Source organism: Cherax quadricarinatus, chromosome 35, assembly GCF_038502225.1.
Source record: "Cherax quadricarinatus isolate ZL_2023a chromosome 35, ASM3850222v1, whole genome shotgun sequence".
NCBI classification, from domain to species: domain Eukaryota; kingdom Metazoa; phylum Arthropoda; class Malacostraca; order Decapoda; family Parastacidae; genus Cherax; species Cherax quadricarinatus.
This window is the reverse complement of record NC_091326.1, coordinates 12185601-12257689: the sequence shown is the minus strand read 5'-3', so window position 1 is coordinate 12257689 and position 72089 is coordinate 12185601. Positions and strand designations below refer to the sequence as shown.

The 72089-nt window shown below is 38.7% G+C and overlaps 3 protein-coding genes across 14 annotated transcripts in view; 1 reads left to right on the top strand and 2 right to left on the bottom strand.

Moving 5' to 3' along the window:
• The window catches only part of DCTN4-p62 (dynactin subunit 4), a 35604-nt gene extending 25553 nt beyond the window's left edge, over positions 1-10051 (bottom strand). Inside the window, exons 1-6 of the mRNA XM_070091518.1 lie at positions 9883-10051; positions 8802-8872; positions 7526-7704; positions 7151-7368; positions 6796-6898; positions 4667-4851 (exon numbers count right to left, since the gene is read on the bottom strand). Coding sequence (XP_069947619.1) covers positions 4667-4851; positions 6796-6898; positions 7151-7368; positions 7526-7704; positions 8802-8872; positions 9883-10011 — 885 coding nt within the window. The 5' untranslated portion in view covers positions 10012-10051. The remainder of the gene's footprint in view (positions 1-4666; positions 4852-6795; positions 6899-7150; positions 7369-7525; positions 7705-8801; positions 8873-9882) is intronic.
• Positions 10052-16715: 6664 nt separating this feature from the next.
• On the top strand, positions 16716-37042 carry LOC128695140 (angio-associated migratory cell protein). Of its 7 annotated transcripts, none has more exons than XM_053785588.1 (10): positions 16716-16734; positions 18104-18212; positions 22407-22536; positions 24165-24289; positions 24690-24821; positions 25031-25175; positions 26267-26466; positions 34943-35104; positions 36553-36734; positions 36949-37042. In XM_053785588.1, exons 2-10 carry the CDS (start codon positions 18126-18128, stop codon positions 37010-37012), a joined length of 1227 nt encoding a protein of 408 aa, XP_053641563.1. In that variant the 5' UTR covers positions 16716-16734; positions 18104-18125; the 3' UTR covers positions 37013-37042. The 7 variants fall into 7 exon arrangements, with proteins under 7 accessions (XP_053641563.1, XP_053641560.1, XP_053641562.1 ...); XM_053785585.2 differs by having other exon boundaries at positions 16734-16777; XM_053785587.2 differs by lacking the exon at positions 16716-16734 and adding an exon at positions 16738-16773.
• A 287-nt stretch (positions 37043-37329) lies between these two features.
• On the bottom strand, positions 37330-57065 carry LOC128695141 (peroxisome biogenesis factor 10). Of its 6 annotated transcripts, none has more exons than XM_053785593.2 (6): positions 56882-57045; positions 54132-54243; positions 49843-50000; positions 48107-48358; positions 45063-45219; positions 37330-38163 (listed from the first exon to the last, which is right to left on the bottom strand). In XM_053785593.2, the coding sequence occupies exons 2-6, from the start codon at positions 54241-54243 to the stop codon at positions 37973-37975; spliced, it is 870 nt and encodes a 289-aa protein (XP_053641568.1). In that variant the 5' UTR covers positions 56882-57045; the 3' UTR covers positions 37330-37972. The 6 variants fall into 6 exon arrangements, with proteins under 6 accessions (XP_053641568.1, XP_053641569.1, XP_053641570.1 ...); XM_053785594.2 differs by lacking the exon at positions 37330-38163 and adding an exon at positions 38190-38652 and having other exon boundaries at positions 56882-57049; XM_053785595.2 differs by lacking the exon at positions 37330-38163 and adding an exon at positions 40343-40585 and having other exon boundaries at positions 56882-57048.
• Positions 57066-72089: the final 15024 nt, after the last annotated feature.

Here is a 72089-nt window from a genome sequence, read left to right as displayed (position 1 = left end):
ATCGATTGAGTACAGGAAACTGCCCATTTATCGATTTCAACTACCCAATAACGTGGTCAGAAATTTGCAATTTGGCTAATTTCATGAAAATTAAAAAATATGCCAATTTCAAAATAGGGTCCAGAATGAACAATGCAGACATTCCTGGCTCTTTCTTTGTTCATCAGTCACTTCTCCAGGCCCTTCTGATATTACTCTTGCTTACTATTTTGAATTTTTTTCAAACAAAAAAATAGAAGATTTACTGTTATGCAGACTACTGCAATATTGTAATAATTGTACAAATAATGTCAACCCATTCGTGACTGCATATTAGAATGGCTAGTTGGACATTTATTGGACAATGACATCATTTGTTTACTTTTGAACATCGGCAAAAATCAAACATTTCCCCTACTTTGAGTTCCATTTCAAGGTTCTTTTCATAGTAAAACCAATCAAAATCACCTCTATTTCTATAATATGTTTTCCATTCTATCAAATGAGACCAAGAAAACGAGAATACAACCATAAATACTATATGAAAATACACCACAAAGTCGCCGTTTTAATCCAAAAAAATGGTCATTTTTTTTTTCTCATTATGCACTGCGTGTGCTGCAGGATTTTTTTTATATGGTGCACACTGACCACACAGACCCATTCTCTCACATGTGGGCCTACCAGCTTTCTCCTGCTCGATTTGAAGCCGCCAGAATTTATGAGTATACTGTATATACGTCAAACACAGTGGCTCCTAAGACATATACATATATACAACTGAAACAGTCAAAGGGTTAAACTACGTTATACTGACATTTATAAGAAAAAGTAAAGAGTAAGAAAGCAGATTTGGGTACATGAAATCAATCGAGAATATTAACAAAATTTGATGGTTGGCTTTCACGCCAAGGCATAAGAAAATGGATACCCAGCCAAACGAAGTTAGGTTGCATCAACACAAGTTTGGACTAGGAGTAAAGGGTGAAAGTAGTAACGAGATAGGGATTCACAGGTTCATAACATGTGCTCTTCAATCCTGATAAAGACTGGCTGGTTAGTTTTGAGGTAGAGGAAGAAGGGAGGATAAAGGGGAGGATTTTGGCTGAATATTCTGCATTTAATTTTCTCGTTTGTTTTATGACCAACTGAATTTATTCTAGGCGTATGGCCGTTTGGTGCCTATTTGGTATGCTCATAATTTTTTTTAGATTTTGCATAGGGATTATGATTAATTTTTTTGTGTGTTTTTGCTGTTTACTGATTATACTAATTTATTAGTTATATACAGGTATAACTATTTAATGCAGTAGTTCTTCACGAGGGGAAGCTTGCCCTCTTAGCGCAAACCCAGAGAAATAATAACAAATATGTTGTGTATTTGCGATTTGCCCCTTAAACAGACTCTTGAATAGTTATGAATAATAAAATTAAGAATGAAAACTTGTTTCTCAAGCTTCCTATTTTAATAAAGACAACTCATTTTTTTTTACATTTAGAACTTTATGTGAAGGAAGGAGATGATGAGGACTAACTGCAATAGGGGGCACTACCTACAGAGCCACTGATTTGGTGCATATGTATTTAAGCTTTTTTTTTTTTTCCTGTAAATATAGGCCAAGAAAGGTTTAATTTGCCAAGTCTCAGAAGAAATCCCTGTTTTATATGTTGTACTGGGTTCGCTTCATGCACCATGAATGAATGTAATGTATCGCAGAGGAACAATACTTATTATATATACTCACTCGTTTCTCATGGCTGTGGTTTAGTGTGTAAAGCAGGAGAAATGAGCTGACAGATGTAGAGACAGGCAACACCTTAACTGCCTTCCTCTTTCTCATTCTTACTCCTATTCACTTGCATCCTCTATCACACTGTATCTAACAATACTCTTTATATATGATCACCATTCCCTCACTGTCTTGAAGAGGAATCAAGTGCCTGCATATATAGTATGGAAAGGTAGTGGCAATACTATTTATGTGTAGGAGAGAGTGGCACAAGTGAGAAAAGGTCCTGCTGTGCCACACTCATGTCCAGTACAGAGACAGCACTGGATGCTACCACAGAACTTAATTTAATCTACAGTTCTAAACCAATCTCTACCAAAAACATGAATTCTCCACACATGCATAGAGAAGATACACAAAATATCAATGAATTTGGTAATAATAAACTAGCCAAGAAAAAGTAATACGTACAATATAATTCAGCCATAAGAAAACGGTAAATATTATATCTATAGCTCTTAGCCAATCTTTACCAAACAAATGTGAGCTCTATTTTTTAAGTACTTTATATATGCATAAAAAGTAATATACAGTGTATGAATGAACTTTGTAAAATTTAAAATAATTTCTGATTTAATATTTTAGAATGATTATAAATGCAAACAAGCATTTGTAAGCAATAAGAGTACAGGTCTCCCTCAACATTCGCATTTTCAACTTTCACGGGCTTCACACATTCATGAACTCCCAACTGCTAAATTCCCAACCGCCAAATCATATTTAAGTTTCCTGCCACCCACGAGTCCTGACTACCCTCCCTCCGACCCTCACAACTGGCAGCCAGCCCTCCCACCACTGTGTGGCGAGTGTTCTGTTTGTTCATTATTTGCTATTAAACTACAGTATAAAAAATGTCATCCCATTCATGACTGAATATTGGAATGGCTATTCGGACAGGTATTGGACGGTGACATCACACGTTTACTCTTGAACACGGCAAAGAATCAAACATTTCTGCTACTGCTAAATAATAATAATAATAATAATGATACCTAGGTAGTAGGTTGGTAGACAGCAACCACCCAGGGAGGTAATACCGTCCTGCCAAGTGAGTAAAACGAAAACCTGTAATTGTTTTACATGATGGTAAGATTGCTGGTGTCCTTTTTTCTGTCTCATAAACATGCAAGATTTCAGGTACGTCTTGCTACTTCTACTTACACTTAGGTCACACTACACATACATGTACAAGCATATATATACACACCCCTCTGGGTATTCTTCTATTTTCTTTCTAGTTCTTGTACTTGTTTATTTCCTCTTATCTCCATGGGGAAGTGGAACAGAATTCTTCTTCCGTAAGCCATGCGTGCTGTAAGAGGCAACTAAAATGCCGGGCGCAAGGGGCCAGTAACCCCTTCTCCCGTATAAATTACTAAATTTAAAAGAGAAACTTTCGTTTTTCTTTTTGGGCCACCCTGCCTTGGTGGGATACGGCCGGTGTGTTGAAAGAATAATAATAATAATAATAATAATAATAATAATAATAATAATATGATACCTAGGTAGTAGGTTGGTAAACAGCAACTGCCCAGGGAGGTACTACCATCCTGCCAAGCGAGTGTATTATTATTATAATCAAAGGGGAAGCGCTAAACCCGGAGGATTATACAGCGCCTGGGGGGGGGATGTGGAAGGCATTCAGGCTTAATTTGGGGAACTGGAGCACAGATCCAATTCCCTAAATCAAGAGCCCCTCACCAACATCAAGGAACCTTCCTTGAGGGGTCCCAAGCGAGTGTAAAACGGAAAACTGTAATTGTTTTACATGATGGTAGGATTGCTGGTGGCCTTTTGTCTGTCTCATAAACATGCAAGATTTTAGGTATGTCTTGCTACTTCTACTTACACTTAGGTCACACTACACATACATGTACAAGCATATATATACACACCCCTCTGGGTTTTCTTCTATTTTCTTACTAGTTCTTGTTCTTGTTTATTTCCTCTTACCTCCATGGGGAAGTGGAACAGAATTCTTCCTCTGTAAGCCATGTGTGTTGTAAGAGGCGACTAAAATGCCAGGAGCAAGGGGCTAGTAACCCCTTCTCCTGTATATATTACTAAATGTAAAAGGAGAAACTTTCGTTTTTTCCTTTTGGGCCACCCCACCTCGGTGGGATACGGCCGGTGTGTTGAAAGAAGAATAATACGATAGCATTGAAGGAAATTGTACAAAAATATGAGGGTTGGAGCAGTGGTGGAAGAAGTGGTCGAGGCATCCTCAGTCAGTGTGGCTTTGATTATGCTGGAGTGAGCATTAGTCTCCACGCTCTTCCAAACATTTCACAATAATTCATTGTGTTTGGTGCTTGTAGATTGAGTGTGACTGGAGTGGTAGAGGCAGTGGTTGAGGCAGTGGTTGAGGCAGTGGTTGAGGCAGTGGTTGAGGCAGCGGTTGAGGCAGTGGTATTTAATAACATACATGTTATTAAACCATAACATGTATTTAGTACAATATTTTACGACATTTTCATGTATTTTATGATTGTTCATGGTTCAACAAGTTAAGGAAGCAGTATTGTATTATATTTCCCTACAATATATTGGGGCACCAAACATTCGTGATTTTTCAACATTCGCGAGGCTCTTGATCCCCTAACCCTCGTGAATGTTGAGGGAGACCTGTAACTGGTTCCAAAGTCACAGGATCATAATCGTGCAACATCGTAAATCAGAACATCGTAAAGTTAGAGCACCAAAAGTCAGAACATCGCAAGTCAAGGTGCCTACTGTACTCTATGTAGAGCAACATAAAAAATCTCTACTGTAATGGAAACTAGTAAAATCACACAAACCATCTCTAACACATTATCATTTAATGTGACGACATACACACCTTTCATCAAACAACTAGGTACATCTGCCTATATAATGCACCTAAAAAACAAAACTTACAATGCTCCCAGCTGAATCTTGAACTTAATAGAGGAGGGATTATACTCTGGCTTAGACAGGTTGTGCTCACAGTGGCGGCAACGGAGAGATCGCTTCACAAGAATGTGTTTGTGAAGTGGGTACAAATCACTTGTCATTTCTGGCTGCCACTCAGGGGATGCCATGCGCTGCACCATGTTTGTTACTGCCCCAAAAAATATATATATATATATATAATACTTCTAAATGATCAATCTAGAAAATGAAGCATCCTAACTGGAAGTTCTATATGACAATGTACAGGATTTGAAATTTTACACAATATAATACAATAAATTATAAGCTGCTCCAAGTTAACTGCAAGTGCACAAGAGAAAAGACAAACCTATTATCATCCAATTTTTTACTTTAATTTAATACCCAGGCCATCTCCTACCAAGGTAGTGAAAAAAAAAATTACCATCATTTGTTCATTTGTGCAAATGACTCTGTACTGCAACATCCTCACCCCATTTTTCAGAGCCCAGACATGGTACTTTCCACCCCCAAGACTCAGCCTGGCTAACCATTTTTACATGAATCCCTTCAGGTTACTTTGCTCACATTCCAAGAACATGTCAAGCCATAAAAACCACTTATTTGCACTTACTCTTATCCTTCCTATGTTTACTTTTAATTGCTTTCAATACACAATGTCCCAAATTCATCCACCAACCTTCACAGCTTCTCTTCAGAATCTCCCAAAAGAACAACATCATCAGTAGAGTAACTGTGGCAACTTCCATTTTATATCAATATATATATATTTATATCAATATATATATTTTCATATAGTCGGACTTGAGTCCTGGAAATGGGAAGTACAATGCCTGCACTTTAAAGGAGGGGTTTGGGATATTGGCAGTTTGGAGGGATATGTTGTATATCTTTATACGTATATGCGTCTAAACTGTTGTATTCTGAGCACCTCTGCAAAAACAGTGATTATGTGCGAGTGTGGTGAAAGTGTTGAATGATGATGAAAGCATTTTCTTTTTGGGGATTTTCTTTCTTTTTTGGGTCACCCTGCCTCGGTGGGAGACGGCCTTGTTGAAAAAAAAAAAATATATATATACAGTACAGTAGGTATTATAAATATGCAATTGCATAAATATGCCTTTAGCAGAATATTTGCTGATAGTTTTGAGAAGTGCCAGAGCATCTTTGCCATACTGCCAAAAACATAAAAGACCAGCTACATAAATGTGATACATCATTCTTCAAAGACTGGCCTGGTAACTCACCAAACTAAATCTGATAAAAAACATGTGGAACCATATTAAAGCATCAGCGTCATGGCATGGACATGTCCACTCTTGGGGATCCATTAAGCAACTGTGGGAATGAACTGATTTTTCTATCCTCCATACTTTAGCCTTGCTAGTGTCTAGGAGATGCAAGGAGTGCCTCATGAGGACAGTTAATCCTACGACATGCTAGGTTAGGTGAGTAATATGTATTTCAGTATTTTATGTTTAAAACAATAATTCATGGTAAACTCATTACGTGTGATGACTGTGTGTGTGCATATATACGACACCTATATAATGTATGTTAAATTAAATTTAATAAAATTAAACTAATTGCTTGGCCAGTACTCAAGAATGCACAGTATATAAAAATTTTAAGTGGTTAAGAGATACATAATTGTCTAGTGAATCAACAATTCACTGAAAAGGTGAACTTGTTTTAGCACTCGCACTACAGATATTCTATATTTAATAGGCCCCAGGAAATTCCAATTTTCTTTTAAATTATAGAGTGTAAGGCAAAGTGAAGATTTTAAAAATAAACCTTTCCACATTATTTGGCATTACTATCGCACTGAGTGAGAAAAGGTTTATCTCCATATTTGACTAATTATTTGAACATTGCAATAAGACTATTGCAGTAAACTGGTGAGAATCATCCTAAAGAAATTATCCCAAACCAAATTATAGGGTAACATAGCCCCTCAGTGTGGATTTTCAATTGAAAAACTAGACTGCCACAAATTAAACAACTCCCTTCTCCAATTATTTTTTTACATTAAGTACAAGTGCAGATTTGGATGTGGATATTAGACATAAAAGCCTCTCTCTAGATGCTTATTTAAAATTATTTTGCCTACCTGAAGACAAAACAAGTTCATCAGTAAATATATTATCAGGAAGACCAGATACTTCAGAAACAGCTTCTGAAGGGGTCATTTCTGAGGCCTGGCCAGAATCCCCCTGTGGAAGGAAATTAATATGTCTTAGTTATGTACATAATGTAACATCTTTGTGGCGATGCATTAACAAATTTAAAAAATATACCACACTCACTTAGGCTGTCTTACTATGTGTCAGAAAACTTCCATCTGCCTTTCTGGCACAGCCTGACCCCAAATGTTTGAAAAAAAAAAAAAAAATGTAAAACAATTATTGTACATCTCAAACAGTAATGCCTTGCATATAAAAGTAATAACCAATACTTAACCCTACCTTTGGTGAATATGGTGAGAGTGGTGTCAGAGATTTCCGTCCTAGTAAAGAGGGAAGGCTGTACTTGTCTGTAAGACTCAGATAAGCTGATTTGCGATGAGAGAATCTTTTCCTTTCGCGATCAAGCTTCTCTTGTTGAGCAACTGATCGATAATGCTCTAACAGAGATTGAAGAAACTTATAATGTTCATTATCTTGTTCAGCCCAGCCTCCTGTTGCTATAATAAAAATAACAATGATAATAATGATGATGATAATAATAATAATAATAATTAGTGATTAATAAGCAATAATTGAATATATGATCACTCATTTAATATAACTCTGCCTGATATAACTACAAGTAAGAAATATTGTATAATATAATTAACATACCAACTGTCTGATCTTTAAGACCAACATCTCTGGAAGTCCATCTGCAGCTAGTGCAAGCCAAATAATACACTTTTCTGGCTACAGTTTTGGCTGGGTCATCTGGAGATGGAGCTTGGATACTTGTTGCTCTGGTTGATAAGGTGTGACTGCAGCTTGGGCAATCGAAACAATTGGCACACCTGATTTTCAAATAATTCAGATTAAACCAGTCAAATTATAATGATACATCATTATACTTAAAAGTACTCTATTTTTTTTTTTTTAACAACTAGGATAGGGTGGCTCAAAGAAACACATTCACCATCACTCATTCAATAGATGCTTGCTGGAAGTGCATAAACATCACAATTCAAATGACCCCTTGAACTGCAACATTGTAAATTATCCTTCACATGTGCAGACAGTGCACTTCCATTCTCCAGAATGCAAATTTGGCTAACTAGTTTCTCTAAATCCTTTCATAAATGCTACTATGCTTCTCTTCAACAGCATTTTGAATTTCTAAAAAAACACTTTTCTTCCTTCAATCTGATATAACAAGCTCAAGCTCTATTGTACTACTTAAAGCCTCCTTCACATGCTTTCTTATTAACAGAGGGGGCAAGAGATAATATGTCAGATCATTATTTACTTTTAGCTACAGTAAATAAGAGGTAGATGGGATATAAGAAGAATGTCATTAGTGAGTAAAAGTGAAGTAAATGTTGATAAATTAAAGAAGATAGTTTACTTGCTCCATTACTGAATGGTAACTCACTGGAAGAGCTCTCCGGTTAAAACCTGAAGCAGCTGGTGTTCAATTCCTAAATATTTTGAGACATTAGAATGCCTTATTACACCTGCATCACCAATTCACTGAACAGTAAAGATACAGTACCTAGGAGATAATTGTCCACTGTGGGTTGCATCACACAGGGGAGGACCTAAGGACTAATGGAAACAAAAAACTGTTTGGCTTTCTGGGGTTATTTTACTACCCTCTTTCTCTTGCCACCATCCTGATTTTGGTTTCTAATACTTACAGAACTGACAATAAGATAAGTCTGTTTACAAAATGTTACAAGTTTTGTACACATGATTTAATAAAAGCTGTTGTACTCTATGTACCATTAATAACATTTGTAATAATTTCTGCACATCCTACCCTTCATTTTAAGGATCTGCTGCAAAAGAGCTAAAATTAATAGAAATCTAGAGATATAAAATTGTGGTACACAAGCCAACTTGAGAAAAAGCTGAAGGCTATACAGCTAATTAATTAGCTTTAATTATTCACCTGTTTTTCTTCAGACGGGCCTCGGTAGAAGGCATATTCTCCAAGCAATTGGGGCAAAAAAGTGTGTCCACCTGAAAGAAATTAAAGAATCAAACTTCAGTAGCAGAGCTCACAATTAGGACTTTAATAAATAGCTACAGAAAATTATTATAGGCTATCTGAAGTTATATACACATTCTTCTTTGTGACTGGCACAGGTTCTGTAGATTATTATTATAATCAGGGGAAGTGCTTAGCCTGTTGGGGAAACAAAGACTAAGTCTTTATTCACGTTCATTATACAAGTTCAAATTTTTACAACTACCTTACAAAGAACACAATAAGTAAATTAATCTTGGAAAATTAATGAAGGCAATTACTGTGACTTGTTCCATTTGGGATGTTTGTGGTACATAAACATCAGTTACTTGAATAAATCAGTTATAATTAACAATAAAAAGCAATATAAAATTAATATAGTAGTTATATGAAAATTATTTTCATGAATATATCAATTACATGACTACAGTGAATGTGTGATGTATACATATTTCAATAAATAAGGTATTCAGTCTATGAATACAGTATATCAACATAATAAGTGTTTAAGGCCTGGCCACTTGTTATGGTTGCAAAACTGCATTAGCTTCCTTTAGTACAATAATGGTTGGCACCTGTTACAAAATCTGAAGCAAAATATCCAGGATAATGGTTTAGCTAGCAATGTATATGGTTTAATTTCGGCTACTTTGCTCTATGTTTCACTTTTAGCATGTCCAGTTTCTACAGTTTAATGAGCTTTCATGTTCTCTTGAACCCAGGTCTAGGGTAGCTCTCACCATCTTGGATGATATTACAGTTTTCATTATATTTCTTTTTGTTAAGAAGGAATTAAAGGCAATCAGGGTCGATACAAGGAAGGGAAGAATGGTTTCAATTCCTCTGGTCAAGAGTCTTCCACCGATATCAACGCTCCTTCCTGCCTTGAAGGGAAAATTTGCTTGGAAAATTTTCTAATGACATCTGACACACCCAGAACCAAACAAAATCAAAATTTCACAACCAAATTTTGCCTCCCCCTGGGGCACAAACGTTTACTTACCTCGTGAGAAACACAGTTCCCGCATCTCAGCTTGAGGCAGTGGCGACAGAAATATATAGCAGTGATTGGTTTGAGGACCCCACAGGAGCACAAGAGACGGACACGGTCAACCTTAAAGAGGTGCGCCATGTTTACTGTGGTGCTGTGACTCACAGTAACACCTAACTAAATCCCTCTTACATTACCTCATAATTTTGCTTCTCAAATAAAAAAAGTGAAGATTAAACCTTTAAATATTTATATTATTATAAAAAGAAATAATAATTGCTGATATCTCTTGTTACATATTAATTTATTTCTCTCTTTATTGGTGGAAAACGAGGTTAATCTTATAATATATGATGGAATTAACGAAGGCAGAGGAGGCAGTCTGTCAGCTGTGGCATGAGGTTGAGCCGGTCATGGTGCAGTCCTCGGTGTTCCCTAGACACAAGTCCTCACCTAATTGTGCTTGCTCCTGGTCCCATATTCTTCGTACTCACCTTTTATGTAAAGCAGATGTGTCCTTGTTTTTTGGCTTGTCATTTTGCACGAGGCACCATGACCCTGTAGCCTGGCTGGCAAAGTATTGCCAGTAGGATGGGAAAGGCGAAACTACAAGATGGGGGGGCACACAGGTATGAGGAACTTCCTGCAGGAAGTTCAGGGGTAAAGAGAATTGGTAAGAAAGTCAGTAAACGAAATGATGGACTACGTAACAACAAAATGCAAGGGGACAGAGAAAAGTTTTTTTTCCCAAGGGCAAAAGAAATAATGGGAAGACCAGAACGAGCCCTTGGCTTACCCAAAGGTGTCGGGATGCAAAAACTAAGTGCGCTCGAGAATGGAAAAACTACAGAAGACAAAGGACCCGGGAAAAGAAAGAGATCAGTCGAAGAGCCAGAAACGAGTATGCACAGATAAGAAGGGAGGCTCAGCGACAGTACGAAAACGACATAGCATCGAAAGTCAAGTCTGACCCGAAGCAGTTGTATAGCCACATCAGAAGACAGCAGTCAAGAACCAGATAATCAGGCTGAGGAAAGATGGTGGGGAGTTCACGAGAAACGACCAAGAAGTATGTGAGGAGCTCAACATGAGATTTAAGGAAGTATTGACAGTGGAGACAGAAAGTTTTCCAGGTCAGAAAAGAGAGGTACACCAACAAGGTATATACCAACAAGTGTTGGATGAAACACACACAACCAAGGAGGTGAAGAAGCTGCTAAGTGACCTTGGTACCTCAAAGGCAGTGGGACCGGACATCTCTCCATTGGTCCCTAGGGAGGGAGCAGAGATGCTGTGTGTGCCACTAACCACAATTTTCAACACATCCATTGAAACTGGGCAACTACCTGAGGTATGGAAGATGGTAAATGTAGTCCCCATTTTTAAGAAAGGAGACAGAAGCGAGGCACTAAACTATAGACCAGTGTCACTGACGTATATAGTATGCAAAGTCTTGGAGAAGATTATCAGGAGGAGAGTGGTGGAGCAACTAGAACAGAACAAGCTTATAAACGACATCCAGCACGTATTTATGGAAGGCAAATCCTGTGTCACAAACCTACTGGAGTTTTATGACAAGGTAACAGAAGTAAGATGAGAGAGAGGGGTGGGTTGACTGCATTTTCTTGGACTGCAAGAAGGCCTTTGACACAGTTCCTCTCAAGAGATTAGTGCAAAAGCTAGAGGATCAGACACGGAAAACAGGATGGGCAATGCAGTGGATCCCCTCAAGGAAGGTTCCTTGATGTTGGTGAGGGGCTCTTGATTTAGGGAATTGGATCTGTGCTCCAGTTCCCCGAATTAAGCCTGAATGCCTTCCACATCCCCCCCCCCAGGCGCTGTATAATCCTCCGGGTTCAGCGCTTCCCCTTGATTATAATAATAATAATAATAATAATTGGGATGAGTATAATACCGAGCACATCTGAAGCACACATCAACCAGATAACTGCTGCAGCATATGGGCGCCTGGCAAACCTGAGAATAGCATTCCGGTACTTCAGTAAGGAATCGTTCAAGACTATACACCGTGTACGTCAGGCCCATACTAGAGTATGCATCACCAGTTTGTAACCCACCAGTTTGGAACCCACCAGTTTGGAACCTACCAGTTTGGAACCTATTGGGGTCGTATAGGCCTACTGGCTCATGCTAGGCAAGTTCAGTTCATACCCAAGCTACACCAATTCGTGTATCCATTCAACGTGTATTGAAAGATGCTCAAAAGTTCTTGCTACAGTGACTCTACTTGGGAGATTGTTACATTCATCTACAACTCTACTGCTTAATCAGTGCCTCCTTATATCCTGTCGTAGCAGGTTATTTGTATTCCCTTTATTTATTTATTTTTTCACTTGTAGGATTCAGTTATATCCCCAAAAAATTGTCTTTACAAAGAGTGCAGATCCAGTGGTTTCAGCTGTCTTCGTAGGAAAGATGTCTGATACATACCTTCTCTATATTTTCCATTGGTGCCTCACAGCAAAGCTGGTAGCGCCTTCAATCCACGCACTGAAGGACCAGGGCTCGATCCCCAGCACTAGCTGTCCCTGTTCACTTAGCAGTCAGCAGTACGTACCCGGGTGTTAGGCGACTCTCGTGGGTCGACTCCTCGGAGACAATTAGAGGACAGTCCTCAGTGACATCTTTAAACTGGGTCACTAATCCTATTGGTTAATATTCCTAATAAAATCTTCTAACCCTTTAGGTTAATAATCCGAAAATCTTCTATTATGTAATATGGAATATGTCACTTTGACTTTTTGGGTGGGTTATCCTGGGTAATTCATACTATGTATGATAATTGTACTTATGTGTACTTGTGCCTAGGTAAACTTACTTATGGAGAGCAGAACTGAACTACATAATCTAAATGAGGCCTTAACAGCTGTAGTGAAAAAAATAGTAAGATAAGATTTCGTTCAGATTTTTAACCACGCAGGGTTAGCCACCCAGGATAACCCAAGAAAGGCAGCGCGTCATCGAGGACTGTGTCTTATTTCCATTGGGGTCCTGAATCTTGTCCCCCAGGACGCGACCCACACCAGTCGACTAACACTCAGGTACCTACTTGCTGCTAGGAATGATAGATTTTGCCACCGAAGTAGCTAGTTTATTGTGCACCCTATATCCATCCTGTGGACGGTAGCGCAAGAACATATGGATACACAAAAGGCCCAGGAACTAGACCTTTAACACAGACTCTGATAAATTTCAAACATACTATACCAATAAAGGGGTAACCCCAAACAGTTGTCAACTAGTAAGTGTATCTCATGACTTTATTCAAAAAGAACTAAGCAGGTTAAACCCAGCTAAGAGCACTGGTCCGGATAACATCCCGTCTAAGTTCCTAAAAGATGGTGCTTCTGAACTGTCAATCCCTATTGCTCACATAATAAATCTGTCAATCACCACTAATACCGTACCAGAGGGGTTCAAGGAGGCCAGAGTTACTCCTATCTTCAAGAAAAATAGTAGGTCTGATGTAAGCAACTATAGGCCTGTTAGTATACTCAGTATAATATCCAAAATTCTAGAGTGAGCGGTGTACTCTGAAGTAGTTAAGTACCTTAATGACAACAACATTCTCCATAGCTATCACTCGGGCTTTATTTTATTTATTTATTTATTTATTTATTTATTTATTTATTTATTTATTTAGAAATTTTAGCATACATACAGAGGTACAAAAAAAAATACAGGTAAGAGCAGCATGCCAAAGCCACTTATATGCATAGCATTACGGGCTGGCTTAAAATTAACTTAAGATTAACTAAGCAATGATGAAATCAGTGATAAGACATTATTGTAAACAGATAACTATAAAGCACAAATGAGTATTACAAAGACAGGTCATATGGTTGCATGATCTTACTCAACCGACACCTCCCTTGTGGAAAATGCTGTATATATTTTCCAGAAATACGGTAATTTATAGGTAAATAGATGGCCTATACTGTATTTAATAATATTTGTCATAGAAAACGGAAAGCCTGCGTCTGGGCAGGGGACTCGCCATCTTGGTTTTGAATTGGATACAACGTTAATGTAATGGGAAGAATTTTTCTTGCTCTAGAGGTTAAAATTGGATTGACACCTCTCAAATAGGAGGCGAAATTGTTGGATGTGCATTCTGCATAACTTGATATATCAGACGACTGGACAAGACAGCTCCAGGAACCTCAGATAAGCTCTCTAGATTTGTGTATAATTCTGGCCAGTGTTTTCATAAATTTAGTGAGGTTTTTCTGAGCATGATACAACTTAATATCTAGTCAAATTGGTGAGTGATATTAAGATATATTTTCCTTTTGTTATGTATATGTGAATTTATATATAATCATTTTTTAATATACAGTCCACAAATTTATATATTTACGAGAATTCCTGATGTATAATTCATTTAATTAATAGGTCCAGAGCAACTTGTGGATATGACAGTGGTAGGTATCGAAGGGGGACATTTTTGCGACCTAGGTGTCCCAAATTCCTACTTGCTAACTGATAAATAATAATTATCTATGTTCATTTACTGTTATGTACATAATTATACATACAGATAAATGCAATTTTCTGAAGGATTACCTGAGAACTGAATTGTCAATGGGGAACCTCATAGGTATGGTAACCTTAGACCTGCAAAAGGCCTTCGATACTGTCAACCACAATATATTATGTAAGAAACTTCAAGCTATTGGTATAGGTTCTGTAGACTGGTTTAAGTCCTACCTTAGCAACAGGAGACAAATTGTCAAAATTAACAAAACGGAATCTGAACCCCTGCCGATAACATGTGGAGCTCCCCAAGGTAATATTCTGGGTCCCTATTCTTATGCTGTGTCAATGACATGCCTATCAGTGTCAAGTGCAAACTCCTGCTGTATGCAGATGACAGTGCTCTGTTAGTGTCAGGTAAAGACCTACAAGATATAGCTAATGTATTAACACTGGAACTGGAGTCCTGCAGTAAATGATTAGTAAACAAACTATCATTACACCTAGGGAAAACTGAAGCCATTCTCTTTGGCACGAAACATAAACTGAGAAGGGTAAATAATTTTAATGTCCAGTGTAATGGGGAGCCCATCACTTTGGTTTCATCAGTAAAATATCTGGGAATCCCCTTTGACCCATGCATGTCAGGAGAATTGATAGGGAACAGTGTAGTAAAGAAAGCGATTGCCAGACTGAAGTTCCTCTATAGACAATCACAGTGTCTACCTATTGAGGCTCGCAGGACCCTATGTCTAGCCCTTATACAGTGTCATATGGATTACGCTTGCTCTTCATAGTACTCTGTCTTGGCAAAAAAGCAAACAAACTGAAAGATAGACTGCAAATCACCCAGAACAAAATTGTAAGATTCATCCTGGGCCTGGGTCCAAGAGAGCATGTAGATTAGAATGAATTACAGCAGTTGGATATGCTGAATGTTGAAGACAGAGTAAAACAGCTGAAGCTAAATCATGTTTATAAAATTACTCACAAACAGTGTCCAGAATATCCTGCTGTCAATTTTGTCAAGGTTAGGAACCAAAGCAATCATAGTACTAGGGGGAGAGAGCACAACTTTGTAGTACCCACAGTCATTGGCCAGGCTTCAAACACCTTTTATTGTACAGCAATAAAGGAATGGAACAGACTGCCCGCACATGTCAAAGTCAGTCATAGCATGAACCAGTTCAAGAAGAGTGCCAAAAGGTGTCTGATGAATGTAGCAACAGAAAGGGAGGGGAATGATTTTTTATTTTTTAGCTAACACAAGTGTAATTTTACTTTATTCCTAGTAATGACCCTCGTATTTTAGATAGTCTTAATGACCCTCGTGTAGTAGATAGTCTTTTAGTATAATAATAAGATGTTATCTTCGTTATAGAATAATAAGAATCTCTTATAACCTTTATATTATAATAATAAGGTAAAAGGACCCCAATGGAAATGAGTCACTCTGACTTTTTTGGGTTATCCCAGGTTCTCTTCACATATGCTGCTATGTATGATAATCTATGTAACTGTATTTGTGTATACCTAAATAAACTTACTTACTTACTTATAACAGGAATACATATGGATTCATATCTACATATCTATAGTTCAATTATCTGTTACAAGCAAATTTAGAAAATTTGCTTAGTATATCTGGTATCTTATTTTCATTAATAAGATATCTTGACATGTCACATAGGTTATTATATTGTCTATCTCTGTATTCCTCAATAAGTGGACAATTAAGCACATAGTGTTCAAGAGAGTGACCATATGCCTGATCACACTATTATTATTATTAAAGATTCGCCGGTATTCTCCCGGCCCGGGCCTTTTCCAAGTGGTGGCCCGGCCGCCTGATCACATAATTTACATTTAGTTTGATCATCATCTGCGTGTCTCCCAAACTGCCAGAAGTACTTGTAACCAAGCCTAAGTCTGGCCACTACAACATCAGCCAGTCTGTTCACATTGCAAGTTGCTCCATAAATATACTTATCTACGTTCATGTTATCATAGTGGGTTATAGATCTACTCAGGCTCTAACTGCATTTCTATAACAATCATTTTTATGACGAAGGATTGAACTTCCAACACACCTGGCGCTGAATGACCCCACAGTGGTTTAGGATATAACAATAATAATAATAATAATAATAATAGCAATAATAATAATAATAATAATAATAATAATAATAATAATAATAATAATAATAATAATAATAATAATAATAATAATAATAATAATAATAACAACAACAACAACAACAATAATAATAATAATAATAATTATATTATTATTATTATTATTATTTTGGAACTGTATTGTCCTCAGATTCCGGCAAGTAGGAGAGCTTAATACGGCTCAGACTTCAGGTGCCCTTAAATACAAATAACAACAATAACTCGTAAAACGTGGGTAAATGATAAATAATAATATAGATCTGTACGACACAGACACCACTGATTCAGCGCTGAGTGACAACACACTACAACTCTTTCAGTCATCGGGAAGTGAAGAAACCTTAAAGCAAAGCGCACGTATCCTGAGAAAGATCTGTATGACTAACATTTGTCTCATTTTATACAGCTTTTTCTTCATGTGAAAAAGAGCCTGTATGTGTCCACCTAGTCACTCTTGAGTTGGGTAACCTAAGGCTGCACCTTAGAATACGTATTTTGTTTGTCATGATCATGTCTTCTTTTATTCTTCATTTCTCCAGGAATATATTTAGTTTTAATCATTCTTCGTGAGTTTATTCGTCTTGGTTAGGTTACCACCCTACATTACAAGAGTTTACTCTATTATATTTATGTTAATTGTAACAGGGGCATTAGAAAACTATTTTCACACTAGCGATCATTTCCATGTTATCACCTCCCACTCCCATCCCCATTCCTCAAGATACAGCAGTGCTGAGTAACCCATACTGGTTTAGCGCTGCTTTGTGAATATAATAGTGACAGTTCAGGCTTCAGACTTTGGCACTCTACTCAAGAAACTGTTTTTTCCTTCTCACGCTGGGTTAGCATTCCATGAATATACAGTAATATGTACGCTTCTTCAGTTGATGTATTGGTACAACTTGTTATTACTTTTGGCTCCATTTTAAAATTTTTTGAAGCATATGGTTAACGAGAGAATGTTCTTATAGGCTCAGGACTGTTTAAGAATCCCCTTCTCCATGTTAAGGCCAAGACTGTTCCATTACAAAATTTTTTGCATCTAGTTTCATTACATTTATTCATGAGAAATTTTCTGTAGCTTGACTTGTTAAGGTTATTTTTATTTTATCCTAGAGAAGGCTTATGATAACACCTGGCAATTTCAGTCTGGTCTCAAGTCCATTCTTTTAACCTATGGGGCTACAGTTACCTTTCTTAAAGATTTTTAAGATTGGATCAATCACAGCCTTTCCCACAACTTCATCTAAGATGGAGTACCATATAGCTGTTCCTAATTGCCATCACTGAACTCATTTGCACACTTTCATAGGAACTGTGTTCATTTCATGTACTCTAGATTATTTTGCCTCTCACCTTTGCATTATTATTCTAATCAATTTAAGCACTAAAATCTAAGGGTCATACAGCACTTCAAATTTTGGGATCCCCTATGGTCCATGTCTGCTATTCCTCCTTCCCAGTCCTGAATGCACATGGGTAGTACTTTATATGAATAAAATAATAAGAATAAAAATACTATTACTAGTAATACAGTAATAATAAGATGTTTATAATTCAGGTTCTTCAGCAAACATTTTACTATGAAGGCTAACACACCACCACCTTCTCCTGATCCTGTTAATGAGGGTGGGAGAGAGGATTTGATTGATATTGGTGACATAGAAGAGGTAAGTAAAAACCTTGACTGATTCTGCAGTGTTCTCTTTTTGCTGTCAGAAAGATAATCAGTGTCAACTACTCATACAGTAAACTACTTCAAGAATGTTTTCTTATTAATAAATAAGATACGTGAGTTTATATATTATATATGTAACATAGTACAGTGGAACCTCGGTTTTTTTTTGCCCTGGTTTTCGTTGAATTTGGTTTTCAACAACTTTTTTCATCAAAATTTTGCCCCAGTTTTCGTTCATCACCTCAGTTTTCGTCGAGTTGACAGTGGTCCACCATACCGACATGTCTGCCCACGCCCACACAAAGCATCCCACTCGTTCTGAGTCAGTCTGGCTTTGTTTCTCGTTGGTAGAGGGTGGTAGTGAAGGTGGTAGTGACGGTGGTAGAGAGTGGTACTGATGGTGGTAGTGGTTGTGATGGTGGTAGAGGATGGTAGTGGTTGTGATGGTGGCTAAGGGTTGTAGTGATGGTGGTAGAGGTGGTAGTGATGGTAGTAGAGAGTGGTAGTGGTTGTGATTGTGGTAGAGGGTGATAGTGATGGTGGTAGAGATAACCTTTCCTCCCACTCCCTTCCTCGCCATCTTCCATTCGCCAACAAGAGTCTTCAATCAAGGTAAAAGTGATGTTAAATGTTCATTTATCCATTTCATTAGTCCTTTATATTTATTTCTCATTGTTTTCTGTATTTAAAACTATAGTTATTCTCTATAAAATGTATTTTTTGTTAATACTTTTGGGTGTCTGGGACAGATTAATTGGATTTACATTATTTCTTATGGGAAATAATGCTTCAGTTTTTGTCGAATTTGGCTTTCGTCAGACTTTCTGGAATGAATTAATGATGAAAACTGAGGTTCCACTGTAATCTTATTAAAGATGGTGCTGCTATAAGTTTGTTACAGATTATTATATATTCTTCAGTATGTGTTTAGTTCTTATCAATATACAGTAGGATCCCCGTATCCATGGGGGATACATTCCAAGGACCTGCTATGGATACCAAAACAGTGGATAGTAGCAAACTGTATATAAGTCCTATACATACCTTTTTTGTTTTTTAACACTTCGGCCATCTCCCACCAAGGCAGGGTGACCCAAAAGAAAGAAAAAGCTTTCATTATCAGTGAACACGTTCACCATCACTCATACATAATCACTGTCTTTGCAGAGGTGCCCAGATATGACAGTTTAGATAGTCATTCCAAACTGCCAATATCCCAAACATAGCTTTTCTTAGGCTTTGAAGAATTGCCAGCTTCTCTACTTCTGCACTTTAGGGCCATTATTATGCAATATTAATAGGTATTTTTGGGTCACAGTAAACCGTGGATAACTGAAACCACGGATACCAAATCACTGGATATAGGGGTTCTACCGTACTGTACTTTAACAAATTATATTTGGATTATTAAATCACAGGGTTGATAGCTCAAGAAAGTTAATCATTGCGGCTTAGTTCGATTGGGAGTCCTTGGAGCTTCTTTCCCAGGATGCATCCCACAACAGTTGGCTAACACCCATGTACAGTGGACCCTTGGTTTTCGTGAGTCTCAGTTTTCATGAATTTTGGTTATTAGCAACTTTTTTCATCAAAATATAGCCTTGGTTTTCGTGATTTCCCTTGGATTTCGGCGGTCATACGGTACATGTCCCAGTGGCCCCACACAAACAAAGCCTCACACAGACGTATTCAAGAGTCAGCCTGGCATTGTTTCTCGTCGAGTGAGCATCACCTCCCCGCGTTCATACAAAACATTTTGTAATAATCCATTGTTTTTTTGTACTTGCAACTGCTAAATAAGCCACCATGGGCCCAGCCCTTTGGTAAAGAAGGTGAGAAACATGATAGAATTAAAGAAAGAAATCATAGAGAATTATGAAAGTGGTGTAAGCGTGGCCTGCACCTGTTATGGAATGTATTGTGGCATTGGGGAATTCCATGGGGTTGGATGTGAGTAGCCAGGATGTGGAAGAGTTGGTGGAGGACCACATTGAAGTGCTAACCACTGAAGAGCTGCAAGAGCTTCATCTGCAACAGCAACAGACCACAGCTGAGGAAATTGTTTCAGAGGAGGAGGAAGAGAGAGGGGAGAAGGTGCCTTCTTCAAAGATTAAGGACATTTGTGCAAAGTGGAGTGAGGTGCAAATGTTTGTGGAGGAACATCACCCTAACAAAGCTGCTGTAGGCTGTGTCTGCAACATGTTCAGTGACAATGCCTTGTCCCATTTTTGGCAAATCTTAAAGAGACACCAGAAACAGAGCTCTCTGGTACAAATTTTTGAGCGACAGGGGTCCAGTGACTCTCAAGTGGGTCCTAGTACCATTAAAAAACAAAGAAGGGAAGTAACCCTGGATAAGGACTCGGTACCTAAAGTCTTTATGGAAGGGGATTTCCCTTCCAAACAGTAGTTTCTTCTCTTCCCTCTCCCCTTCTGTCTTCCATACACTAACAAGAGTCTTTAGTAAAGGTAAGTGTGATGTTATTATTGCTTTATATTGATTTGTCATTCTTTTCTGTACGTAAATCTATAATCTCTAAAAAAATAATTTTTTGTTAATACTTTTGGGTGTCTGGAACAGATTAATTGGATTTACATTATTTCTTATGGGAAAAAGGTTTCAGTTTTGGTGAATTTTGGTTTTCGGCAGACTCTCTGGAACAGATTAATCACGAAAATCAAGGGTCCACTGTATATAAAAATAAGGGAACACTGCAGTAGTCCTACTGGCTCATGCTAAGCAAATCTTATATCCAACCACTCCCACTTTTGTACCTCCCCAATCTGTTTTTAACCCCTTGACTGTCGCAACCCCAAATCCTGAGGTGTCTCCTGGTGTCGCAAAATTTAAAAAAAAAAAATAATTAATTAATTTTTCTTACGAAATGATAGAGAATCTTTTCCCGATTGTAATGACACCAGAAGAACGAAATTTGATGGAAAACTGAAGGAATTATGTTCTTGCGAAGTTAGCGACCTAGGCGATATTTACGAATCGACAATTTTGTCCACTTTGAGCCCTATTTTCGGCTAATTCCATTGTTCCAGTCGACCAAACTCATAGCTATTTCTTTAGAACTCCATTTTTTCTATTGACTGAGTACAAGAAACTACTCATTTACCGATTTCAACTACCCAGTAACGTGGTCAGAAATTTGCAATTTGGCCAGTTTCATGAAAATTAAAAAATATGCCAATTTCAAAATAGGGTCCAGAATGAACAATGCAGACATTCCTGGCTCTAAAATAACATTTTCTTTGTTCATCAGTCATGTCTCCAGGCCCCTCTGATATTACTCTTGCTTTCTATTTTGAATTTTTATTCAAACAAAAAATAGATTTACTGTTATGCAGACTACTGCAATATTGTAATAATTGTATAAATAATGTCAACCCATTCATGACTGCATATTAGAATGGCTACTTGGACATTTATTGGAAAATGACATTTGTTTACTTTTGAACATCAGCAAAAATCAAACATTTCCCCTACTTTGAGGTCCATTTCAAGATTCTTTTCATAGTAAAACCAATCAAAATCACCTCTGTTTCTATAATATGCTTTCCATTCGATCAATTGAGACCAAGAAAACGAGAATACAACCATAAATACTATATGAAAATAGACCACAAAGTTGGCATTTTAATTAAAAAAACGGTCAGTTTTTTTTTTCTCATGCACTGCGTGCTGCAGGATTTTTTTTATATGGTGCACACTGACCACACACACCCATTCTCTCACATGTGGGCCTACCAGCTTTCTCCTGCTTGATTTGAAGCCGCTAGAATTTATGAGTATACATATATACATGTACATCAAAAACAGTGGCTCGTAAGACGTATATATATGACCAAAACAGTCAAAGGGTTAAACCTATCCAAATTACTTAAGTGATCCACTTGGTAGTTTGTTCCACTCATTCACAATTCTGTTGCCTATTCAGTTCTTTCGTACATCCTTTCTGAATTTATCCAATATAAATCCATTGCTGAAAACCCTGTCTTGGTTAGATACTGATGTCATATGGAATTTACAATTGCACTTAAAACTTCTGTGGTCAGCAGTCATGTCTATACAATGAAATTTCATAATGCTGTGACTTAAAAATGATGTATTCTTGCAATATTTTTTTCAGATAAATCTAAACTAAAAATATAGAAATATAAATTCCTAGTGTTTTCTTCAGGTGATAGAGCTTGATGATGACACTAACTGGCAAGAGGATGCTCATAGAGATGAAGAGGATGAGGACGAACATATGGAAGAAACAACGGATGTTACTGATGTGGCTGCTCTTGTCTTCTCCAAGCACAAAGGTCTTTATGTGTATTACTAATTCTAAAATTCTATAAATGTGATAATGTTTAATTTTCTTATATGTAAATTCTTTTTTTTCTTTTCACATAAGGCAAAATGTGCAGTATATGTTTCACATGCAAAAATCTTGTCATTTTTCATTTACTTCCACCAGAATTGCTCTATTACTATATGTTAACTTTTAATTTTCGTAGTGTTATTCATTATAGTCCATTTTGTTATTCAACACACTGGCCGTATCCCATCGAGGCAGGGTGACCCAAAAGGAAAAACGAAAGTTTCTCCTTTTACATTTAGTAATATATACAGGAGAAGGGGTTACTAGCCCCTTGCTCCCGGCATTTTAGTCGCCTCTTGCAACACGCATGGCTTACGGAGGAAGAATTCTGTTCCACTTCCCCATGGAGTCTTTTCTTACTATGTAGTATATTTGTTTTGGTGATTTGCTTTTACTTTTTCAGCTATTTAAAACATTGTAGATTTTCTTATTATTTACCTTGCAAATTCAAACTTACCAAAACTAAATTTATTAGAAATTTCTTCTTGACCCATTTTTTTACACTGATTTATTATCACAGTTTAGTTTGGAGTACATACATTTTTTTTTAACAAATCTCCATAATGTATTTACACAGAGCTTCAGCATCATTAGCTTCTGTGTTGGAGCTGCTTTAGATAAAGAGATAAACCCATATGGGTCATTCAGTGCTAAGAGTGGTGGAGGCTTCATCCTCAATATATTAAGCTTGAGACAGGCATAACCATTTGATAGAAACCCCTAACTTATATTCCATGAAACAGGGATAATTTATTTTTCATTTTAGAAAATAGGTACAGAGACTGTAGTAAATTTAAAGGGGAATATGACACTTAACATTAGTTATATTAATAATTACCCTTAAGGGGAGTTCCTTGATGCTGGTGAAGGACTCTTGATCCAAGGCATTCAAGGTATCTTCCCCTTCCTTGGCTCAAACTTTATTACCTCACAGTAAGGGTCATTCGGACCTGTTGAGGTGGTTTGGTCATTTAGAGAGGATGGAACAAAATAGGATGGCTTGGAGGGTGTGTAAATCTATAATGGAGGGGAGGAGGGGTAGGGGTTGTCCTAGGAAAGGATGGAGGGAGGGGGTAAAAGAGATTTTGTGTGCAAGGGGTTTGGGCATGCAGCAGGCACGTGTGAGCATGTTAGATAGGAGTGAATGGAGATGAATGGTTTTTGGTACCTGACAAACTGTTAAAGTGTGAACAGAGTAATATTTTGTGAAGGGATTCAGGGAAACCAGTTAGCCAAACTTGAGTCCTGGAGGTGGGAAGTACAATGCCTGCACTTTAAAGGAGGAGTTTGGGATATTGACTGTTAGGAGTGATATCTACACTGTCATATCTACGCGCCTCTGCAAAGACAGTGATTATGTGTGAATGATGGTGAAAGTGTTTCTTTTTTGGGTCACCCTGCCTTGGTGGGAGACAGCCGACATCTTAAAAAAAAAATAGCCAGAAAATATGATTACCCAGTTAAAAATATAGACCTTTCCTAGTCAGTAATGATGATGCTACTTCATTTCAGACCTTATTTTTTGAATGTGAAAGTAATATACTTACACACTTGGGATCAATGTTTCAGGCTCAGTATTCAGTTGTTCAGTGTCACCTGGTGGAAACATAGCAGCCACAGGGGGAGAGGATGACTTGGCATATGTATGGGACATACGTACTGGAAATGTACTTTTGACTTGCACAGGCCACAAGGTGACTATTCACATCCAGATGGCCATAGTAAGGCACTGTTTAAATAAAAGTAAAAAAAAAAAAAAAAAAAAGCTATGGTTTTAATGTTTACTATTTTTCTGGTTAAGTTAAGAGATTTCTTTTGTTTTAATAGCCTATGCATTACATGTTAGTTAATGCAATAATATCACAGTAAACAGGTGATATCATAACATGCAAAACAGCCACTGTGAAAAAATAGTGAAATTCCAAACACTTTCGTGTTTTTTCAGTTCCTTGATAATGTGAAAAATCATGAAAGTACTTGGAATTTCACTATATTTCACTGGTTGTTTTGCATGTAAGTTAATATCAATTTTAAGTATATTATTATTACCGTATGTTAAATATTATGAATAATTCAATTTTTTATACCATCTAGGACAGCATCACATGTGTTGAGTTCAGTCATGATGGATCCTTGTTAGCAACAGGGGATATGAGTGGATACATTCAAGTCTGGAAAATTGCAGCATCAGAAAAGATATGGGAATTTGAAACTGGAGACCTTAGTGTAAGTTCTGTTTAAGGAAATATAATCCTCCCCTGTTTATTTTTAATCAGGCATGTAATTTGGCATACAAATGTAAGTAATACAAGCTATGTAATATATAAATAACTTATTTTTATATACGGAGTTTTTATGTATTCTACTTTATGTGCAGCTTGTTAAGTATAGAATCTTCAGTGTTACCTATGACATTAGTTTAATACTTTTTCCAGTGGTTAACATGGCATCATGCTTCACGCGTGTTGCTAGCAGGAACTGCAGAAGGAGAGATGTGGATGTGGCTTGTACCGCAAGGCAATGCTCGTACCTTTCCTAGTTATGGTATAAACTCTCAATGTGGAGCACTGCTACAGGATGGTAAGATAGCTCAGTGTTCATGCTCTACATTTTACTTTTATGATAGCCACCAAACAGCACTAAACCCATATGGGCCATCCAGTGTTGCAATGCTTATTACTATACAACATTTTAGATTGCATTTTACATACTGTAATAATTACTAAAAAGAATAAGAAGAAAATTGTCAAAGTGGGAAGTCTGAATGTGCATGGATGTTGTGAAAATGATAAGAAAGAGATGATTGTGGATGTTATGAATGAGAAGAAGCTGGACAGGACTTGAGTCCTGGAAATGGGAAGTACAATGCCTGCACTCTAAAGGAGGGGTTCAGGATATTAGGAGTTTGGAGGGATATGTTGTGTATCTTTATACGTATATGCTTCTAAACTGTTGTGTTCTGAGCGCCTCTGCAAAAACAGTGATTGTGTGTGAGTGAGGTGAAAGCGTTGAATGATGATGAAAGTATTTTCTTTTTGGGGATTTTCTTTCTTTTTTGGGTCACTCTGCCTAGGTGGGAGACGGTCATCTTGTTAAAAAAAAATTTTTTTTTGCCGTATGTCTTCATATTTTTTAAATATTAAAACTAGGTGATCTACTGTTTAGTAGTATACCTCTCATGATAAGCAGACAGAGGATTACAATACCGTATTTCATGGCGCGAAGATCCTATTTTTTTTCCCAAAATAAGTCTCAAAAATTTACCCAGCATCTTGGAGGCCATAGTACCGTATATCTTTTTTTTTTTTTTTTTTTTTTCCAAAATTTAGGCAATCAGAATTGGAGGAGGGGTGGGGGGAAGAGGAGGTTTGTTCTTGGAACCAGAGCATCTTGCTCGCCGTAAAATACAGTAAAAATTAACCACTCTTTCATGACATGTATCAAAATCAAACTCAAGTTCTTTAGTCCCTGTTACATCATTCCTTACTTTCTGATCAGACTCATTGATGCTTCATTATAGTAATGGTATACAGTACCAACTAGTTGAAGATTAAGACATGTAAAAAAATATTTAAAAAGTTTAAGTAAAATTGATATAATAGTTTTTAAAACGCTGTTGATAATTCCCATCAACAATATGCATTACTATAGTTATTCGACTTTGTTTTCAGGTAAGCGTTCGGTTGCAGGTTATGAAGATGGTTCTTTGCGTGTATTTGATCTGAAGAGTGGGCAGCTGGTGCAGCAGTTTAGTGATGGCTTGGCACATACTGCTCCTATTGCCAGCCTTGCTGTTCACAAGGACAACACGCTTGTTATATCAGGCTCCCTGGATGGCACAGCCAAATTATACAACACTAATACTGGAAAGGTCAGCTTAAAATACATGCTACTGTATTGACACCTCTGAAATTCATGTTATATATTCTAAATGTCTGTGAAGACACAAAAGTTGTTCTACCATATTGTACTGTCAAGATGCAAGTCCTGGGTTTGATTCTTGGGCAAGGGAAACAAATTGGCAATTCTCCTGACACCCAATGTTTAAGTAACAAAATAAATACCTGGGTTTTATTCAATTGTTGTGGGTCATCCTATTGAGTGGTATGCTATAACTAGGGCTTGGCTTTGAAATAAGCTGAGGAAGGTTAACAGTGCTTAGTCTGTAAAATGAAGTGCATAAAATAATGGGCAATATTGTGAGAGAAATATCAATATGGGCAAATCTATGGAAATGTGTAGTGGCATTAGAAGTCAGGCACCTATATATATTGGGCTGTTTAGGAAATAATGCATAAAAACATAAGAATGTGTTACTAGTACCAGAGGGCACTAGGGCATTCACATTCTTTTTTATAACAACTGTAACTGCTTTTTTTTTTTTTTTAACAAGACGGCCGTCTCCCACCGAGGCAGGGTGACCCAAAAAAGAAAGAAAATCCCCAAAAAGAAAATACTTTCATCGTCATTCAACACTTTCACCTCACTCACACATAATCACTGTTTTTGCAGAGGTGCTCAGAACACAACAGCTTAGAAGCATATACTACTTATAAAGATACACAACATATCCTTCCAAACTGCCAATATCCCGAACCCCTCCTTTAGAGTGCAGGCATTGTACTTCCCATTTCCAGGACTCAAGTCCGACTATATGAAAATAACCGGTTTCCCTGAATCCCTTCACTAAATATTACCCTGCGAGGAGACGGTTGGAGGCAGTGGAGATGTCCTGTTTAAGGGCAATGTGTGGTGTAAATATTATGCAGAAAATTCGGAGTGTGGAAATTAGGAGAAGGTGTGGAGTTAATAAAAGTATTAGTCAGAGGGCAGAAGAGGGGTTGTTGAGGTGGTTTGGTCATTTAGAGAGAATGGATCAAAGTAGAATGACATGGAAAGCATATAAATCTATAGGGGAAGGAAGGCGGGGTAGGGGTCGTCCTCGAAAGGGTTGGAGAGAGGGGATAAAGGAGGTTTTGTGGGTAAGGGGCTTGGACTTCCAGCAAGCGTGCGTGAGCGTGTTAGATAGGAGTGAATGGAGACGAATGGTACTTGGGACCTGACGATCTGTTGGAGTGTGAGCAGGGTAATATTTAGTGAAGGGATTCAGGGAAACCGGTTATTTTCATATAGTCGGACTTGAGTCCTGGAAATGGGAAGTACAATGCCTGCACTTTAAAGGAGGGGTTTGGGATATTGGCAGTTTGGAGGGATATGTTGTGTATCTTTATATGTGTATGCTTCTAGACTGTTGTATTCTGAGCACCTCTGCAAAAACAGTGATAATGTGCGAGTGTGGTGAAAGTGTTGAATGATGATGAAAGTATTTTCTTTTTGGGGATTTTCTTTCTTTTTTGGGTCACCCTGCCTCGGTGGGAGACGGCCGACTTGTTGAAAAAAAAAAAAAAAAAAAAAATATATATAATATATATATATATATATATATATATATATATACAATATATATATATATATATATATATACAATATATATATATATATATATACAGTGGACCCCCGCATAACGATGGCATCACATAGCGATTTTTCCGCATACCGATTACTTTTATCGCAAAATTTTTGCCGCGCATACCGATTAAAAACCCGCTTACCGATTTTCGTCCGAGACGCGTCCAATGTGCCCTCACATGTGCCGGCCGTCCCATTGTTTACCAGCCAGCCTCCGCGGTAACATCCAAGCATACACTCGGAATATTTCGTATTATTACAGTGTTTTCGGTGCTGTTTCTGGAAAATAAGTGACCATGGGCCCCAAGAAAGCTTCTAGTGCCAACCCTGTGGTAAAAAGGGTGAGAATTAGTATGGAAATTAAGAAAGATTTTGAAGGGTTTGGGGCTAACCCTGAGAAGCCTATGCCAGTTGTGGAATCCATTGTGCCTACTTCAAAGATTAAGGAAATGTGTGCACAGTGGGTTGAACTGCAAACCTTTATAGATGAAAATCACCCTGACACAGCTGTTGCAAGCCGTGCTGGTGACTATTTCAATGACAATGTTATGGCCCATTTTAGGAAAGTCTTGAAGGAACGGGAGGTACAGAGCTCTATGGACAGATTTGTTGTGCGACAGAGGTCCAGTGACTCTCAAGCTGGTCCTAGTGGCATTAAAAGAAGAAGGGAAGTAACCCCAGAAAAGGACTTGCTACCTCAAGTCCTAATGGAAGGGGATTCCCCTTCTAAACAGTAAGAAGATAATGCTCTCCCCTCCTCCCATCCCATCAATCATCACCAGATCTTCAATAAAAGTAAGTGTCATGTAATTGTGCATGCCTTTTTCAGTTTGTGTGTATTAAAATTAACATTTCATGTGGTAAAAAAAAATTTTTTTCATACTTTTGGGCGTCTTGCACGGATTAATTTTATTTCCATTATTTCTTATGGGGAAAATTCATTCGCATAACGATTATTTCGCATAACGATGAGCCCTCATACACGGATTAAAATCGTTAACCGGGGGTCCACTGTATATATATATATATATATATATATATATATATATATATATTATATATATATATATATATATATATATATATATATATATATATATATATATATATATATATTTTTTTTTTTCAACAAGTCGGTCGTCTCCCACCGAGGCAGGGTGACCCAAAAAAGAAAGAAAATCCCCAAAAAGAAAATACTTTCATCATCATTCAACACTTTCACCACACTCACACATTATCATTGCCTTTGCAGAGGTGCCCACAATACAACAGTTTAGAAGCATATACGTATAAAGATACACAACATATCCCTCCAAACTGCCAATATCCCAAACCACTCCTTTAAAGTGCAGGCATTGTACTTCTCATTTCCAGGACTCAAGTCCGACTATATGAAAATAACCGGTTTCCCTGAATCCCTTCACTAAATATTACCCTGCTCACACTCCAACAGATCGTCAGGTCCCAAGTATCATTCGTCTCCATTCACTCCTATCTAACACGCTCATGCACGCTTGCTGGAAGTCCAAGCCCCTCGCCCACAAAACCTCCTTTACCCCCTCTTTCCAACCCTTTCGAGGACGATCCCTACTCCTCTTTCCTTCCCCTATAGATTTATATGCTTTCCATGTCATTCTACTTTGATCCATTCTCTCTAAATGACCAAACCACCTCAAGAACCCCTCTTCTGCCCTCTGACTAATGCTTTTATTAACTCCACACCTTCTCCTAATTTCCACACTCCGAATTTTCTGCATAATATTTACACCACACATTACCCTTAGACAGGACATCTCCACTGCCTCCAACCGTCTCCTCGCTGCTGCATTTACCACCCAAGCTTCACATCCATATAAGAGTGTTGGTACTACTATACTTTCATACATTCCCTTCTTTGCCTCCATAGATAACGTTTTTTGACTCCACATATACCTCAACGCACCACTCACCTTTTTTCCCTCATCAATTCTATGATTAACCTCATCCTTCATAAATCCATCCGCCAACACGTCAACTCCCAAGTATCTGAAAACATTCACTTCTTCCATACTCCTCCTCCCCAATTTGATATCCAATTTTTCTTTATCTAAATCATTTGATACCCTCATCACCTTACTCTTTTCTATGTTCACTTTCAACTTTCTACCTTTACACACATTCTCAAACTCATCCACTAACCTTTGCAATTTTTCTTTAGAATCTCCCATAAGCACAGTATCATCAGCAAAAAGTAACTGTGTCAATTCCCATTTTGAATTTGATTCCCCATAATTTAATCCTACCCCTCTCCCGAACACCCTAGCATTTACTTCTTTTACAACTCCATCTATAAATATATTAAACAACCATGGTGACATTACACATCCCTGTCTAAGACCTACTTTTACCGGGAAGTATTCTCCCTCTCTTCTACACACCCTAACCTGAGCCTCACTATCCTCATAAAAGCTCTTTACAGCATTTAGTAACTTACCACCTATTCCATAAACTTGCAACATCTGCCACATTGCTCCTCTATCCACTCTATCATATGCCTTTTCTAAATCCATAAATGCAATAAAAACTTCCCTACCTTTATCTAAAAACTGTTCACATATATGCTTCAATTTAAACACTTGATCTACACATCCCCTACCCACTCTGAAGCCTCCTTGCTCATCCGCAATTCTACATTCTGTCTTACCTCTAATTCTTTCAATTATAACCCTACCGTATACTTTTCCTGGTATACTCAGTAAACTTATTCCTCTATAATTTTTACAATCTCTTTTGTCCCCTTTCCCTTTATATAAAGGGACTATACATGCTCTCCGCCAATCCCTAGGTACCTTCCCCTCTTTCATACATTTATTAAACAAAAGTACCAACCACTCCAACACTATATCCCCCCTGCTTTTAACATTTCTGTCATGATCCCATCAGTTCCAGCTGCTTTACCCCCTTTCATTCTACGTAATGCCTCACGTACCTCCACCACACTTACATTCTGCTCTTCTTCACTCCTAAAAGATGGTATACCTCCCTGGCCAGTGCATGAAATTACCACCTCCCTTTCTTCCTCAACATTTAAAAGTTCCTCAAAATATTCTCGCCATCTACCTAATACCTCCCTCTCCCCATCTACTAACTCCCCTACTCTGTTTTTAACGGACAAATCCATACTTTCCCTAGGCTTTCTTAACTTGTTTAACTCACTCCAAAATTTTTTCTTATTTTCATTAAAATTTCTTGACAGTGCCTCTCCCACTCTTTCGTCTGCTCTCCTTTTGCACTCTCTCACCACTCTCTTCACCTTTCTTTTACTCTCCATATACTCTGCTCTTCTTATAACACTTCTGCTTTGTAAAAACCTCTCGTAAGCTACCTTTTTCTCTTTTATCACACCCTTTACTTCATCATTCCACCAATCACTCCTCTTTCCTCCTGCCCCCACCCTCCTATAACCACAAACTTCTGCCCCACATTCTAATACTGCATTTTTAAAACTATTCAAACCCTCTTCAACCCCCCCACTACTCATCTTTGCACTAGCCCACTGTTCTGCCAATAGTCGCTTATATCTCGCCCGAACTTCCTCCTCCCTTAGTTTATACACTTTCACCTCCCTCTTACTTGTTGTTGCCACCTTCCTCTTTTCCCATCTACCTCTTACTCTAACTGTAGCTACAACTAAATAATGATCTGATATATCAGTTGCCCCTCTATAAACATGTACATCCTGGAGCCTACCCATCAACCTTTTATCCACCAATACATAATCTAACAAACTACTTTCATTACGTGCTACATCATACCTTGTATATTTATTTATCCTCTTTTTCATAAAATATGTATTACTTATTACCAAATTTCTTCCTACACATAGCTCAATTAAAGGCTCCCCATTTACATTTACCCCTGGCACCCGAAATTTACCTACTACTCCCTCTAACATTTTTACCCACTTTAGCATTGAAATCCCCAACCAACATTACTCTCACACTTGATTCAAAACTCCCCACGCATTCACTAAACATTTCCCAAAATCTCTCTCTCTCCTCTACACTTCTCTCTTCTCCAGGTGCATACACGCTTATTATATCTCACTTTTCACATCCCATCTTTATTTTACTCCACATAATCCTTGAATTAATACATTTATAGTCCCTCTTTTCCTGCCATAGCTTATCCTTCAACATTATTGCTACTCCTTCTTTAGCTCTAACTCTATTTGAAACCCCTGACCTAATCCCATTTATTCCTCTCCATTGAAACTCTCCCACCCCCTTCAGCTTTGTTTCACTTAAAGCCAGGACATCCAGTTTCTTCTCATTCATAACATCCACAATCATCTCTTTCTTATCATTTGCACAACATCCACGCACATTCAGACTTCCCACTTTGACAATTTTCTTCTTCTTATTCTTTTTACTAATCTTTACAGGAAAAGGGGTTACTAGCCCATTGTTCCCGGCAGTTTAGTTGACTTTTACAACACGCATGGCTTACGGAGGAAAGATTCTTATTCCACTTCCCCATGGATATAAAAGGAAAAGTAATAAGACCAAGAACTATTAAGATAAAATCAAAGAAAACTCAGATGAGTGTGTATAAATAAACGTGTACATGTATGTGTAGTGTGACCTAAGTGTAAGTAGAAGTAGCAAGACGTACCTGTAATCTTGCATATTTATGAGACAGACAAAAGACACCAGCAATCCTACCATCATGTAAAACAATTACAGGCTTTCATTTTACACTCACTTGGCAGGATGGTAGTACCTCCCTGGGTGGTTGCTCTCTACCAACCTACTACCTATCTATATATATATATATATATATATATATATATATATATATATATATATATATATATATATTTATTTAGTTTTTTTATTATCACACTGGCCGATTCCCACCAAGGCAGGGTGGCCCGAAAAAGAAAAACTTTCACCATCATTCACTCCATCACTGTCTTGCCAGAAAGGTGCTTTGCACTACAGTTTTTAAACTGCAACATTAACACCCCTCCTTCAGAGTGCAGGCACTGTACTTCCCATCTCCAGGACTCAAGTCCGGCCTGCCGGTTTCCCTGAACCCCTTCATAAATGTTACTTTGCTCACACTCCAACAGCACGTCAAGTATTAAAAAAAATTTGTCTCCATTCACTCCTATCAAACACGCTCACGCATGCCTGCTGGAAGTCCAAGCCCCTTGCACACAAAACCTCCTTTACCCCCTCCCTTCAACCTTTCCTAGGCCGACCCCTACCCCGCCTTCCTTCCACTACAGACTGATACACTCTTGAAGTCACTCTGTTTCGCTCCATTCTCTCTACATGTCCGAACCACCTGAACAACCCTTCCTCAGCCCTCTGGACAACAGTTTTGGTAATCCCGCACCTCCTCCTAACTTCCAAACTACGAATTCTCTGCATTATATTCACACCACACATTGCCCTCAGACATGACATCTCCACTGCCTCCAGCCTTCTCCTTGCTGCAACATTCATCACCCATGCTTCACACCCATATAAGAGCGTTGGTAAAACTATACTCTCATACATTCCCCTCTTTGCCTCCAAGGACAAAGTTCTTTGCCTCCACAGACTCCTAAGTGCACCACTCACCCTTTTCCCCTCATCAATTCTATGATTCACCTCATCTTTCATAGACCCATCCGCTGACACGTCCACTCCCAAATATCTGAATACATTCACCTCCTCCATACTCTCTCCCTCCAATCTGATATCCAATCTTTCATCACCTAATCTTTTTGTTATCCTCATTACCTTACTCTTTCCTGTATTCACTTTTAATTTTCTTCTTTTGCACACCCTACCAAATTCATCCACCAATCTCTGCAACTTCTCTTCAGAATCTCCCAAGAGCACAGTGTCATCAGCAAAGAGCAACTGTGACAACTCCCACTTTATGTGTGATTCTTTATCTTTTAACTCCACGCCTCTTGCCAAGACCCTCGCATTTACTTCTAACCATACCAAATATAAACTAAATAATGTAGATCTTAATATTACGGATTGCGAAAAAGATTTAGGAGTTCTGGTTAGCAGTAATCTGAAACCAAGACAACAGTGCATAAGTGTTCGCAATAAAGCTAATAGAATCCTTGGCTTCATATCAAGAAGCATAAATAATAGGAGTCCTCAGGTTGTTCTTGAACTCTATACATCCTTGGTTAGGCCTCATTTAGATTATGCTGCACAGTTTTGGTCACCGTATTACAGAATGGATATAAATGCTCTGGAAAATGTACAAAGGAGGATGACAAAGTTGATCCCATGTATCAGAAACCTTCCCTATGAGGATAGACTAAGGGCCTTGAATCTGCACTCTCTAGAAAGACGTAGAATTAGGGGGGGATATGACTGAGGTGTATAAATGGAAGACAGGAATAAATAAAGGGGATGTAAATAGTGTGCTGAAAATATCTAGCCTAGACAGGACTCGCAGCAATGGTTTTAAGTTGGAAAAATTCAGATTCAGGAAGGATATAGGAAAGTACTGGTTTGGTAATAGAGTTGTGGATGAGTGGAACAAACTCCCAAGTACAGTTATAGAGGCCAGAATGTTGTGTAGCTTTAAAAATAGGTTGGATAAATACATGAGTGGGTGTGAGTTGGACCTGATTAGCTTGTGCTACCAGGTCAGTTGCCGTGTTCCTCCCTTAAGTCAATGTGACCTGACCTGACTAGGTTGGGTGCATTGGCTTAAGCCGTTAGGAGACTTGGACCTGCCTCGCATGGGCCAGTAGGCCTGCTGCAGTGTTCCTTCGTTCTTATGTTCTTATTCATTACTTTAAGAATTTTATCTGTGAGTTCATAAGAATTGAGTATATTTTCATTACATCATTCCATTATATATATTCCACAATGCAGATTATTGGCACACTCAACTGTGAAGTGACACCAGACTCTGAAGAGACCAATGCAGAGATTGATCATACAGTGGAGGCAGTTAGTTTCTGTCCAGCGATGCCCGGTATTGCTGTCACTGCAACTTTAGCTGGTTATATCACAATCTGGGATGTTGCTTCACAGGTTAGTAGTCGTCTTTCTCTCATTTTTTGTATTTCCTCTGGGATATTTCTTCATAGTCTGTTTTCTCAATTTCTGTTTTTTTTTTTTCAACTTCACAGTACCGTCAGTACTAGAAATTCCTCTCATTTTTTTTTTAAATTATTCTTCATTTGTGATTTCTCCTAGTGTACATTGTTTTACAACTACGATGACTATAACAAAAGCCTGATTAAATGTTTATTCTTATAAAACTTTCCAAAATTATTTTGCCAAGGTTACTGTGTATACAGTAGGCTTAACTCATTTTTTTTAGAATAAGTTTGTTATAATTAGGCATTAATGATTCAATAAAAATTAATCACTGAACTATATATACTCATATTAATTAATAATTATCATAAATCTAAATACAGTGTAGGTACAGTATATTATTTTATGATCATTCATAGAGATGAGTGAATTGGTTTCATACTTTCATAAATAAAGCATCACCATTATAATGGTAGTTAGCTTTGCTATTTATATAACACTTTGGACTCAGTAACAGTGTGATATACAGGTTTGCAACAAGACAGGCCAGTATCTTGCTCTTAGAGAGAGAAGCCAGGCAGGGTGTAATAGTGGCATGTATAAATTGATAACAATCTTACTTATTCTAGTTATTCCATTTTATGGAATAACATTAGCAGTGTATATATTATATTTATTAATGTTATCCATGGTAAAATGCAAATGCTGTTTATTTGAACAAATGAGGACGTATCCTTTGCCACTTAAACCCAAAGAGGATAGGTTCTTTGCCCAAGGATATCTCAGGAAATTAGTCTCTCAACATAATCCATGGAATCCTTTCTTCCTTCTCCCTCTCCAACATAAAGGTGTCCCAGCTTTGGGGGACACATTTGTATCTCTTCCCAGCTACTCTTACTTCGATTTTTGTTACATAGTCTTTAAAACAAATTAAACAAAATTTAAAACATTCAGTGACTATTCACTCAGGCACCTCGTAATACATAGATGCCATTTCCAAATTTCATGGATTGAGAGGTCATCAGGAAAAAGTAAGCAAGTACGTATTTCTTTTAGGCTATATGTGTTAAAAGATAATTAGCGATACCTATTTTATAACACTTTTCACACACTGTATTATATTGAGGGGAAGCATTATACCTATATGAGTCACAGCACCTGAGGAATGGGAGGCAATCAAGCTCAATCCAAGGAAAACCAAAAACCCAATTCCTTGGATATAGAGCTGCTCAAAAGCATCAACGAACACTCTCCTAAGGGGTTTTCACTCATTAGCATAATAGTAAATAAATCATCACTGCATTCTATCCATAATAATATCCCTAAATAGTAACAGTTGATTTTATGTGTAGTCCTTGGGCAAGTTTAGCATTTAGCTTGATTATCATTATTATAATAATTATGATAATCCCTTGGTCATTATTTTTGTTTATGAATAGGTTAGCCGACATGTTATAACTCAAGGATGTGGATCATCAAAGCTACTGTGGCATCCAAGTGAGCCAGTTTTGTTCTCTGCTGGGCTGGATGGTACTGCACACTCCTATGATGTTCGATCAGGAGAACTTCTTGACAAATATACAGGACACAGAAGCTCTATACTGGCATTTGACATCAGCAAGTAAGATATGGTAGTCTTCTTTTGAACTATAATTAAATACACAAGACTTGAAGTATGTGTTTTTCTTATTGTTCTACTTGTAATATGTTAAGTTGGTCTTGTTATTAAATTGATTATACCTTATGGTGTTCTTCAACCTGTATACATGTACTGTACTTGGATTCATACAAAGTACTTAGATTTTTTCTTTAATTCTTACATGCTTCTTTTTCAGGGATGGTTCTACACTCATCACAGCATCAGATGATGGAACAGCCAGAGTATTTAAAATCACATGATTATTTGTAATAAAACATTAAATATGGAAATTTTTTGTTTACATTATCCTAACAAGTCTAGAGCTTTACCTGACGGTAATGCAATGTATTGTTATAAGTGTATTTTAATACTATTTTTATTGTACACCTTTATATGTAGATTTTTCAATGTACGGTATCTTCATACATACAATTACCTTTGTAAAAATATATTATTTAAGTTAACATAGAATCTTAAATTTTGCAGTATTGTATACTAAATCTTTGAATACTCTCCTACATACAATTTAGTTCTGGTACAGTATATCATGTTAAAAAGGGTATTTAAACAGCATGGGTCTTAACTGAAAACATTTTATAACAGGAACTGTATTAAAACTTACAGCAAAAAATTTAATGTTAATATACATTCTTAACTATAAGAAGGAGCACTTCACTAGCCTTTCACACACCTGAGTTTAATCTTTATAGTATATCAAGAGAATCAAACTTTGTACCTGGAAAAAATTAAAATAAGGTGGTACCTCGAGTTATGAACTTAATTCGTTCCAGATGGCTCTTCAAGTGCCGATACCGAACGAATTTGTTCCCATAAAGAATAACGTAAATTAGATTAGTCTGTTTCAGACCCCCAAAAATACACTTACATAATTGTTCGAGTTGGGAGCTGTTCAAAACTCGAGGTACCACTGTATAAAGCTACATAAGATAACAACATACTGTAGTTTGCTGAAGCTGCATTTGATACTGCAGAGCTGTATGACCCTTGTGGGTTTAGCAATTAGTTTTGACTGCAAGAATAATAATGCACTTGATACTTCCTCTGAATATATTATCTCTACAATAAACATTATGGCAATAACACACATTACAAAATTTTATACTGATAGTACAAAACTGTACTGTATATACATCAAAATATATTTAACAGTAATTACAAACTTATGAATATATTCAATTGAAAAAATATAATACTGCAAGTCAGTCATAGTTAAGAAGGGGGACTACCTGAGCAGGTGTTGCTGGATGTCTGCAGAGTGGACACTGCTGGCTTGTCTGCAGACACTCCTGGATACACTGCCAGCAGAACAAGTGTCCACAGGGCATAACCGATGAATGCTTGCGCTCATCAAGACATAGAGAACATTGTTTTTTGCTCTCTACGTAACATTCTTACAATGTCAGAAAAAAGAAAATAATATAACTATATTTCTATGAAAATGACAGAGAACATTTCAAGACATTACAGTATTTATACTTGACCCCCCCCAGAATTTATATCTATGTAGATTACAGAACAGCTTGGTTCCTAGCACCTGTATCTTTGCCAACATATATGCAATAATGAAACCTAATATTTAGAATTCACTAAAAATACTAGGTGTTCACAAATAATTTTTTTTAAAGTTATATCTCATTCTAAGACAGCACCTTTATCACAATTTTGAGAGGGAAAGTGGTGACTTGTATTGTTTCTATTTGTGTATTGTTCCAGTCATGGTATTGTGCCTTTTTTTGTTATTTTCTATGACTCGAAAGGCACAGTTGGGTTGACGTGTCAGATGGGGCCTCTCCTGCCACCTTGGCTACCACTGACAGGACTTCGACTTCTATGTGGGATGTTGGCTCTTGTCAACCATAAGAGAAGCCACTGGGAAATCCTATGATGGATGGTTAAATGTTAACTGATAGACACTGGGTAAGGTCTCTACACAAATGCGGGCCGAGAGTTCTTTAGTCAGTGAGCCCCTTAGGAACAAAGGAACTTCTTTAACATTGGCCTGCATTTGGTTCTTATAGGAGCCAATTATCATTATCTTTTAATAATTTGCACTGTATGGTTTAAAATACTTATTTGACACAAGGTAAGCAACTAGGCTTTGGAAATGCCTCTTCCTAGAAGACTGTCAACTGGCTCCTGGTAGCTTGCATTTCTCTGAGATAGTGTCACCCCATCCAATTTAGTACTGTATATCTACAGTGGTGAGAAATGGCGGATTTGTAAAAAAAAAAAAAAAAAAAAAAAAATAGTTTCTCTTTCTTTTCCCACATTTTCCTCTCTTAACACTTTGACTGTTTTGGTCGTATATATACGTCTTACGAGCCAGTGTTTCTGACATATATATACTCAATAATTCTAGCGGTTTCAAATCAAGCGGAAGAAGGCTGGTAGGCCCACATGTGAGAGAATGGGTCTGTGTGGTCAGTGTGCACCACATAAAAAAAATCCTGCAGCACACAGTGCATAATGAGAAAAAAAAAAAACTGATTGTTTTTTGGATTAAAACGCCGACTTTGAGGTGTACAGTGGACCCCCGCATAACGATTACCTCCAAATGTGACCAATTATGTAAGTGTATTTATGTAAGTGCGTTTGTACGTGTATGTTTGGGGGTCTGAAATGGACTAATCTACTTCACAATATTCCTTATGGGAAAAAATTCGGTCAGTACTGGCACCTGAACATACTACTGGAATGAAAAAAGTTCGTTAACCGGGGGTCCACTGTATTTTCGTATAGTATTTATCAATGTATTTGCGTTTTCATGGTCTTCGGTGATAAAATGGAAAACATATTACAGAAATAGAGATGATTTTTATTACTTTGACGATGAAAACGACCTTGAAACTGAGCTCAAAGTAGCGGAAATGTTCGATTTTTACCAATGTTCAGGAGTAAACAAATCACACCACACGTCCAATACACGTCAACTGGGGAGTCTAATGTTCTTTCACTAGTGCACTGATATTATTTATACCATTTTTACAATAATGCAGTAGTCTGCATAACAGTAAATTTTGTATTTTTTTGTATGAATAAAAAATCAAAATAGAAATCAATAATAATAAAAGAGGGGCCTAGAGATGTGACTAATGAACAGAGGATATGTTATTTTAGTGCCAAGAATGTCTACCTTGTTTATTCTGGACCCTATTTTGAAATTGGCATCTTTTTTAGTTTGCGTGAAATTGGCCAAATTGCCAATTTCTGACCACAATATTGGGTAGTCCAAATTGGTAAATGGGAGGTTTCTTGTACTCAGCTGATAGATAAAATGGAGTTCTAAAGAAATAGCTATGAGTTTGGTCAACTGGAACAACAGAATTGGCTGAAAATAGGGCTCAAAGTCGGCGAAATCGCCGATACGCATATGTCGCCGAGACCGCTAACTTCGCGGGAGCATAATTCCATGAGTTTTCGACCAAATTTCGAACTTTTGGTGTCATTACCATCGGGAAAAGATTCTCTATCATTTCATAAGAAAAAATAATTTTTTTTTTAAATTTAGCGACATAGAATGAGTTTCAGAAAGGGGCCTGAAACAGTCAAAGGGTTAAAGATAGCCAGTCTCTTTGCAAATCTTAAAGATTTCTTACACTTTCTGAGCACTACTAAGAATGTTTTTGATAACAAATATGCTTGTGTCAAGATTTTGCCACAATATAACTTCATACCTTATGAATCCAGATCTAAAGGATGCATGTTTTTTGCACTAAAGTCATAGCAGTGAATGGTACTGCCCACAGCTTGGACTGTAATGCTCAGTTAAAATCTTATACAGCCTCTCCTCGCTTAACGACAGAGTTTCATTCCTAAAATAACAAAAAAGGCACAATACCAAGACTGGAACAATACACAAATAACCCGCACATGTCAGAGATCACAGTCACCCTACTGACTGGTCTTCTGCTAAAACTGTCTACCCTACTTCTAACTTTCACAGTTGCCGTTTGGTTGAATCCTCCCTTATACACAACTTTGTATGTATCTTAGTCCTGACTGTGTCTCTGCAGATGCCTTCCTTTCCCATTATGTACATTGTAAAATGCTCCAAACTTCAGAACATCCGTGACTTAACCTGATTCTTTTTTTCCCTTCTCCCTCTTCCCTTTTCCTCTTTCTCCTTTGGGTTTTCTTTCTTCTGCCTTGGGTATTTCTCCTTTATTATCATTTTTTCCCCCTCTGTGTCCTTGCTCCTACCCTCTGTGGGCCCCCAGCTCCCTTGCAGTGCTCCTCTTTCTTAGTATTTGACTGACTCCACTACCACTACTGCTACCACCTCCACCACCACCTCTCTTGCTCCCGTCAATGTCTGCTGGCCTACATATACTCCTTCCTTCTCTCCTTTTTGTTAGTGTGACTTTGTAAATGGCCCAAGTTGGACCAAAACGTTGTCATAAGCACCTCTCTACTATGTGCGGGTTATTTGTTTTGTTCTGTTCCTAAGACCATGTTGGTAAACAAATTCATCACTAAACAAGGAGCACATTATAATGGCAGTGGGTTTGCGTCAGCCATCTTTGATATTATTTTAATGTTACTTTTGCACCATTTAAAACATTTCTAGTATATTTTTAAATGTTTATACAGTAGTGTACTGTATACTGTAATAAAAAGAATAGAGGAAATCAGCTCTAATATACATTATTTAGGTATTCAAACTGGTCAGAAAGCCCGTCGTAAGTCCGAGTTGTCGGTAAATGAGTACGTCGCTAAACCCACACGGAGCATACAGTGCCAGGAAGAGTATAGCAGATTTAAGAAGTTATCAAAAGATACAAGGCTTACAGTACCTATCTTTCAATGTAAAGACCTTCATATGCCATGCCTGTGGCAACTATAAATACCTTTAGTAATGTGGCCAAAATAACTTATGCTGGTGTATCTTGTGGAGAAGTCGAGTGACAGATGGTCAATGGATTTTAATGTGAAAAAATTACATTTAATGGATATAAGAAAGTGAAAATATGCCACACAAAGAATATAGATCCTGTGATAAAATTTTAAATGCCTTTAACAGAGGGTTCTACGAGCCATCATTAACTTAAGATCATATTAATAAAATCATAAAAAGCACTCCAGTGCTTCACTAGCCAACCCTTCAAGAAAGATACTTTGATGTCAGCGAAGGACTTGATCAACCTCATGCCTCACATTCCTCAGGCAATATATGACTTCTATGGGTGTAGCGCTTCCCCATAACAATAACAATAATAATACTAGTAATAATACACTAGCCAACTTTAAAATAGCATTTATAAATGTGGATATGCTAAAAATCTTGTTTACAGCATGTGTCAGATCAAAATTAAAATATGGAGCTATGGCATGGCATCTACGCTTTAAAAAAAAAAATGGGTGAACTTAAATAAATCTTAGGATGAGCTACAAAAGGGCTCCCAGAATTTTAAAAAATATTAAGAAAAATGGCTAAAAGCATTAGACATGGCCTCATAATAACCACAAACAGTGTAATATTATAAAAGGATATGAAGGGACAAGGAAGATTTTCTTAGGTCTAAACTTGAGAAAACTTGCAGAAAAGAAGTAAGTTTATTCAGGTATACACAAATACAGTTACATAGATTATCATACATAGCAGCATATGTGTAGAGAACCTATGATAACCCAAAAAAGTCAGACAGAGTGACTTATTTCCATTGCTAAGAGAGATCTTCACAAATAGGGTGACAGAATAATGAAATAGGTTACAATAGTAAGTGCTATAAACGGAAATATAAACACAAATGCAGTATAATGTGATCCTTTATTGACAACGTTTCACCCACACAGTGGGCTTTTTCAAGTCACACACGGATCTACCTGGGGTTGGAAGGTACGAGAGTATTTATAGTCAGAATTTTGAGGTCAGGTGGAGAATGCTGCATCTGATGATCTACCGGGTGGGGTTATAGAGTCTTGGGTAGCTTGGCAGGGGTATTGGGCAAGTTGTAGACCTTCTGCAGTGTTCTATGTTCTTATGTGGGATAGCGATGAAGAAGTTTCTTGGCGAGTGGTTCAGCTATGTTATAGAAGCCATTGTTCTGGTTGAAATTGTTGGTTATAGAGATAAGCGATGATTCCAGGATTCTTCTGTATTGAGTGTTGTCTTCTGTGGCTATAAGTCTTGAGTTTCTGCATTTTGAGGGGCTCAGAACAAGGGAAGAAACTTCTGCACACCATGCCCAGCAACCCCAGACCTGCCAGAATGTACGGCCTGCCAAAGACTCACAAGCCTGGTATCCCACTGAGGCCCATATCCTCGGGAATAGGCAGTGCTCCCCACCAGCTCTCAGGAATTCTCGCCAAACACCTCTCTAAACTCTTGGGCACTATCAGTCCAGCACATCTCAAACACTCGGGTGATCTTCTCAATCGCATTCGCAACATCAACATCAGGAACAAGAAACTTTCCAGCCTTGACGTGACTTCCCTATTCACCAAAGTACCTACTACACAAGCCATCGATCTCTTGCGCAGGAAAATTGACGATTCACTTGATCTTCCCATTCCAGCCAGCGATTTCATCGACCTTGTTGAACTATGTGTTGGCTTTACGTGTTTCTCCTTCGAAAATCACCTCTTTCAGCAGACTTTTGGACTACCCATGGGTTCGCCACTCAGTGCAGTCCTGGCGAACTTATACATGGAACATCTAGAAGCCGAACGTTTCTCCACCATTATTCCTTCGTCTGTCACCTGGCTCCGTTATGTTGACGACATTCTCCTCATAACTCCTAAACGCTTCAACGTTCAAGCTCTCCAAGACAAGCTCAACCAGGTCGAGCCTTCAATCCAGTTCACACTTGAAGAAGAAGTCGACAACACTCTTCCTTTCCTTGATGTTCTGCTCTGCAAAGCTGACCACGAACTTCGTTTTAAAGTCTATCAAAAACCCACCAACCAAAACGATCTTCTCCACTTCTACTCTCACCATGACACCAAAACCAAACGTGGTGTGATTATAGGCTTCTTCCTACGTGCACTCAGAATCTGCAGCAATGAGTTCCTTGAGGAAGAATGCACTATAATTGAACAAGTATTTTCTAAACTCCACTATCCTCGTCACTTCATCAGAGACTGCAGACGGCGGGCATTAAACATCTTCAACACACCCAGAGAAGACACTGCCGAGAAGAGATACATAGTCCTCCCCAACAACTCCATTGCCAAACATGTTTCCAACATCTTTGCCAAAACATCATTCCAAGTATCTACCTCCACAACCACGACCATCAAGGACATCACCAGTAGTAGACAGGACAAGCCTCCATCCTCTGCAGGGGTATACATAATCCCTTGTAATGACTGCAACAAATTATATGTGGGCGAAACATCAAGAGACCTCCAAACACGCATTTCAGAACACCAATATGCAAGCAGGACTGACGATACAAGGAATGCCTGTGTACAACATCGCAATTCACACAACCATTTAATTAACTACAGAAACTCAAGACTTATAGCCACAGAAGACAACACTCAATACAGAAGAATCCTGGAATCATCGCTTATCTCTATAACCAACAATTTCAACCAATACAATGGCTTCTATAACATAGCTAAACCACTCGCCAAGAAACTTCTTCATCGCTATCCCACATAAGAACATAGAACACTGCAGAAGGTCTACAACTTGTCCAATACCCCTGCCAAGCTACCCAAGACTCTATAACCCCACCCGGTAGATCATCAGATGCAGCATTCTCCACCTGACCTCAAAATTCTGACTATAAATACTCTCGTACCTTCCAACCCCAGGTAGATCCGTGTGTGACTTGAAAAAGCCCACTGTGTGGGTGAAACGTTGTCAATAAAGGATCACATTATACTGCATTTGTGTTTATATTTCCATTGTGTCGGTATTTTATACCATTTATTTCCAAGTGCTATAAACATTAAAATTATATGATAAATCAAATACCAAAGATAGGACATCACAAGCTTAGCTTAATAAGTTATCTAGCTGCTGCCCACTCCATTATTGTATAAAAAATGCTGGCATTCTACCAGAGTACCCATTGAGAGTTACCTGAAGAAGGCCCATAACTTCCTCATGTACTCTCCATCTCATCTCAAATGTGTGATAAAACAGTAATCTGAATAAGTGTAACTATCTTAATTTGAAATTAGCACTAATGTAACCTTTTTCATGTAATGTACAGTCAAAGAATTTCCTCTGTACAGTACTGCATTGTACTTTATCACTGAAAAACATGATACAGTAGATGGGCACAAAATTATTATTGCATTAATTTGTCTTTAGCAGACAGATTTGATAACACTTACTTGTTAATGGTTGTGTACTCTCCGGAGGGGGTTTGAAAAACAACTGAGTATAAATGGCAGACACAGTAGTCAAGATGATATGAGTAAGGAGAACCATTCCCAAGATTTGAAATGATCTGGTAGCAGAGTTGTCCCCAAACCACTCACGTACCAAAACCTGCAGTGCGTGAAACAGCTCTTAGCTTGTAAGTAAAGTTAGGAACCCTAACCTAAACTTGGAAAACCCTCTGTAAAAAAATACTCTCAATTACTTCATCTTAGAAATAAATCACAACCAATTTTGCAAAAAAAAAAAAAAAAAAAAAAAAAAAAAAAAAAAAAAAAAAATGTAATGCACGAGCCAAAATGTGTAAATGTGTTCCATCCTCAGTGAATCAATGGTAAAGATTATATTTTATCTTTATTAATACTACTGAGATTGGGGAAATATTAATTCACTGTGCACTGAAATTTTTTTTTGTAAAGAAAATATATTAGAGTAGTATACATTTTTTTTTTAACAAGTCGGCCGTCTCCCACCAAGGCAGGGTGACCCAAAAAGAAAGAAAATCCCCAAAAAGAAAATACTTTCATCATCATTCAACACTTTCACCACACTCACACATAATCACTGTTTTTGCAGAGGTGCTCAGAATACAACAGTTTAGAAGCATATACGTATAAAGATACACAACATATCCCTCCAAACTGCTAATATATATTTTTATTTAATTTCTTGTATTATTGAGTCTGATTGTAACTAATAAATATCAGGAAAAAATCAAAGTTTGACCAAATTCATATAATTTTTTATTTTGAAAAATTAATGTTAACTTATACTAATTGAAAAATAAATTTTTTATCTCTGTGAAAAAACATGATGAGTACTTTTTTTGTAAGGCAGCAAATCAAATATGGTACATAAAAGTCATAAATTTATGGTTCCTGGATTTCCTGTATGAATCAAACATTGAAGATGAATTAAATGAATGTATCCAGTGCAGATATTAATATTTTTTAACATACTGGCTATCTTTCCCTAAGATAGAGTGACCCATAAAAAGGAAACACAATCACTACAAATCATTCAATGTCTTGCTAGAAGTGCACAGACATCGCAATTCAAATGCCCCTCTAAACTTCAATATCCCCGTTTCTCATTCAGAGTGCAGGCATTGTACTTCACACCTCCAAGACTCATGTCCTACTAACCTTTTTCCCTACCTGCCTTCTTGAGTTAACTTGCTCACACTCCAACATGACTTTAGCCATAAAAAATTGTCTTTATTCCAATCTAACTCACTCACACAAGCTTGCTGGATACTTGAGGGACCCCCCACTCCAACCCATCCTAGGACAACCCCTACCCCTCCTTCATTCCACCCCACATTTATAAACCCACTTGGTCATCCTATTCTGCTCCTTACTCTCTATATGCCTAAACCCCTCCTCAGCCCTCTGAATTACTATACCTTTAGTGTTAATCCCAGACCATCTTTTAATTACTATGCTTCAGATTTTCTGCATAATATTCATGCCACACACTGCTCACAAACATGACATCTTCACAGCCTCATCCTCGCTGTAATGTTTAAAGCCCATGCCTCACTTACATAAAAGTGTTGGGACCACTATACTCTGGTACTTTTCCCTTTTGTCTTCAAAAGTAAGTGGCTTTCTTTCCACAGAAACAAAGTGCCTACCTTTTTCTCCTCATCTATTCTATGATCCACCTTGTCTTTCACAGACCCATCTGCTGACACATCCACTCCCAAATACCTCTGATTATATTCACTTCCTGTATTCTCCTCCCCTCCAAACTAATATTCAATCTTTCATTGCTTAGATTGTTTGTTACTCTCATCACTGCTCTTTTTCTGTTTACTTAAATTTCCTTCTTTTACAAACCTTCCTAAATTCATCCATTTATCTTTGCAACTTCTCTCCAGAATCTCAAAAAGATTTATACAATATTAAAATGTTTACCATGTTATACCTCCATAAGGGTACAACATTTTTCACACTGGGGAAATTACAGTCTTAGTTGATGTTTTAGGCTGCACTGGTTTCCACAGTGACTAAGAACTACTTCCATATGTTTGCTGTGCATAGAGACCCACATTTTTGTTTACAATCTCTTAAGTGTGCAATGCATTTCTTTGGCGAGTGGATAGAGGTAAACGGAAGATTAAGTTGGTCCTGTCAAATTAATCAGTGGGTCATATTTGGCTAGGATAAAACAGGCAACAAAGGATATACAATTTTTTTTTTGTCTTTTCACTGCTCCCAGACCCTCTTCAATGTGACTGGTATATACTTCCAGGGAGTAATCTTAAATCTCAGGTAAGCAGAAAAAAAGCTTCTGCATGAGTCTCCATGTACAGCAAATATAGAAGGGCAGCACTTAATGAGTTTTCACAGCTGTGGCTGCCCTCTCATAGAAAGTTCAAGCACAAGGCATTTACAAATACAAATACTGTAATCCCCCACCCTGTAAAATGTATGCCCTCAGAAGAATCATTTCTTATTTTATTTATTTAAATGGCCACTATTATGAAGAGAAAGGTTAGAACAGTATAAGATAATATTTAAGTTGATAAATTTAACAATAATATACCTAGAGATACCTGATCTCAGTGATTAATATTTTGTGAAAAATGTTTATGGGAAATAAGAAGAATGGGTAGTAAAATAGAATTATTGCTGCCAAAAGCTAGTTTGCTAGGGTGGTGAAGAAGGGGATGTTCCCAAGTGGTTACTAGTAAGTACTGCATGATGAAAAGTCTAAAGGTCATGTAAAAAGAAGTACAACTTGTGATCATGGGGACCACAAAAGCCTGCAAAACACTATGATTATTAAAGATTATTAGATTATTAGTCCTGTGCAGCCTTTTCCATCTATATTTATATAAAAATTTTAAGTATAAATAACAGAATTAATATCTACAGAATATTTACAAGAAGCACACACCATGCAGAAGTATAAATAACAGAATTAATATCTACAGAATATTTACAAGAAGCACATAACATGCAGAAGAATCTTTTGCTATATACATACTTACATATTTGATTCCTGTAAGTCTTTTAGATAAATGATAAAATGCTCCAGAAAAATAAAAAGTTGCCAGATGAATACGATGCAGCAAGGTGATCGAGTATCTTAGAGTTGGCATGTGTTGTAAAACAAGATTCTTCAGCTCTGGTCGGAGATATGAAGACAGCTTTCCTGATCTGGCTGAATTTTCTAACTTGCACAATGCTTTGTGTATAACTTCTGGACCGAAACATTTCAGCATTACCATAGTTACCCTCTCCTGAAAATTGCACATCACTTGATTATCAGGTACAGAAGTATCTTTCTTTCAACACACCGGCCGTATCCCACCGAGGAGGGGTGGCCCACAAGGAAAAACGAAAGTTTCTCCTTTTACATTTAGTAATATATACAGGAGAAGAGGTTACTAGTCCCTTGCTCCCGGCATTTTAGCCGCCTCTTACAACATGCATGGCTTACGGAGGAAGAATTCTGTTCCACTTCCCCATGGAGATAGGAGGAAATAAGCAAGAATAAGAACTAGAAAGAAAATAGAAGAAAACCCAGAGGGGTGTGTATATATGTGCTTGTACATGCATGTGTAGTGTGACCTAAGTGTAAGTACAAGTAGCAAGACATACCTGAAAACTTGCATGTTCATGAGACAGAAAAAAGGACACCAGCAATCCTACCATCATGTAAAACAATTACAGGCTTTCGTTTTACACTCACTTGGCAGGACGGTAGTACCTCCCTGGGCGGTTGCTGTCTACCTACCTACTACCTATGTACAGAAGTATATACAGTGGACCCCCGGTTTGCGATCAGCTCCCAATGCGACCAATTATGTAAGTGTATTTATGTAAGTGCGTTTGTATGTGTATGTTTGGGGGTCTGAAATGGACTAATCTAATTCACAATATTCCTTATGGGAACAAATTCGGTCAGTACTGGCACCTGAACATACTTCTGGAATGAAATAATATCGTAAACCGGGGGTCCACTGTATACTCATAATGGTAATGCCATATAAACAATTCACTGTCTATGCAAAACAAGGTGCCTCGTGCAGCTTTTCGTGTATATTCCATAACATCTTTTACAATAAATTCTCAATTATGCATTTATATAGAAACAGATAGCCTAAAAATTATGAAAATATAATATGTATAGTGTAATAAGAAATAGATGGGCAATTTACTACAAAAGTGTTAAAGATTACAGATAAACAAAGCAGAAAAATTTTCATCCCTCCACTTTAGTTTTGGCATCACCTAATGTTTAATTCCACGAGGAAGTACTCACTCAGAGTTTTCTTTTATTTTTTTTTATTATCACACTGGCCGATTCCCACCAAGGCAGGGTGGCCCGAAAAAGAAAAACTTTCACCATCATTCACTCCATCACTGTCTTGCCAGAAGGGTGCTTTACACTACAGTTTTTAAACTGCAACATTAACACCCCTAGCAATGGGCTAGTAACCCCTTCTCCTGTAGACATTTACTAAAAAAGAGAAGAGTTTTCTTATCACTATATAAATATATTTCTCAAGCACAGTATTCATAAATGATCCACAGTTTGGAATGAATGCTTTAGACATTTAGATTCCCCTGGAAAACGATCAAGTTGTGACTTCATAATGGTATACCATCCCTGGAAGGGATACATATGTACTTGCATAATGCCCGAGTCCCTACCTCTCGAAATCTCCTTTCAACCCTTAGCAATTGGTAGATTGTAAGTGTTACATTTACTTTTACTTACAAGTGTATTAGGCAAGCTTTTCCTCGTGCGGTTAACCTGTAGTATTCCTGTATATTCCTCTCCTAGAGTTTGACGCAGACATAATGTAGTTAAGCTGTAATATGCAAACTCACAAAGACACTCAGCATATTTATGGATATCCAGCCACACTCTTGTACCTGTTAATATAAGATGAAAAGATAATCATAAAATTCAGGCTCTCTGATCTTTACAAAATCTCAGTATAAATGTTACAAAAGCAATAAGTATTCTAGATACTGTAGTATGTATATAGATACTGAAAATAATCAGGTGGTGTTGCAGTAATTCTCTGAATTACTGCATGACTGAATTACTCCTGGAGCCTAGTTAAACATTACGCACTCATTACAAGCAAATCTAAAGCCAAACTTAAAAAATAAAAATATAAGCTGAATACATTTTTTTTTTTTTCAACAAGTCGGTCGTCTCCCACCGAGGCAGGGTGACCCAAAAAAGAAAGAAAATCCCCAAAAAGAAAATACTTTCATCATCATTCAACACTTTCACCACACTCACACATTATCACTGCTTTTGCAGAGGTGCTCAGAATACAACAGTTTAGAAGCATATACGTATAAAGATACACAACATATCCCTCCAAACTGCCAATATCCCAAACCACTCCTTTAAAGTGCAGGCATTGTACTTCCCATTTCCAGGACTCAAGTCCGACTATATGAAAATAACCGGTTTCCCTGAATCCCTTCACTAAATATTACCCTGCTCACACTCCAACAGATCGTCAGGTCCCAAGTATCATTCGTCTCCATTCACTCCTATCTAACACGCTCATGCACGCTTGCTGGAAGTCCAAGCCCCTCGCCCACAAAACCTCCTTTACCCCCTCTTTCCAACCCTTTCGAGGAAGACCCCTACCCCTCTTTCCTTCCCCTATAGATTTATATGCTTTCCATGTCATTCTACTTTGATCCATTCTCTCTAAATGACCAAACCACCTCAACAACCCCTCTTCTGCCCTCTGACTAATGCTTTTATTAACTCCACACCTTCTCCTAATTTCCACACTCCGAATTTTCTGCATAATATTTACACCACACATTGCCCTTAGACAGGACATCTCCACTGCCTCCAACCGTCTCCTCGCTGCTGCATTTACCACCCAAGCTTCACATCCATATAAGAGTGTTGGTACTACTATACTTTCATACATTCCCTTCTTTGCCTCCATAGATAACGTTTTTTGACTCCACATATACCTCAACGCACCACTCACCTTTTTTCCCTCATCAATTCTATGATTAACCTCATCCTTCATAAATCCATCCGCCGACACGTCAACTCCCAAGTATCTGAAAACATTCACTTCTTCCATACTCCTCCTCCCCAATTTGATATCCAATTTTTCTTTATCTAAATCATTTGATACCCTCATCACCTTACTCTTTTCTATGTTCACTTTCACACATTCTCAAACTCATCCACTAACCTTTGCAATTTTTCTTTAGAATCTCCCATAAGCACAGTATCATCAGCAAAAAGTAACTGTGTCAATTCCCATTTTGAATTTGATTCCCCATAATTTAATCCCACCCCTCTCCCGAACACCCTAGCATTTACTTCTTTTACAGCCCCATCTATAAATATATTAAACAACCATGGTGACATTACACATCCCTGTCTAAGACCTACTTTTACCGGGAAGTATTCTCCCTCTCTTCTACACACCCTAACCTGAGCCTCACTATCCTCATAAAAGCTCTTTACAGCATTTAGTAACTTACCACCTATTCCATAAACTTGCAACATCTGCCACTTTGCTCCTCTATCCACTCTATCATATGCCTTTTCTAAATCCATAAATGCAATAAAAACTTCCCTACCTTTATCTAAATACTGTTCACATATATGCTTCAATGTAAACACTTGATCTACACATCCCCTACCCACTCTGAAGCCTCCTTGCTCATCCGCAATTCTACATTCTGTCTTACCTCTAATTCTTTCAATTATAACCCTACCGTATACTTTTCCTGGTATACTCAGTAAACTTATTCCTCTATAATTTTTACAATCTCTTTTGTCCCCTTTCCCTTTATATAAAGGGACTATACATGCTCTCCGCCAATCCCTAGGTACCTTCCCCTCTTTCATACATTTATTAAACAAAAGTACCAACCACTCCAACACTATATCCCCCCCTGCTTTTAACATTTCTGTCATGATCCCATCAGTTCCAGCTGCTTTACCCCCTTTCATTCTACGTAATGCCTCACGTACCTCCACCACACTTACATTCTGCTCTTCTTCACTCCTAAAAGATGGTATACCTCCCTGGCCAGTGCATGAAATTACCGCCTCCCTTTCTTACTCAACATTTAAAAGTTCCTCAAAATATTCTCGCCATCTACCTAATACCTCCCTCTCCCCATCTACTAACTCCCCTACTCTGTTTTTAACAGACAAATCCATACTTTCCCTAGGCTTTCTTAACTTGTTTAACTCACTCCAAAATTTTTTCTTATTTTCATTAAAATTTCTTGACAGTGCCTCTCCCACTCTTTCATCTACTCTCCTTTTGCACTCTCTCACCATTCTCTTCACCTTTCTTTTACTCTCCATATACTCTGCTCTTCTTAAAACACTTCTGCTTTGTAAAAACCTCTCGTAAGCTACCTTTTTCTCTTTTATCACACCCTTTACTTCATCATTCCACCAATCACTCCTCTTTCCTCCTGCCCCCACCCTCCTATAACCACAAACTTCTGCCCCACATTCTAATACTGCATTTTTAAAACTATTCCAACCCTCTTCAACCCCCCCACTACTCATCTTTGCACTAGCCCACCTTTCTGCCAATAGTTGCTTATATCTCGCCTGAACTTCCTCCTCCCTTAGTTTATACACTTTCACCTCCCTCTTACTTGTTGTTGCCACCTTTCTCTTTTCCCATCTACCTCTTACTCTAACTGTAGCTACAACTAAATAATGATCTGATATATCAGTTGCCCCTCTATAAACATGTACATCCTGGAGCCTACCCATCAACCTTTTATCCACCAATACATAATCTAACAAACTACTTTCATTACGTGCTACATCATACCTTGTATATTTATTTATCCTCTTTTTCATAAAATATGTATTACTTATTACCAAATTTCTTTCTACACATAGCTCAATTAAAGGCTCCCCATTTACATTTACCCCTGGCACCCCAAATTTACCTACTACTCCCTCCATAACATTTTTACCCACTTTAGCATTGAAATCCCCAACCACCATTACTCTCACACTTGATTCAAAACTCCCCACACATTCACTCAACACTTCCCAGAATCTCTCTCTCTCCGCTACACTTCTCTCTTCTCCAGGTGCATACACGCTTACTATAACCCACTTTTCACATCCAATCTTTATTTTACTCCACATAATCCTTGAACTTATGCATTTGTAGTCCCTCTTTTCCTGTCATAGCTTATCCTTCAACATTATTGCTACTCCTTCTTTAGCTCTAACTCTATTTGAAACCCCTGACCTAATCCCATTTATTCCTCTCCATTGAAACTCTCCCACCCCCTTCAGCTTTGTTTCACTTAAAGCCAGGACATCCAGTTTCTTCTCATTCATAACATCCACAATCATCTCTTTCTTATCATTTGCACAACATCCACGCACATTCAGACTTCCCACTTTGACAATTTTCTTCTTCTTATTCTTTTTAATAATCTTTACAGGAAAAGGGGTTACTAGCCCATTGTTCCCGGCATTTTAGTTGACTTATTTTTACAACACGCATGGCTTACGGAGGAAAGATTCTTATTCCACTTCCCCATGGATATAAAAGGAAAAGTAATAAGACCAAGAACTATTAAGATAAAATCAAAGAAAACTCAGATGAGTGTGTATAAATAAACGTGTACATGTATGTGTAGTGTGACGTAAGTGTAAGTAGAAGTAGCAAGACGTACCTGTAATCTTGCATATTTATGAGACAGACAAAAGACACCAGCAATCCTACCATCATGTAAAACAATTACAGGCTTTCATTTTACACTCACTTGGCAGGATGGTAGTACCTCCCTGGGTGGTTGCTGTCTACCAACCTACTACCTACAATAAGACAATAAGACAATAAGTTTCATATGAAAGTAGAAATCACTTACAGAATGGATGTACATTTACAGTACTGTAGACAACTATATGAGTTTTACAGTTTAATGAAGCCTTTATTGAAAAGCATACAAATATACAATCCTGGTAATGTATTTTCAAATACAGTGTCTTAGCTATACATTATTTGCACTTACCAGCTGACCTCTGTACAATCTCAGAAACACAGTTCTTCAGATAGTCGACAAAACTCTCATCCTTCTGGGATGCTCTGAGAACCTCTGCAGCTCCTGCCTGTTGGAACGGCATCTGAAAAGTTACCAAAGCATTATTCACTTAAAATATAACAAGGAACTTCATGTTGGCAGCAGGTATAAGAGAACTTACCAAAATACAGCATTTCATCTTGAGCAGTGTGACTTATATATGCAAATCTCCCTACATTTGCTGCTCTGGTTTATGTAAGCATAAAAAAGTTATTATATTAATGAAGGATTACTAAACCCATAAGTCATATAGCACCTGAGGAATGGAAAAGGATGGGGGTTAATCAGGTTTACTATAACAGTGTAGTGCCTAGAATTATTATTAGTATATTCACAAGGAAACTATGCAGAAGTCAAAGAATGTATGGAATGAGTATATGATAAGTACGTACAGTCAAACCTCGGTTTTCATATGCCCTAGTTTTCGTATGATTCGGTTTTTGATGACTTTTTTCGTCAAAATTTTGTTCCAGTTTTCGTACATCCACTGAGTTTTCGTACAGTTGAAAATGGTCCATACCAAACTCATCTGCCTGCCCGTATGGCTCGGCCACTCCTTTCCTGGAACTGAGCACCCACACAAAGCATCCCATTCGTTTGTGACTCAGTCTGCCTTTGTTTCTCGTTGAGTAAGCATCACCCTGTGTGTTCATCCGAAACATTTCATAATAATCCATTCTTTTTTGTGCTTGTTTACTGAGTGCGACTGCTAAATAAGCCACCATGGGGCGAAAGAAAGTTCTGAGTGCCAGTCCTTTGATAAAGAAGGTGAGAAACACGATAGAATTCAAGAAAGAACTTGTAGCAAAGTACGAAAGCGGCGTAAGTGTGGCCGATCTTGCCAGGATGTACAGGGAGTCCACATCAATGATCAGTTCCATCCTGGCGAAGAAGAAAAAAAGTCAAGGAAGCTGATGTTGCAAAAGGGGTAAATATGCTAATGAAACAGAGATCACAAACGATCGAAGATGTTGAGAAGTTGCTGTTGGTGTGGAATGAGTTGCAAAGTTTTGTGGAGAAATATCACCCTAACAAAGTTGTTGCAAGCCGTGTCTGCATGTTCAATGACAGTGCCTTGTCCCATTTTAGGTAAATTGTAGAGACGTCAGAAACAGACCTCTCAGGACATATTTTTTGTGCGACAGGGGTCCAGTGACTCTCAAGCTGGTCCTAGTGACAGTAAAAGAAAAAGAAGGGAAGTAGCCCCGGATAGGGCCTTGATACCCGAATTCCTTATGAAGGGGAATTCCCCTTCCAAACAATAACCTCTCTTCCTCCCTCTCCCCTCCTCACCATCTTCCATATGCTAACAAGTCTTCAATAAAGGCAAAAGTGTTTGACACGATTATATTATATTAAAGTGTAATAAGAAATAGTGTATATATTATATAGTGTATATTATATAGTGTATATTATATTAAAGGCAAAAGTGATGTTAAATGTTCATTTATCCATTTCATTAATCATTTATATTTATTTCTCATTGTTTTCTGTATGTAAAACTATGGATATTCTCTATAAAACGAATTAATTGGATTTACATTATTTCCTATGGGAAATATTCTTCAGTTTTCATACGATTTGGTTTTCATCAGACTTTTTCCAACGGATTAATCACGAAAACTGAGGTTCCATTGTAATCAGGTTGAATTCAGGGAAGAGGAGCAAAGCTTTAGTTCTATGACTCATGAACCCTTCACCAGCATTGAGTCACCTACCTTGAAGGGCTTTTGTCTATAAATGTCAACACAGTGACAGGTGGGATTAAGAAAAATGTCCATCTTTACTGCATGATTCTACTCACTTTCCCAGGTTCAATATTGATTTCAACTCCAACTATTTCAAAATTTACAGTAGGATAATGTTGACACAATTTGTTTGCTGCAAGTGTGTAGACATACCATTTGACATACCATTTGACAGTCTTTAGTACAGTATTTCTAATTTTTGCAGTTCATCCTGACCTAAGTGATTCCTTATACCCATGTCAAGGTTAAATATTACCATAGTAAGTTATTATTACATATATAGGGAAGCGCTAAACCTGTAGGTGTCATACAGCACCTGACTTAAGATAAACTTAAGTCAAAAGTGAAAAAATATTCAATATTTTACTAAGTATCACTTCATACAATGGTTCTGAGAGCATGTAAATGTTTTAGGCACAAAACAATATATCATGTACAATGAAGTAAGTTTATTTAGGTACAGGTACATATTAGTACAATTATTATAGCAATGTAAGTGTAAATCACCCAGGATAACCCAAAAAAGTCAAAGTGACGCCATTCAAATGGAGTCCTTGACTTAACTTAATAATAAAGCCTAAGTAATTCATTATCAATACTTTATCACTCGTAATTGCTTAACCACATTAGTAAACACTGAGGCGGGGCCAGGAGCTGTAACTCGACCCCTGCAACTATACCTATTATTATTATAATTATGGGGGAGCACTAAACCCGTAGGATTATACAGTGCATGTGGGGGGGATGGAAGGCATTCAGGCTCAATTCAGGGAACTGGAGCACAGATCCAATTCCCTAGATCAAGAGCCCCTCACCAGCGTCAAGGAACCTCCCTTGAGGGGTCAACCATACCTAGGCGAGTAGAGTATTATTACCTCCACACACTTCCCAACATCACACTTCAAACAGCTGAGAGACCAGAGTGTGACTCACAACTGTCTGGACGGGAAGAGACGTACAGACCAGCCAGTGTTTACGTCTTTTTCCTTCTTCACAAGTTTCCTTATTTCCTTAGATAAGAAGTTTCTTCTTTCTTTCTTTTCTTTGTTTTGTTTATCAGGTCCACTGACAGCTTATGCCGTATCGAGCCCGACTTCCCGATGTATGGGGAAGATTTGTTGTCTAAAGCTGGACGATGAAAGATAAAGCTGGACGATGAAAGATAAAGAAATTAGAGTTACTTTGTAAATATGAACAGGAACTAGAAGTTTCCAATTAGATCAGGTGGACCATCTTGCCAAGCCCAAGTGAGACTCCCACACTCAGAACCTAAGTTCAGTAACCGGCTTCTCACTAAAACCGTTAAAGAATTATCCGCAGAGCGGAAAACATGAGGAAGATAAGATAAGATTTCGTTCAGATTTCTAACCACGCAGGGTTAGCCACTCAGGATAACTCAAGAAAATCAGTGCGTCATCCAGGACTGTCTGTCTTATTTCCATTGGGGTCCTCAATCTTGTCTTCCAGGATGCCACCTGTGAAAATTTGTCTGGACTGCCTCCATGTGAGTTGTCTACCCTGGCAAGCTCTGTTGACACCGAGCTCTGAGGTCGGTACCTCAGCCTCACAAGTGGCTTATAGGACAGATTTCCATAAATGATTGATGTTGCAAGAAATCTCGCCTGCATGCACGTACAAAGGACTAACTTACTTGATGTTGGAGAATATGTCCCGGTCTTCAACCTCCATAAGCTTTAGTCCCTCTGGACTTCCCCTCAGAACCAAGTGCAACTGGGAGCCTTAATTCCTGCAATATTCAGTCGACATTAGTGACCTGCCTGCACCTCAGAAATTCCTGTTTCCAAGGGGGTGTGAATCCCCTAGACTATGCAGAGTGACACTAGCTTCTAGGCTGACAAGAGACGCTGGTACGTACCGGTCATGAACTGCCGGCTGCACAAAGGCCCACAGCTCAACTCACTCTCAATTTTCCCCAGAAACTGGCCAGAATCGAGTGAGAAAAGGAAGGTATCGTCTTACTGTATGGGCCTGATGGAGGAGGACATCTACGGTACGTCGAGGTGCCTCCACCAGATTTCCCCAGGTCTAGTATGTGAAGACACGTGGGGGCGCCACCTGCTGATCACGGTACTTGTTGCTCCGACGGTGTCTAGTCTTAGAAGAAAGGGCACTGCGGTCTCAAACCCGTGCCCCAGTATTCAAACTTGGGCTGCCAGTTCTAGAAATGGCTAAGTATTTTATCCACAGTGGTATATTGCAGACCATTCTGGAGAAATACCCTGACTTTGCTAGCTGTAAATAAAGCATTACCACATGTGTGCATGTGTGTGTGTGTGTGTGTGTGTGTGTGTGTGTGTGTGTACTCACCTAGTTGAGGTTGCGGGGGTCGAGTCCGAGCTCCTGGCCTGTGTGTGTGTGTGTGTGTGTGTGTGTGTGTGTGGGTGTGTGTGAGGGTGTGTGTGTGTGTGTGTGTGTGTGTGTGTGTGTGTGTGTGTGTGTGTGTGTGTGTGTGTGTGTGTGTGTGTGTGTGCGTGCGTGTGTGTGGGTGTGTGTGAGGGTGTGTGTGCGGGTGTGTGTGAGGGTGTGTGTGTGTGTGTGCTCACCTAATTGTGCTCACCTAATTGTGGTTGCAGGGGTCGAGACTCAGCTCCTGGCCCCGCCTCTTCACTGATCGCTACTGGATCCTCTCTCTCTCTGCTTCCTGAGCTTTGTCATACCTCTTCTTAAAACTATGTATGGTTCCTGCCTCCACTACTTCACTTGCTAGGCTATTCCACTTGCTGACAACTCTATGACTGAAGAAATACTTCCTAACGTCCCTGTGACTCGTCTGAGTCTTCAGCTTCCAGTTGTGACCCCTTGTCCCTGTGTCCCCTCTCTGGAACATCCTATCTCTGTCCACCTTGTCTATTCCCCGCAGTATCTTGTATGTCGTTATCATGTCTCCCCTGACCCTTCTGTCCTCCAGTGTCGTCAGTCCGATTTCCCTTAACCTTTCCTCGTACGACATTCCCTTGAGCTCTGGGACTAGCCTTGTTGCAAACCTTTGTACTTTCTCTAACTTCTTGACGTGCTTGACCAGGTGTGGGTTCCAGACTGGTGCTGCATACTCCAGTATGGGCCTAACATACACAGTGTACAGTGTCTTGAACGATTCCTTATTAAGGTATTGGAACGCTATTCTCAGGTTTGCCAGGCGCCCGTATGCTGCAGCGGTTATTTGGTTGATGTGTGCCTCCGGTGATGTGCTCGGTGTTATGGTCACCCCAAGGTCTTTCTCCCTGAGTGAGGTCTGTAGTCTTTGTCCACCTAGCCTATACTCTGTCTGCGGTCTTCTTTGCCCCTCCCCAATCTTCATGACTTTGCATTTGGCTGGATTGAATTCGAGAAGCCAGTTACTGGACCACATGTCCAGCCTCTCCAGGTCTCTTTGCAGTCCTGCCTCATCCTCGTCCGATTTAATTCTTCTCATCAACTTCACGTCATCTGCGAACAGGGACACTTCAGAGTCTATTCCTTCCATCATGTCGTTCACATATATCAAAAATAGCACTGGTCCTAGAACTGACCCCTGTGGGACCCCGCTCGTAACAGGCGCCCACTGTGATACCTCTTCACGTACCATGACTCGTTGCTGCCTCCCTGTCAGGTATTCCCTTATCCATTGCAGTGCCCTTCCTTTTACGTGTGCCTGATCCTCCAGCTTCTGCACTAATCTCTTGTGGGGAACTGTGTCAAAGGCCTTCCTGCAGTCTAGGAAAACGCAATCTACCCAACCCTCTCTCTCATGTCTTACTTCTGTTACCTTGTCATAAAACTCCAGGAGGTTTGTGATACAAGATTTGCCTTCCATGAACCCATGCTGGTTTTCATTTATAATCTTGTTCCTTTCCAGGTGTTCGACCACTCTCCTCCTGATAATCTTCTCCATGACTTTGCACACAATACATGTCAGAGACACAGGTCTGTAGTGCATAAAGATATTAAACTAAAGTGTGTGTGTGTGTGTGTGTGTGTGTGTGTGTGTGTGACTCAACAATCAATATTTGCACCAATAACTCATTACAGTTGTGACCGGGTGTGGAAGTGTGAATTGCTCATTACTCTATAATTTGTTCATGATTGTAGCCAAAGTATAAACGTAAGTAACCATTCTACAGAATTCATTACCTTTGTAACTTGTGAGCTCATTACCTTTGTACCTAGTTCAGCTATCAAAACTTTGGGGGCCCAGTCCCTGGACCCATTACGTACCTCTGTAATCTGTAAATACCTTTGTAACTTGTCATGATTGTGACCAGACTTACCTGGAGTTCATTACCTTTGTAAATTGTGAGTTCATTACCTTTGTAAATTGTGAGTTCATTACCTTTGTAAATTGTGAGTTCATTACCTCTGTAACTTGTTCAGCTATCAAAACTTTGGAGTCCAGTCCCTGGACCAATTATGTACCTCTGTAATCTTTTGACTACCGCCCACAGGATGGGTATGGGGTGCATAATAAACATATTAAACTAACTAAAAGTTCTCCCTGGCTAACATAACCTAGTGTTTGTCTACTTTATCGGTCTATTACTACCTACATTAAGGCCTTAGGTTTACATTATTATTATCTACAGTTGCCTCAGTAGTTCTAACAGTTTAAGCTACCTACTTCTTTCCTGAAGGGTAAATCTATCAATTAAGAAGTACCTTCCAACAACCTTGGGTGTGTGTGTGCGTGTGTGTGTGTGTGTGTGTGTGTGTGTGTGTGTGTGTGTGTGTGTGTGTGTGTGTGTGTGTGTGTTTTGGGCAGTATCTGCCCTGTGGAACTTTTAGGACCGAATAAATTTCCACACCACCAACACCAGCCGACTAACACTCAGGTACCGACTTGCTGCTAGGTGAACAGGAAAACAGGTGTAAGGAAATGCGTCGAAATGTTTCTACCCAGCAGGGAATCGAACCCGGGCCCTCAGTGTGTGAAGCGAGAGCTTTCAGTTTCATATGTTTCATATGTTTCGTATCATTTGGCAGTTTTTAGTACAATATTTCTAATTTTTGCAATTCATCCTGACCTAAGTGATTCCTTACACCCATGTCAAGGTTAAATATTACCATAGTAATATATTCTTACATATTCATGTATAGGGAAGTGTATCATGCAGCACCTGGTCTTAAGATAAACTTTAGTCAAGAGGAGAAAACATTCAATATTTTACTAAGTATAAATTCATACAGTAGTTCTGAGGGCATGTAAATGTTTTAGGCTAAGAGTAAGCCTGGAAAACATTCGGACGTGTTTCCATAAGACACCTGCTGTCTATGTTCACCCATCAATAAAATGGGTACCTGAGTGTTAGTCGACTGGTGTGGTTCGCATCCTGGGACAAAATTGACCTAATTTTGTCCGAAATGTTCTGCATAACTAGGTGCTTTCTGTATAATAGTATGTCATTTACGTCAGCTAAGCCTGAATACCATGTACATGTACTTGTAGAAATAAAGATATTATTACTACTATTATTGTGGCTGGCGCAGATGTCCTTCAATTGTTTTTTCTTTTTGTTGTTGTTGCTGCTGTTGTTCAGATTATTAGGGGTCACCAGAGCTGAAGTTTCATTAAACCTTACCTCACGGAGTCCAGGAGAAAAAGATATTCCCCAAATCTAGGCAAGAATGAGAAAGAAAGCAAAGTTTCCCAGGGAAAGAGAAACGGGAGCATTTAATTCCCAACACAGATCAGGTGGACCCCGAAATTTACACATTGGCAGAGCCAAGTTTCTTGTTCCCTCAGCAAACACGTTTTCACCCTATCAAAGCAGGTTCTGGTTGTTAGGTGTATAAGGGGCACTGACATCTTATGCCGTGTCGAGTCCTGCTTCCCGGCGTACAGAGACGAGATTTTGCCCAAAGCTGAGTGATGAAAGAAACGGGAACACGAATCCCTTTGTAAATAGAAACAAAAAACTGAAGTTACCACATAGACCAGGAGAACCCCCTCCCTCGCCAATCCCCAGCGGGACGCCCACATCCTTACCTATGTTCAGCAACTGGTTTTCCATCAAAACCGACAAAGAAATATCCACACAGGGAAGAAAAATGGAGCTGGCTATAGCTAAGCCGATGAAAGGTGCCCCTCTTGTAACGTGCCCGACGGGCAAAGTCAGATGAAGACATGCGTCCTAGAGAGAACGGGGGAAATTTGTCAGTGATGCTCATGCGATAGTGAGATGTATACACTCAACGAAGGCCCTCGCAGAAGTCCCTACCTACGTCGATGCTAAAGTTCTATTCAATAATTTATCCTGGGATTGTAAGGGCCATTGACGGCTAACACATGCAGAACTCTCGGTGTAGAGAGAGATTTATTCGGATTTTTTTTTTTAAACCCGGGAGGTTAGCCAGTTCAAGATAACCCAATATAGTCAGTGCATCATAAAAAATCTGTGCTTTGTTTCCACTGGGGTCCTTTAATCTTCTCCCTTAGGATGCGACCCACACCAGTCGACTAACTAAGTGCTTTGTTTCCACTGGGGTCCTTTAATCTTCTCCCTTAGGATGCGACCCACACCAGTCGACTAACAGTCTAAAACTAAGTCTGCCCGAAATGCCTAGCCATGCTAAGCGTTCTAGTGGTACACTCTGTAATCACAATTTTACTACATGTAAACCACACAATAACCAAATTTCTGTTAACTCAGCATTGTAATCCTTATAGAGAATAAACTTTGAATTTGAATTTGAGGTACCTACTGACTACTAGATGAACAGGGCAGCAGGTGTATGGAAACATACCCAACATTTAACCCATGCGGGGATTGATTCTGGATCCTCAGTGAATTAAATATTGTTTAATAAAATCGGAAAAGATAAGGGAAAAATTAGACCGTCATAAAAAAAAGTAGAATTTATTTCGTTGAGTTATCCTTGCTTAAATCTTCACAATACATTATGTACCAATGTTGTATAATGTATTTTTAACAGATGTTGTGGCCATGTGCCCTAAGATCCATTGTACAAATTTATACAATTGAATATAAAAACGTGTAGCGTCCTGAACAAAGAATTGTTATTATTATTATTATTATTATTATTATTATTATTATTATTATTATTATTATTATTATTATTATTATTATTATTATTATTATTATTATTATTATTATTATTATTATTTCTTTAGAACTAAGATATATTTTTATGGATTTTTCATATGATTTTTGAAAAAAATGTGAAATATTTAAAAATATAGATAAGTTTTCTAAAAGTAAGTTTATTCAGGTATACACAAATACAGTTACATAGAATTATCATACATAGCAGCATATGTGTAGAGAACCTAGGATAACCCAAAAAAGTCAAAGTGACTTATTTCCATTGGGTTCCATCAACATAATTTTATTGCACAGTTCGACGATTCATTGCGGTTTCATACATTTTCTGGCAAACCTCAATTGCATCTCCTTGTACAAATATGTGCTATTCTTTATAAATATGTTATGAATTTTCTTAAATGTTGAGCATGGGGGTTAAAGCTCCCAGATACAAATACTTTTCAAGTTATGGCTAATTTTCATTGTGTTATATTGACCAGTGACCAGAAAAGTACGATAATTTAAGAAATTTCACAGATTTAGATTAGATTTAGATTTTGCCACCGAAGTGGCTAGTTTATTGTGCACCCCATATCTATCCTGTGGACGGTAGCGCAAGAACATATGGATACACAAAAGGCCTAGGAACTAGGTCCCAAAGGGTTAACAGTTCAATTATCTGTTACAATCAAATTTAGGAAATCTGCTTAGCATATCTGGTATCTTATTTTCATTAATAAGATATCTTGACATGTCACATAGGTTATTATATTGTCTATCTCTGTATTCCTCAATAAGTGGATAATTAAGCACATAGTGTTCAAGAGAGTGACCATATGCCTGATCACATAATTTACATTTAGTTTGATCATTATCTGTGTGTCTGCCAAACTGCCAGAAGTACTTGTAACCAAGCCTAAGTCTGGCCACTACAACATCAGTCAGTCTGTTCACATTGCAAGTTGCTCCATAAATATACTTATCTACGTTCATGTTATCATAGTGGGTTACAGATCTGCTCAGGCTTCTAACTGCATTCATATAACCATCATTTTCATTATTTACTTCTCTCCTAATATTATTCCTAATGCTAGACACAGTTATACCAAATTTATATTCTACATTCTCCTTCTGGGTACTCTTCTTGGCTAACATATCAACTTTATCATGAAGGAGTAATCTAATGTGTGATGGGATCCATAGCAATTGTACATTAATTCCTTTGTCCCTAATTTTTGAGTATCTATACCTGGCTTCTCCATTGAGCATGTTGTTGGAGTCATTATATGAGTCAAGAGCCTTCAATGATGACATAGAATTAGTAATGATGATAAAGTCAAGCTCAGTGTCATAGGTTAGCTTTAGCGCCATTAGGATTGCAGTGTAGACGCCCAGTTGTTAATTCTTATGCCTAGTTCAACAAGTTTATTATGGTTATTAACTAGAGAGGTGGCAACAAGAGCAGATGCAGCCCTGCCAGAAGACTCCTGTTTAGATACATCAGTGTATATTACTTGTGATAACTTATTACTACCTGAAAAAAAATGTTTTTTTTTAGAGACGATTTCTTTAATTTTTTTTAGCATCTCATTATTTTGAAGCCTCCCAGATTGTCATCTTGGCTTAAGCCATCTCCTCAGAATGAAATCTTGACTGCGCTATTGCCAGTCATGGTGAAAATTGTCCCTAAATAGGAAGTAAACAGCCTCCTTTAGCCATGGTAGAGCGAGACTCCGACACCCTGTGTGAGTCAGTTACCGGTTTCCTTCCTCAACTGTACAAATATCTGCAGACTGGAGGAGGAACTGATGCAAGTTTTTTTTTTTTTAGGTACAAATGCACATAAGAACAGTTACGCAAACTTATGGTGATTACAGTTATCATAGGAAGTTACATCTCTGTAAATTACCTAGGATAACCTATGTATAAGTATAGGACCCCATTGGAAATAAGTCGCTGATTTTTTTTTTGGGGTGGGGGGGTAATCCTAGGTAATTTACATTATGTATGATAACTGTACTTATATGTACCTGTGCCTAGATAAACTTACTTACTGTGTCCCATATTAGTGGAGGCAAGAAATTATATGTACGAATGTTTCATAAAATATGAGAGGGAGTTTTTTTCACCGATTTTCACGACCGAGACTTTCCCGCATCACTAAGGCCGGCGCAGAAATTCTTTATAATTTAAAATTATTTTACTCTTTTATTTAGAAGAAGCGCTAAGCCCACACGGGTCATACAGCAAGGAGCTGAGTCTCGACCCCTGCGCAATTAGGTGAGTACAGTCCTTAGGGAATAGAAGGCAATCTGGTTCGATTCAAGGAAGGGAAAGATAAATCCAACTCCTTTGATTAAGAACCCATGGTTGTGGGTCGCATCCTGGGGTGGGGGAGGACCGAGGTGAACTATGATGGGAACAAACCACAACCACTGACTGTCTTGGCTTAGTAACCCACCCATCGTATTAACACGAATAAAGCCAAGACACATGTGCAACATCTGGATATCTTTATTGTAGACGTTTCGCCATTCAGTGGCTTTATCAATACAGATTCTAGGACATAATTAGAAGACAGTAGAACTATATACAAAAGATGAGGTAATCAGTCCCTCAGCCTTGGGGTTAGTATTCACAGCATCGTGGTGGAGGAGAATCTGAAGCAAAGGCAAGAAGACTGGCGGTTATATAGGCGTCAGTGGATAAGGACGTGTAGCAGACGAGGACATAGTCACTGGTAGGCGGGATTCTCCAGTGGAAGTAGGTCCTACAAGACCTTCTTCACGGCTGCTACAACTAACCCATCTCTTTGGGTTGGACCTACTTCCAGTGGTGAATCCCGCCTACCAGTGACTATGTCCTCGTCTGCTACACGTCCTTATCCACTGACGCCTATATAACCGCCAGTCTTCTTGCCTTTGCTTCAGATTCTCCTCCACCACGATGCTGTGAACACTAACCCCAAGGCTGAGGGACTGATTACCTCATCTTTTGTATATAGTTCTACTGTCTTCTAATTATGTCCTAGAATCTGTATTGATAAAGCCACTGGATGGCGAAAAGTCTACAATAAAGATATCCAGATGTTGCACATGTGTCTTAACTTTCATATTGTCGGTATTTTATACCTTATTTGCACAACGAATAAAGTCGTCATGGTCTTCTTCTGCTTCTTCTTCTTCTTCTTCTTCTTCTTCTTCTTCTTCTTCTTCTTCTTCTTCTTCTTCTTCTTCTTCTTCTTCTTCTTCTTCTTCTTCTTCTTCTAATAATAATAATAATAATAATAATAATATTACAGCTACTAATAACAATAACAACAATAATAATAAAGTAGGCTGAGCTTGCTACCTCCTGCAGCTCACAAGACTGCCATTCCCACGAGCCCCTCTGAGGCGGGGCAGATGGCAGACCAGAGACCTAGCTTCTCCCTGCGAGCCCCGTGAGGGCGGGGACTGTGGCTAGGCCTAGGGACACTTGGTCCCAAAGATGAGGGGATACTTGTACCTCTTCCCATGGGAGACTTGGGTCTCGAGACACTCCCCAGATAGGGAGCCAAGGCCGGGTTACCACTCTTGGAAAAGACCCGGGCCGGGAGAATACCGGCGAATAAAAAAATAATAATAATAATAACAATAATAATATTAATAATCATACAATAATAATAATACAATAATAATAATAATACAACAATAATAATAATAATAATAATAATAATAATAATAATAATAATAATAATAATAATAATAATAATAATAATAATAATAATAATAATTGTTGACAATTATATTTATTACTAACTTTGTAATTATGTAAATATAATTACGAAGTGTTAGAAGTTTGTGGCAGCACAACAAGTCTAGTGAGAGTGATTAACGTCCCTGGTGTAATTTTGATGTTTTATCACCGCAAATGACGTGCAAGATTTGCATCTTGATAATGTTGACAAAATAAGGACACGCAATTATCGACTCTCAAATGTGCTGCTCGCGTAAGTCAGATAAGAGAGAGAGAGAGAGAGAGAGAGAGAGAGAGAGAGAGAGAGAGAGAGAGAGAGAGAGAGAGAGAGAGAGATAGAGAGAGAGAGAGAGAGAGAGAGAGAGAGAGAGAGAGAGAGAAGAGGAAGAGAAATTATTATTGTAATAATAATAATAATAATAATAATAATAATAATAATAATAATAATAATAATAATAATAATAATAATAATAATTTAGTATTGTATTCCTGTGGAGGAGTGTTTATTTAAGTGTTGTATAGGCTTGAGTGTTATTGTACATAAATGGTAATACAATCCTGACAAAACGAAGAATCTTGTCGGTATTGTATACCATTTATATACAACTTGTCAGACACTGTACCATCATGGAATCTTGGTGCAGAGAACATCTACACAACCTTCTTGCTTACTACTGGCCCATTCCTTGGGTATAACCTGTTCTCACTAGGTAATCCCGCCTACTAATGATACTGCCCTCGTCTGCTGCACGTCCTGTACCTGTCGCCAGTATATAAGCGCCTAGCTCCATGACTGCTCACAGGGGTGCAGCGAACAAGTGTAGTAGTAGCAGCAGCAACACACACAGCAAGAGGCATTCTTGAGCTTCCCCAGTGCTCGGGCTTAATGCCCAAAATTGGGGTGTGACTTCAAAAGGATCCTTTAGTGCTTGCTACCTTTGCACCTCTTGGCATCGTCTGCTGCTATACAGCTATCACACCCTTCTTCTTCTTATGACCAGAGCTTTGGTAAGATGGGTAAGGAAGAAGAATGGGTAAGGATAGACATTTTGGAAAAGGGTGGGAGGGGGGAGAGAGGTAGGATATAAAAGGTAAGTGGCCCAACCACTTTGGTGTAATTTAAAAAGTGTATGTGGAATAATAATACTAACCCATCAGTCACATAGATATAACAGATATATAAGTACATGACTGAATTGGTAGTAAATATACAAGTTGCAATTGCTTTTTTTTTTTTTTTTTTTTTTTTTTTTTTTGCGATTGCACAACGGATATTTAAACGACAATGAAGGCAATAATTTCCTGGCCAGTTTATAAAGAATTACTTGACACAATAGCTTCTTACAAGGTGGTGTCCCGCAATAGTAAATGTAGCATAATTTTAACAGTAGAGTATTATACAAGACGTCTCCCTAATTGGGGGCGATGATTTTCTTAGTAAACATAGAAGGGTTCTGGTGTTACCCAATCATCTTCATCTGCAGGGAGGTTGCTCAATATCATTGGTCGATGGTAATTGTCTTTATGGATAAAACGACGGACCCTCTGTAGGAGAGTCATTCTTTGAGTCCTGTGAGGAGGAGTATTGATGATATAATCCGTGGTATTTTCAACTTGGAGAGGATGTTCTCTATCTGGCATGTAGAATTCTTGCATTGCATAGAGTTGTTTCTTCTTCAGGGTGTCAAGGCGTACATTTAAGGCAGTTATATCTTGTTGTACATGTAAATCTGCCATTTTAACTCTGTCTCTCCTCCTGGTGCCCGTAATGAAGCGGAGAGCTCTATTCTGGACCCTTTCGAGCGCAATGTGGGCGAGGTTTGTGGCAGCCCAAGGTGCCTAGCTTCTCCCTCCGAGCCCAGTGGGGGCGGGAAATGGGGCTAGGCCTGGGGAATAGCTGGTCCCAGAAGACGATGAGGCATTTGTACCTCCTCCCATGGCAGACATTGGTCTGAGACACTCTCTTGACAGGGAGCCAAGGCCGGGCCACCTCTTGGTAAAGGTCCGGGCCGGGCGATTATACCGGCGAATCTATAACAGAACATGACTGTGCTTCAGTTCCTTCAAGACTCTGGTGTTCTTCACCAGCTCCAAGGCTGGGGTACTGATTACCTCATGTTTTGTATATAATTCTTCACCTTATTGTATAGATAAAGTCACTGGTTGGCAAAACGTCTACAAATAAAGATACCCAGATGTACATGTGTCTAATTCTCCACAGAGTGTTATTATTAGTGTTGTGTTATTGTTAGTGATTAATGATATGGGCTTTGGATTATACAAAGAAATTCTGTAGGCAATAAAGAAGAATTTTACTTCTATATGCTTTCATCAATCGCCGCTAGATTAACTTATTTGATGTATGAATTTGAGATGTATAACTGTAAGTGTTGCTTGTCTACAAGATGAGCAGCAGTGGGAGCAGAAGTCAGATGTTCCACACTCATGAGTTCCTCACTGTGACCTTCAAGTATACAGTACTCATACTAATTCCTATACATTATTTATTTTTTAATGGAGTGGACCGGTATGGAAACGAAAGGACTCGGTCAGATGACCAAAAGCTACAACGGCGGGTCATCACATGGCTAAGACCCGCGTCAGAAAACACTTGTGCTTCCTGACAAACCTTACCTAACCTAACCTAGTCTTATTATTTTCGATTTTTTCCCATATCGATCATTTGTGTCATATAAGTGATTACATTCGTAATTATATTTGCATAATATTGTGAACGTAAGCAAGGACATGTCGACGAGGCCCCGAGGTCGCTACTATCTAATAAGATTTCGAAAAACACGTTGTCCTGGTGTTTGTAGTTTGTCCCTGTCCGGTCAACATTGATAATTGAGTTACCATTCTTTACTGAGTCAGTAGTGATTACTAATGAGAGGCATTCAGGTCTGATCCATGGAAGGGAAAGAAGAAGCCCAGTTGCTTGGATCAAGAGTCCTTTATTGGCATCAAGGCATCTCTCTTGAGGGCATCGACCAATAAAGATTGTTTTTATAATATGGGCACACGGTTTCCATGTCATAACTAGCTTAAAAGAATATAAAAATGTTTCAAAATCTCTACTTATTATATATAAGAAAGCAGAGTGACTGTCCTCTGGTCGGGGACGTGGAAGTCTAATGAGTGGCAGGTATTCAGAGAGTGAAAGAGGCTTCCATGAAGCAGCGTCCATCTTCATGTATCACACACATCAAGGAATATTATGTGTAGCCAACCTGGTATACTGACACAACGTACATGTTGAAAGGTATTCAATCCGTTCCTAAACCAGTGTGTAACCTCAAGCATCTCTCTCTCTCTCTCTCTCTCTCTCTCTCTCCCACACACCTCCCTCCCTTTCTCTCTCCACCCCGTATCTCTCAATACCATATCTCCTTCCCCCTCCCCCGTCATCTCTGGATGCTGCGTGATGCTGGTCCACCTGTTGAGCGAGAGGACCGTGCAGAGCCTCCGCTACCTCGCACCTCAGTCAGGTGCTCGCCCGCGTCCCACCAACACTCACAACCCGTGTCCCAAGACCTGCAGTCACTCACGAGGACCTGCAGTCACTCACGAGGACCTGCAGTCACTCACGAGGACCTGCAGTAACTCATGAGGACCTGCAGTAGCTCACAAGAGCCTTCAGTAACTCACAGCAACCTACAATTACTCACAAAGACCTGCGGTAACTCACAAGGACCTCCAGTTACTCACAGAGACCTCCAGTTACTCACAAGGACATCCAGACACTCACAATGAACTCTAGACGCTCACAAGGACCTCGAATCATTCACAAAACTCTCAGACAATCATAAAGGCCTCCAGCCACTCACAAGGCCCTCTACTCACAAGGACCTCTACTCACAAGGACCTCTAATCACAAGGACTTCCTCTCACAAAGACCTTTAGCCATTCACAAGGGCCTCCATTCACAAAGATCTCTAGTCACAAAGGCCTCCAGTCACAAAGGCCTCCAGTCACTCACAAGGACCTCAGCTCACATAGACCTCCAGTCACTCACAAGGACCCTTCAACCACTCACAAGGCCCTATACTTACTCCCAAGAACCTCATTCACTCACAAAGACCTCCACTCACAAGGACCTCCATTCACTCTCAAGGACCTCAAGTCACACGCAAGAATCTCCAGTCGCTCATAAAGTCCTCCATCACCCACAAGGACCTCCAGTCACTCACAAGGACCTCCAGACACTCACAAAGATCTCCAGTCACTCAAAAAGACCTCCACTCACTCACAAGGACCACCATTCACTCACAAAGCCCTCCACTCTCTCACAAGGACCTCCACTCACTCACAAGAGCCTCCAGTCACTCACAAAGACCTCCAGTCACTCATAAGGGCCTCCACTTACTCACAAGAACCTCCATTCTCTCACAAGGATCTCTACTCACTCATAAGGACCTCCACTCACAAGAACCTCCACTCACTCAAAAAGACCTCCACTCACTCACAAGGACCTCCATTCACTCACAAGGACATCCACTCACTCACAAAGACCTCCACTCGCTCACAAAGACCTCCACTCACTCACAAGGACCTCCACTCACTCCCAAGGACCTTCACTCATTCACAAAGACCTCCACTCACAAGGAACTCCACTCACCCACAAGGACCTCCCTTCACTCACGAAGACCTCCACTCACTCACAAAGACCTCCACTCACTCATAAAGACCTCCACTCACTTACAAGGATCTCCCTTCACTCACAAGGACCTCCACTCACTCACAAAGACCTCCATTCACTCACAAAGACCTCTACTCACTCACAAGGACCTCCACTCACTCACAAGAACCTCCACTCACTCACAAAGACCTCCACTCACAAAAACCTCCACTCACTCACAAAGACCTCCACTCACAAAACCCTCCACTCACTCACAAAGACCTCCACTCACTTACAAAGACCTTCACTCACTCACAAGGACCTCCACTCACTCACAAGAACCTCTACTCACTCACAAAGACCTCCACTCACTCACAAAGACCTCCACTCACTCACAAAGACCTCCACTCACTCACAAAGACCTCCACTCACTCACAAAGACCTCCACTCACTCACAAAGACCTCCACTCACTCACAAGGACCTCCACTCACTCACAAAGACCTCCACTCACTCACAAAGGTCTCCACTCACTCACAAAGGTCTCCACTCACTCACAAAGACCTCCACTCACTCACAAAGACCTCCACTCACTCACAAAGACCTCCACTCACTCACAAGAACCTCCACTCACTCACAAAGACCTCCACTCACTCACAAAGACCTCCACTCACTCACAAAGACCTCCACTCACTCACAAAGACCTCCACTCACTCACAAAGACCTCCACTCACTCACAAGAACCTCCAC

What these genes read in the sequence shown, in the direction of transcription:
- LOC128695141 (XM_053785592.2), bottom strand. Translation starts at nt 54,243, where the DNA reads ATGCCGTTCCAACAGGCAGGAGCTGCAGAGGTTCTCAGAGCATCCCAG. An exon ending in GACTTACAGGAATCAAATAT is followed by an intron (nt 45,220 to 48,106) that starts GTAAGTATGTAT and finishes CACGCACTGCAG; the next exon opens with GTTTTGGTACGTGAGTGGTT. An exon ending in GAGTACACAACCATTAACAA is followed by an intron (nt 44,051 to 45,062) that starts GTAAGTGTTATC and finishes ATACCCCTGCAG; the next exon opens with AGGATGGAGGCTTGTCCTGT.
- LOC128695140 (XM_053785588.1), top strand. Translation starts at nt 18,126, where the DNA reads ATGAAGGCTAACACACCACCACCTTCTCCTGATCCTGTTAATGAGGGT. An exon ending in ATATTGGTGACATAGAAGAG is followed by an intron (nt 18,213 to 22,406) that starts GTAAGTAAAAAC and finishes TGTTTTCTTCAG; the next exon opens with GTGATAGAGCTTGATGATGA. An exon ending in TTGAAACTGGAGACCTTAGT is followed by an intron (nt 24,822 to 25,030) that starts GTAAGTTCTGTT and finishes TACTTTTTCCAG; the next exon opens with TGGTTAACATGGCATCATGC.